Source organism: Juglans microcarpa x Juglans regia, chromosome 1D (genome assembly GCF_004785595.1).
Source record: "Juglans microcarpa x Juglans regia isolate MS1-56 chromosome 1D, Jm3101_v1.0, whole genome shotgun sequence".
Classification (NCBI taxonomy): Eukaryota; Viridiplantae; Streptophyta; class Magnoliopsida; order Fagales; family Juglandaceae; genus Juglans; species Juglans microcarpa x Juglans regia.
In genome coordinates, this window is record NC_054594.1 from 30,340,159 (window position 1) to 30,412,247 (window position 72,089).

Consider the following 72,089-nt stretch of genomic DNA (forward strand, 5'->3'; position numbering starts at 1 on the left):
TCACTTTCCTTTCATGAGTTTTATATATTCAGCTATCAATGTAAGGAAGGATAATGTCATTTTTGAAGAAAAAAGTTGCGAGTATTATTTTCCTGCAGTCTCATCTGTTTGGAAGACACAGTTCTTCCATCTACTCTGTTTTGCAAGTTTTTACTCTATACTTTTAATTTTCTCGTCTTCTGCTACGCCATTTTCATTTCATAAAAGAGAATTTTCTCATAAAAGCATTTTATAAGACATTCATTTTCATTTTCATATCTTTAGAAAACTCTAGAAGAGCATGAAATTAATAACCTGGACTCCATGTTATGCACATTTCATCCAGTCAGTTCATCTGCGTCTCAAATGGCAACCTACATGTATTCACAACCTTTCATCATGTCTTTTTCATTTAGAAGAACACTAAACGTAGAAATTGCATAATAAAACTATTCCTAAATCTTAGTCCATTCTCTTCCAAATGGCCTTAACCTCCGATTTGTTCTTTACTTAGACTTTCCCCACTTAGACTAATCATCGTCCCATTAATCTCCTTCAACTATTTACTCGCATGCTTCTTGATGACATCCCTAATTGTACAAACTTACACGTCTAGGTATTCATAACATCTATTCGTTTCACTTAAACATGTCATCATCCAATCCTTGAAGTAAATCCCTTGCCATAAACCTTAGGCCTAGACTATGAATCTAGAAATCCAAACCTCATTTTCTATCTAATAAAGTGAGCTTCCATGCTTCACTTTAATCTCCAACCATTATTCATGAGCCTACAACTTAATCTCACGTTACCATAAAACCCAACTACAGTCATAATACCAGTTCTTAAACAATACCCTTCCCTTGTACCTAATCCAATCCACATTAACCCAACTCCCAATTCACTTCCTCACATCCAATGCATAACACAAGCCAACTAAGCATACCCATACAATCCATCAAAAGTACATATACAATCTACCAAACATACACGTGTTGTGATACCCCGTATTTTAATGTATTTTAATTCAAATATTATTTTTTAATTAATTTAAATATTGATTCTCTTGTTTTAAATTTATCGGATCTTTCGTTGGAATTATTTTATGATTTTTAAGTTGTGAAATTTATTATGATGTGTTTTCTTAGTATTAATTATTGTTTTGCATTTAAATTACTCTTTACTTTAAATTAGTTTAATGTTGGACTTTAAAATTAATGTATTGTTGGATTTTTATTATTATTTTATTATAACTAGTCTCTGCGTTTAAATTATTTTATTCAGCTTACTGTTTTGAAATTCTTTTCGTTGGATCAATTTTCTAACCCAAGTTGTGAGGACTAGACCTCATTTCTTTCCTTCATTTTCTCTTTTTCCCTTTTTCTTTTCCTCTTTTTCTTCTTCCTTCTTTCTTTTTTTCTCCTTTCCTTCTTCCCTGCCTTTTCTTCCCTCACACAAGCCCCACCCCTCTCTCCCGTCCGTTTGCTTTGTCCACCCATAGCGCCGCAGTGCGCCGCCTGTTGTCGTCACTGCCCCTCCCATTCTCCTCCCCACCGGCTAGCGACCACCCCCCTATGTTTTCAACCCCTTCCGTGCCACCAATCTCCCCCATGCACGGCCAAGCCGCGGCTTCATTTTGCTCCCACGCCGTCATGCCTTTGCCGTTAGTCACTAGCTCTTCACCACACCACCGTCGACCCTTCAGCTACCTAAACCAGTCTTCCCCGACTCCAATCCACCACCTTTGAAGCCCCTCCATCCTCATTTTCGATTTGGATGTTTTAGCCTCCTACCGCCGCCCTCGCCGCCACCCACGGCCAACCACCACTGCCAGTAGTTTCATCAACACCCCTAAGCCCTTCCCTAGCCATCCCTAGTCTTCGTTTGTCCCCATTCAAAAGTTGGATTTTTTACACCTGTGGCTTTAGTCCAAAATACATTGTTGCATGGCTGTGCCGCCACTTCTAGCACCTTTGTGATCTTTCTAAAATTATATTGTATTGCTATAAGTATTTTCCCAAAAAATTTTGAGATTTAAATATATTTTTGCGCTAACTCATATTTACTGTGAATTGGTTGGTTGTGCCGAACTGAGTCCAAGGAGCAAGAGGTCGGTTAGATTGGATGATGGAGTTGTTTGTGTGATTGGTTTATGTTGGGATTTGTTGGTTGTTTCGGGTTTAAATATTAGTGTTTTGGGTTTGGCATCGATTATGGTGGATGTTTAAGTTACTAGTGGAATTGATAAATGGTCGTTTGGGTGGATAAATATGATTATTTAGATTGTATGGTGTGGCGGTTTTGTAATTGTTAGGTGTTACAATTTGAGTTAGTGTTGATTGTTAGACTTGTGTTATGGAGGGTCGTGTTGGGATACAATAGTGACCTCTAGCCCTGTCATGGGATACAATAGTAACTTCTGGTCCTGTCACGGGATACAATAGTCACCTCTGGCCCAGTCACGGGATACAATAGTCACCTCTGGCCCTATCACGGGATATAATAGTGACCTCTGGCCCACCACAGGATATAATAGTGGTTTTCTGTTCTGACTGCAATCACTTTGATATTAATGGTGATTTATGTTCTGCTTGGCTTTCTGCAGAATGCACAACCCTATCCGGGGGTTAAATATGAAATTATATTCTGATATGATGTTTCAGTTATGCTATTCTAAGGAAATTTTGAATAAGAATGTTTTTCTGAAAGTTTCGCTCTTATATTTTTGGTAACATGTCTCGATTTTGCATTCTGAAAACAAGTTTTCTGATTCTGCATTACGAGAGAAAATATTTTGTTCAGCATTTTAAAGTCTGACAAATGCTCATGTTTACATATTAGTATATGTTCTCTACTTACTGAGTTGTTGACAACTCACCCCTTTATCACTAATATTTTCAGATGATTTTGGATATTTCAGCTGGGGATCAAGACTATGAAGCATTGGGTGAGATGTCTTAAGAATAGTGGATTAAGAATAGAAAGTTTCGATGAGTATTGGCCATTTTTGTTAAAAAATTTCATTGTGTTCTGATGACGTGGCATTTTGAAGAATTGAGTGTATCGAGGACTTGATAAATGAGTTTGTGCGATTATTTAAATTAGATGTGTTTACGTTTGATTTGGAGCTTTTGGAATTATATTAGCAGTGTTGGAGTTGATTATCAGGTAACATGAGTTAACTCTCCAGACCCTCGGTGTCAGGGTGTTACATGTGTCATACCCCTTTATCACAAAAGATCAACATATAATCGAATCAAGATTAACAAATGTCATCTATAAATAATACACTCAAAGTATATACTCTGCCCAAATATATACCATTCGCACTCTTGGAATCCAAACCAATATATCCAATACATGAAATCTGTCTCTACCATTTATACATCTACACCACACATTTATAAATCTTTATGAATTACAAATCATGACTCCACAAAATTACAACCATTTATCACTTCAATAATTATTATTAGTTCACATTATTCCACTCCAATCTCTCATGAGCACTAAATTTATAAAACACGGTTGCTGCCCATACTATCAATTTCTTGCACATATAAACTCCATATACAACAATCTACCAATTTACAAAACTTTGCTAGCTCAACTACAACTTCCTTAATCCATGACATCAAACACCATATCGTGCAACTATACCTACATTTTCATTTTCATATCTTTAGAAATGAAGTTACATACAAGTCTTGTAACACATATACGCCTTGCTCGAATTATCATAAGGGTTTTTTTCAGTGCTTTTTAGGTTTCTCGTTATCGAGAAAAATTAGCTTACTATTATTATAGAAAACTACATATTACACCATCATCTCACTTTTATTCTTCTTTTATATATGTGCGAAGATTCAGATAATAGGGAGTTAAAGCGTCTTTTTTGGACAAGCAACTACGACACTAAGGGTGGTAGCTCAAGTCGACTAGAGAAGAATAAAGGGAGGGCATCATGAAGAGGTTCTCGTAGTGGGAGTTTCAAGTGGAGTATTAGTCTTATGGAAAACAAGGGATTGGGGTTGGGAAGGTGCGGTTTTATTCCAATTCGGGCTTTGTGTATTTTGGGTAGTTCTTCACTAGCTTTTTGGGTATTTAGGAGCTTTCTAGTATGGGCTAGGTGTTTTCTTGTATATGTCTAGTACATTTGATTACTCCTATTGATATATAATATTTTTACTTACCAGAAAAAAAAAAAAAAGAAGAAAAAAGAATCAGATAACATTCTAAAATTGATCTCTCAACAACGGTAGTACGTACTCGGTCAAAGGCATGAGGCCATTCTTAATCGGTCCACCTTCAGCCCAGACCGCCCAGTAGGCATTCGAGACATTGCCGTGTTTATGATGTACTATACCGCCCGGTAGTCGACCCTGAAATTTATTGCTGCCAAACTCAGCGTGGTATGTCGTCTTTAATTAGTACTCCTGCGAGTCTGCGACAGCTCCCAAACTATAATTATTCTTATTCAACTTTTAACTAAGAGAAGTAAACAACTCATGAACTTAAAGTGGTAACAACAAATGAGACTCATTAGGACTCGTACTCCAAAATGTCTAGCTCATGGTATAATTGGAGTTGCACTAGAATCATTATAGAGTAAGAATTTATCTCTTTCTAGCAATTTGGGATCTTATAGACATCCTATGTTTATCACTCCATATGAGGTACCAAAACAGTATCTGTCAATCTTAAAATACCCAAAAAGAACTGTTTTTTAAAGACAACAATCATTTTAAAATACCAATATCATTTTAGCAATCCTATTAAAAATATATAGAAATATCTATTGTTTAAAAAAAATCATTTTAAAATACCCGAAAATGGTTTTTCTTTTAAGAAAGAAGAAAATAGAAAAAGCTAGAAAAACATACAACCGAAAAAAAATAAAACCACGCTCAAGTTGCAATAGATTATTGGGACCCTACCCAAATCTTGTCTGCATTGGGGCAAAAACCCTCTGCAAGGTTACAAACTCTGCCCCCATGCATGAATAGTCCCTTTACGTTTCTATTCATTTTCCTATTTCTTTAGTTTAGTTTATTTCTCCTTGTTCTATTTCATCCATTAGATTATACCTATCCCAATGATTGTGAAGCCTAGCCAATAGCAAAGTCCAAAAAGTTAAAATAATAACCCAGCCATCTAAAGAGAAAGACCCAAAACTATGTCGTTTTGGAAAAACCTTAATTTTCCTCTCCCCTTCCCTCTTTCCTCTTTCTTTTCTTCCTCCCCCCTTCATGCGCCATCGCCCTCCACGAACATGCCATTGCTTGCCAACCACCCTCTCCTCTCCCTTAGCTTCACCCTCACCCAGTGGATCTCTCTCTCTCTGTATCTCCCTCTCATTTTCTCTCTCGTACTCCTCAAATTGCAGTGTCACCTCCAGCCACCGGCGTAGGCCCCCGTCTCTCTCTCTCTCTCTCTCTCTCTCTCTCTCTCCTTCTCTATTTCTCTCAACCCAAGGCCTCAGCCACTGCTTTTCACATGCCACCACTAGCCACCTCAGCCACCACACCTTGCTGGTGACCACCCCTCTCCATCTCCCTTCCCAATCTCCTTAGCCACTACCGCACCACCTTGGCCCCACAGCCAACCACTAAAATTGAGATCCACTCAGCCCCTCCTCATGGCCAGTCCAAAGAAAACCCTAGCCTCAACCACTACTGTGAGTGTAACGCCCGTCATTGTGGTGGGACCTCTTATAAAATGATTTAGAAAGGACGACGGAAATTACCGTTCGATTTAAAACTTTTTACTTCCATATCCAGGGTGCAAGACTTTACGTTATAAAATAAAATATGTTTTGAGAATAAAGAGGTTTATAGCGGAAAACATTAATATTTACAATAAAAAGGGCCTCTTATGCAATTAAACCCTCATGCCTAGACTTTCGTGCTCTTCCCCATTGTCCATGTCCATCCTGACACGTACTGCTCATTCAGTTCTTATGGGGGGAATGGGGGGAATGGGCATGCATAAAAAATAAAATGAGTCAATGACTCGTAAGCATTACTTCATACAGTTAAAATATAATAACATAGGTTTTCATTCATGCATTCATCATTCCGTATATAATATACGTACTTGCATACATGCATACATGCGTTCATTTGAAAACATCACTGGATGAGATTTTTCTTTAAAAATGGGCTTTCTTTTCATAAAACATGTCCCCTGTCAGTGCCTACATTTCTTCAAGAGTGCGATGCGTTCATATATTCTTTCTTATCACTTTCATTGGTTGGTACACACTGTTACGCCCCTTGTGTTGGGGTTATCGATCTTCGTTTGGATCTGGACTCTGCCCGTGGCCATGGGTTGGGAATCCCTTTTCAGTCAGGGGCAGATTGGGTGCACTACTAGTACTACTTACCCGACATTGCAATCTGTCCATTCCTTTGATACCCTTTCCATTCATTCATGTGGCCGTTATGTATTTTCATATAGTAAACGTTCATTTCATTTCAGTCCTTTCCTTCAGTTCAGTCCTTTTCATTTAACAGTTTGTTCATAAAAAAAAATCTCTTAAAAGCATGAGCTTAAACGTCATCTTTCATGGCATCCATAAGCATCAGTTCATGGCATTCATAAAAGCATCAGTTCATAGGGACCTTTTAAAACAACATACTTTCTTCGAGTCATTAAAACATCAGTTTAAAGCTCAAGGCATAAGCATCCACATTTCTTTCTGTAGAAAATACACACAATAGATACTGCGTATAGTCATCCATTCACATGCGTACAATTAATACTTTTGGGTGCATAAAAAGGAGCTGCCAAGGAGGGTCATTACATATTTATACTTTTGAACACTTGGCGTTATTTCGTAAAATGTCTTTCGTATCGTTTTAAAGAGAAAGCGTTTAGTTTTCATTTCTTATATTTTAGACAACTCTAGAAGAGTAGGACCGCAATACTTACCTGAACTCCATGCTACTTTCATACCATGCAGTCCATTCATGTGCATGTCGAATGGCAACCTACATGCATACACATAACCTTGACATCATTCTATATCTAATGCATAAGCAACATAAATTAAAAATAGAACTACACTTCACTTGGAACACCATTCTTCTATCTTGTGCTTTTACATACCCTTTACTATGCTAAAACCTTCAAGATCTACTTATGGTCACTATCTCTTCCAAACTTGACGTTCTACTTCAAGTGCTCACTAGATTACACATGTACCTTACCCCTTTATCATCTAAGACCATCATATAACACGTTGATCACATGCTCGTAGGGACAAGCGCCATACTCTGATACCAACCTTCTTTTAACCTGTCTAGCATGACTCTTCATACTACCCGTCTATTTTGACAGTTCATCCCAACACTTAACACGACAAGACTCCGTTTACAATCATGCCTTACGTCACGCTATATAGCTCGAGACTACTCCCAAGCTATAGCGTGACCGTCTCACATCATTTAACATCCCGCTACGTCATTTCTACGCTAACTCCTAACTCACCACGAGTACGGTTCCTCACGTACTCCTGTTACATCGTGACATCTCGTCACGTTCCTGCTACACCACTTATACACAAACCCCTTACTCATCACAAGCACGACTGCCAGTAACCAAGTCAGTTTGTGACATTCCCTAGTCATGCTTCTGTTGCGCACTCTTACACTTGTTCTGCCACTTTGCATATACTATCAGCCATAAGTCAATCACGGTGACACCTGTCACCTCATACTACAAGCCACACCATAACTACTTCGGGTAACTGATCCACAGTTCCTGACACTACTCACCACGCTCTACACTCATCAACTATGTACTCATCCTTATCTCCGCAACATGCCACACGGTGTATCGCTGCACCTCATGGAGTACACTCCACATATACTCCATTCACACACGCCACGCCACATCACCACTATGGAGTACATGCCATATGGTGCATCACTCCATCACATGGAGTACACTCCACGTGTATTCCCTTCACATTACACTACGCCACACATAGTACACTCCACGTGTACTCTTGTCAATCCACACAATGCCATGTTACCCATACAACACATATTTCACAACCACACTACATAGCATAGTCCACAACACTTCACAGCACACTTCCCAACTACACCCAACAGTTCACATACACAGCACATCACATCACATCTCCGCACTACATAGTGAACTCCACAATTACTAACAGCACAGCCCACAACTTAACTAACCAACAAATAACATAATTAACGAGGGATAGAGGGTTATACCATCGACGAGGTTAACTCGTGCGTTGCTCACTGACCATCAAGGTCGATGACGTCGGAAGGGTCGTACGTGACAGCTAACCCACGTACAGTGGTTGTTTGGGTATTTGGATAGCTACGTGTGGTCTTGGAAGGGCTCGTGGTGGCGGTGAAAGGCGGTACACAGTGTATCAAGCCATGTACAGTGGCGGTTAGCCACATACAGTGGTTGTCTTGGCCATTGGGGGTGGCTAGAGGTGCAGGTCTAGGCGTAGGAGGGTCGAGTCGTGGCCCTGGAGTGGTGGTCTCATGGTGGGGCCGAGGTGGCACATGTCAAAGACATGGCGGCTGGTGGAGGAGCTACGGCCGTGGTTATCAACTATGGAAATGGAGATGGAGCTTGGCCAGCTATGGCGGGGCATGGAGGGGCTAAGGGAGGTGCTGGGATGCAAGTGGTGGCATTGGGGTGGCACCACGGTGGTTGGAGGGCGGCGAATCTAACCCAGCGAGTGGAGAGGAGCCATGGGAGAGTGAGAGAGCTAAGTGGCTCGGCTGGACCTGGGAGTGGCTAAGGGAGGTCACCGGTGGGAAGGGAAGCTCTTGGTGGTGGTGCAGTGGCCATGGGAGGCAGAGCTCCACCGTGGGTATGGAGAACCCGCGCATTGAAGGAGCTCCGTGCGGCTGAGGAAGGGGCTACCGACTTCGGGTCAAAGGGAGGACGAAGGGGGAGCTCATGGTGGTGCTTGGTGGCTGTGGGTGGCCTCATACGGTGGCGTTAGGAGCTGCCCGTGGTGAAGCCATGCCGCATGCATGCGACGGAGAAGGTGGCTGCGACATGGAGGTTGGCTTCAGTGGTGGAGCCTCACCGGCGTGAGAGGATGCCGGTGGTGATGGCGGTGACGCCAGGCGGCATGTGGCGGCGTTGGGCTGGAGGAGGAAGAATCGGGTGAGAGGGAGAGGGAGGCGTGCGATGTACGGGAGAGGGAGGAGAGAGAGAGAGAGGGGAGGGAAAAGTGAGGGAGAAAGAGAGAGGGCTTGGACATTTAATCTAGTCCCTTCATTTATGGATTTACAAAACGATCTAACGGTAGGGAATTAAAACACTGATTTGAAAATTTGTAAACATTAATTTAATTAAAAGCACTGAGAGAAATTAAGGTAGAATATTATTTAAACTAAACTTTAGTTTATAAAATAGTATTCCTTCATCATTGATAAAATGATGAAGTCTCATTTAATATCTTTAAAAGAATAAAACCATTTAAATTTAGTTAGAGTTTTCAACATAAATTTAAATCTCATAATATTTTAAATAACTGAAATCATTTTAATAAATGACATTAAAATGATTTCCGACAATTATAATATTTTTGGAGCTCTTCAAAAATATTATAATTGTCTTATTTAAAATCAAGCTTAGTTCAATAATACTGGAAATACCTCATATAAATATTTTCAGTGTATTTAAAACACTAGGCATACTTTAGAAATCACATAGTATCTTTTGAAACACGCCATCGAGGTTTAGCACAGATGACCAGGCTCACAGTCACTATAGAGAAGGGTAGACTATTACATAATTTCTATTATCAGAATTTGCTTATGTCAGAAAGGAGCATACGTAAGAAGGAAGGAGCGGGGTGTTACAGTGAGCCTCCTCTTGGGTCGAGCCACCTTGGAGCAAAGCTATTGCAACCGAAGCCCCCTCCAAACAACTCCTATTTCTACAATGAAAACAGAAGAAACCACAAGTCTCCTCCCTCCTGTTCTTCCTCACCCGCCCTTTGGTCCCTCTTCCTATGTTCATGCCACATGAAACAGCCCCTCCTACTATAACCGTGAGCCTCCAAGCCACGGCAAACATTGCCTCCACCCCCACCTCACATCGCGAACCACCCAGCCCCACTATGACAACAGTCGTGAAGCTCAACCCTTTTCACCTCCCCTCCACTAATGGCTTAACCACCAGACAGCAAGCGCATACAGCATTTTCAGCACCTAATCATGATCTAATTTCTATCTCCAAATCTAAAAAATTATTATGTTTGTAAAAACTAAAATGGTGTTGTTAAGTGTGCTATGTATTGTGAGTTGTGTGTAAGGGGGTTTTCCCTCCTGACCCATATAGCAAGTCCACAAGAGAGCATGGGAGAAGTAAGTTAGAGAACTCCGCCAAGCCCAATGACCCTCCTCTAAAAGGAGTCAGTGGGCCTCTGCAGAGTACTCGGCCCACTAGAGAAACCCAAGGACTCGCCACCTTGAGACCACCCCGATGAGACCCTACCCTAGGGAACCTGCGCAGACAAGTGGGCGGGAAATATAGAAAGCCCTTGTTCTCCTGACAGCAAGCATGGAGGGGCTTAACAGGTAACGCCCACAGGGTAAAGAGAGTCAGGGAGTCATGCCGCATTAATGACGCCACTCCTTAGACTCTCCGCCACATTAATGACGCCACCCCAGAAGCCACAGCGCATTAAAAGATTCTGGCTAAATGAAAAGTGTAAATGACAAAGCCTCCTCAAAGTTAGGTACAAGTTGTCCCCACCAGAAACCTAGTCTAAAAATCGACCCCTAGGTACGAAAAACTCTATCAAATTCATCTAAGCTCATGCATGAACTACTAAGGAGATATACTAACTTTAGCATTGAAGACTCCCCTGCCTCCACCAAGGCCCCCCACCCTCCATGTTTTCTTAAGTGTAAAGGTGAAAGACTCAAGGCGCAAGTTGCTGGAACCCAGCCCAAAGGCATATGAAACACGACGTTAACAATGGCACCATCTATGAGATCTCTATAGCTTTCACATGTTGTTTGTATGGCAAGCAGAAGAAGAAGATGCCCCGCGACGTATCTCCTTACCATTACATAGGTGGAAGATGAAACCATACCTATCCAGGTTAAACAAAAAGCGCATGACTACAAACAACCAAGAAGAGAAGATAACTTTGGCAGCACTTTTGGGAGGAGTATGGCCCAGGTCCCAGTTTATGGTAGAATTAGCGACGAGAACCCTCACCACGCTGTGGGAGTTCATGGATTAGGTGTACAACTTCATTAACATTGAAGATACACTCCGAGCCTTGACCAAACCAAGAAATAAAGAACTGGAATAGGTAGATAGGAAAGAGAAGGCACCAACCAAGAGCAAAACTCACAAGAAGCTGTAGAAGGTACCACGTGACAATAGGATGGAGGAAGCCCCCACGAGAGGTTCGGGGTTTTGGTTTGATTGGACGGCGCTCTCACCATCTAGAAGACAACTGGGAAGTCGTCCAATAAGATAGCTATAGGAGCACTAGTCACCTCTGTTGCACTTACCATAAGTCCACCACTCATAATATAGAAGATTGCATTATCTTAAAAAAGGAAAGAGAGCAGACTGGGCGACTGGGGCTGCGGTATCCTCCCGTCCGGAGACCAGAGCGGGAGTGGAGAAGGAGATCACAGGAAAGAAGTGTTGAGAGGGCCGACAGGCCGTGGAGAGAAAGGAGCCCAAGACAATGGGAAGGTGCGCGAAGACCCCAACACGATCGGCCCCGCGCACCACATCAGGAAGGGTCGCTGTAGGGGAAAATCAGAACCATGGTGGGAGGATTCGCTGGCGGGGTGTCAACCTCATCCAGTTGGAAGGTACATACTAGGCAAGCGAGATATTGAGAAGTATATTTGGCAAAGTACCGCCCCACCAAGTACAGGAGAAGCGAACCAACTCCCGTCATTTCCTTTAGTGAAGACGAGGAGGAGGGGGTCCTTTATCCGCACGACAATGCCCTAATGGTGATTATATTGGTTGCCAACTTCACCAATAGGAGGATCCTTATCGACAATGGCAGCTCTGCATACATCCTCTTATGGAAAGCCTTTATCCGGATGGGGATAGACACTGCCCGACTCCAACCAACTTTACAATATGAAGTAATGTTTACTAAGTATCCGACTCATTTTATTTTTATGCATATCCCTCCCCCATCCAGGAACAAAATTAGGACGAAGCGTCAGGACAGACATGGCACAAGGGAAGATAAACAGAAGCCTAGGCATATTTATGTAATGTATGAAAGAATATGTTTTTTGTAAAAGGAATTTGTGATTAATTTAATGATTTCCGCTGTAAACTCTCTTTTTTTATGCAAAGCATGTTTAATTTTAAACATTGAATCTTTTATATCTTGGGAAGGAAATGAAAAAAGTTTTAAAAAGTTCAATAATTCCCATCTCATTTTTTAATATTATTTGTTAAAGTTCCACCATAAGGATGGGCGTTACATCACCCCAAGGAGAGCACCACAAAGAGCCAAAGTGTTTGCACCTATGACGAGCACCAAGGAGAAAAAGAAGTTCTCATCCCCCGAGGCGAGAAAGACAAGAGGTATCATCGTAGATTTTTTGGGAGCCATGAAGAATATACGCCTTCAAGCAAGCACCACAAAGCAAAAGTGCTCGGGCGAGCATCGCATACAGCAAAGTACTCACCCTCAGGCGAGCACCACTAAAAGCCAAAGGATTCAGGCGAGCACCACAGGAGATAAAGTGCACACCCCCAAGCGCTCCACCAAACAAAGAAAAGTGCACACCACCACCCCCCCTGCCGGAGCCATAGGGCAAGTAGCAGAAGGCCAAAATGACTCCCTAAATAGGCGAGCTTTTAGAAGAGCAAAGTTGTTCGAAACCGGATGAGCATCACGAGATCTAAAGTACTCACTACTCAAGAGAGAATTTTAGGAGCAAAAGTTTTTTATGAGCATCTATGCTCCCGTCGTGCTCGGCTGTTTGTTGAACACTTTGCCTTTCCACAATGCCAACCGCAGCGGCGAGCGCTTCTACTCACGTGGTGCTCCCCACCCCCCCCCCCCCTCCCCCCCTCTTTCTGCGCAACAACAAAGTAACACCCCAAGCGAGCAATCTTTCTCATCCACCCGCAGCCAAACTCCATGGAGGGATCTTGTGCATAAAGTCCTTGAGGTTGCTTGCGCCATGGGATGTCAGCTTTGCAAAAAATAGATTTTAGTGACGAATTCTTCTTTGCTGGAATTAAACGACAAAAATGCACAAAAGTAGCTTTTTGAGTCCAAAATTTCGGGTTGCTCGACACAAAAAAGAAGATAGATATCAAAACAATCATGATGTCTACCCACATGACTGTTTTGATATATCTTCTGTTTATATGGCTACTGTACTAGGTTTTCAGAAAACTGAAGAGTATAGTTTTTCTACTTGTAAACTAAACTGGTGTGGAGGAATTAGAAGGATAAATTCTTTACAAAGTTGATATGATATGAACTGAGTTAAAAATGAAATTTAAATTAGATTCTTTTACAAATCAGATTCTACGACTTAAAAATAAAGTTTTTCTTTCTTATAACTTAACTCGACGAAAAAAATCTTTGTAAGGTCATGGACATTCAAGCTGATTGAGGGTACACTGCCTACATGGGCCAATTAAAATCATGCTATAATTTTAGTCAAATCAATTTTTAAGCACTCGCATCACTTTTTCACTTTCCAATATTGGAAATCTTACTTTTATCTTCCAAATCCGACCTTGTAAGCTAAAAGTCCCATCTTATCCTAAAGTCTACCGTGCAAGATGGAAGGTGCTTAAAGTTCAGAATTTGGATGAGAGAGACTGATGTAGGTATGCCTGTCAGTTTCTTCCTCGATTATTCCTTTTCTCTACTCTTTCATCCACCACTCTATCTCTCTACTCATTACGGTTAGTTTTCTACTATCTTGGGGTATGCAGTACCATAAGTGGAAATGTTGAGAAACTTTCCGGTTAGTTTTCTATCATCTTGGGGTATGCAGTATAAGTGGAAATTGTTGAGAAACTTTCCATTGGTTTGAGAAATAAATAACATTTAACATTAATCGTTTAGCCCTCGTAATTATCTCGTCCTACTCCTTGATTTTCTTTGATTGAAATGCAAGCCTCACTATGACCGACATGGGGATGGGACATCACCACCGTTTATTGTTAGGAAAATAATTTACACAACATTTTTTACAATACTTTGTATAACTATATTTTAAATAAGGGATACTTTTGTAAAATATCTTATAACAATAACATCAATTTACAAAAATATTCTCATTTTATAATATTATTGTGCAATGTGTTGTGCAATATATTGTGCTTATATCATTACTCTTATAAATATATATATATATATGTATATATTTTAATTTTGTTTATTGTAATAATAAACAAATATAGAGAAAGGAGATAAAGCATTGTAGAGGAAAATCAATTGTTTCAAAAAACTAATCTTATAGGAAAAATGTTGCTTTGTCCATTCAACTTGTCTCTTCATTTTGACACCTCATATATTTTAATTTTTTTTTTACTTATAGTTAAGTAAGTGACTATTTGTATATTAATATTATTTTAGATTGTGCTAGGGTTACTACCCTCTTATTACTCTTGTAATATTTGTCTTCTCTTCCTCCTAAGCTGATGGGAATTGCTTTTATGCCTTCTATTTCCTGATGAGTAAATAGTTCAGATAAGAGAGATTCCTGCCATATCTTCTGTTAAGGATCAATGATGTCACTGACTTTATCACACCAGCAGTCAACATCTCAAGGAGTCAATATCTTTTGTGCAGGTAAAGTGGGTATCCATCTATCTTGCCAGATTTTAATCTTCTGTCCATTTCCAACCCTCCAACTGAGGCCTTTTTTTAACAATGTTAAGCCAGCATGTATTCCTCTCCATGCAAATGAAGGCCCAATTTCCAGTTTTGCTTCAAGTAAATTTCCTTGGTTGAAGTACTTTTGCTTTAGAATTTGTGCCACTAAGGATGTAGGGTTTTGAAGGATCCTCCATCCCTGTTTGGAGAGCAAGGCAAGATTAAAGCATCTCAGATCACGAAATCCAAGCCCTCCCATATCCTTCCTGCCACTAAGATGCTCCCAGTTAACCCACTGAATTTTTGAAGAGTCTTCATTGAATCCCCACTAAAACTTCCTTAGTATTTGGTTCAATTTCCTTGTTATAGAGGCTGGTATAAGGAACATCCACATTGCATAAGTGGGAATAGCTTGCAGTACAACTTTGAGCAATATCTCCTTTCCTGCTGCAGAGAGAAATTTTGTCCTCCAATTAGTAACCCGAGACCAAGTTCTATCAATTAAAGAGTGGAAGGAGGCTATCTTCTTTCTACCCACCAAAGTAGGTAAGCCCAGGTATTTCTCAAAAATAGAGGTGGATTGGACACGTTAGTTGCAGGATCTGCTATTGAATCATCAAGGCAGTGTTCTTACTAAAATAAATGGTAGACTTGTCCTTGTTTAAAACCTGTCCTGATCCTCTCTCATGTAGCTCAAGAATATTAAGAACACACTTAATTTCCTCATACTTAGCTTGGCAGAACAAAAGGCTATCATCAGCAAAGAAGATGTGGTTTACTTTAACTGGACCTCTGCCAATAGCCACAGGAGTTAAACTACCACATGCCTCAGCATGTCTTAGGAGAGAAGAGAGGGCTTCTGCACATAGGATAAATAAATAGGGAGACAAGGGATCTCCTTGTCTTAGGCCTCTTGAAGGTACAAACTTATTCTGAGGTTCTCCATTAACAAGTATTGAATAAGAAACAGAAGTGAGGCAAGCTTGTATGATGTGGATCCAATGTGCAAGAAAGTCCATTTTGATCATGATGGCTTCAATGAATTTCCACTCTACCCTGTCATAGGCCTTACTCATGTCCAATTTTAGAGCCATGAAGCCTTTCTTCCCTTTCATTCTAGCGTTCATAGAGTGGAGAACCTCATAGGCTACCAAGGTGGTATCAGATATGAGCCTTCCAGGTACAAAGGCACTCTGATTGGGGGCAATGATCTGAGGTAGTATATGTTTCAATCTATTTGCCATGGTTTTAGACACCACCTTGTATAAAACATTACAGAGACTTATAGGTCTGTAATCCACTACTCTTTTGGGGCTTTGAACTTTGGGTATAAGAGTAATAAAAGTGTCATTAATCTCATTGAGAGAGCCACCATGATTGAGAAAGTTAAGAGCAAAGTTGCAAACTTGATCACTCACTACCTCCCAGTTTTTTTGATAGAATTGGGTAGGGAACCCATCAGGGCCTGGCAACCCTAAGGGATTCATTTGAAAAACAGCAGCAGTGATATCTTCCCTAGTGAAGGGATTTGAGAGCCAAGCCTTCATCTCCATGTCTAATTTGGTGTCCATTGCATGCAGACAATGATCAATAGATAAAGGTTGGGATGTAGTGAATAGAGAGGAGAAAAAACCTATGAATACCTCTCCAATATCTTATTGGTCAGTGACACACCTTCCTTGAGGATCCTCTATGCTTTTGACTGCATTGATATTCTTCCTCTAGCTTGCTTACATGTGAAAAAACTGAGTGTTTCTATCCCCATGCTTAAGCCAGTGTTGCTTTGCCCTTTGCTTCCACTTGATATCAGTTTCTGTAATGGCAAATACCACCTCCTCTTGAATTTGTTTCATAGCTGCCAAATGCTCACCTGTACCAGAATTCTGAAGGTGCCCAATAATTTGTGTCCTATTTTTTATGAGCTGATCCTCTTGTTGCTTAAAGGTTTGCCTCCAGGTCAAGAGACCCTTTTGGCATAGTTCAAGCTGTCTCCCTAAGGATTTAGCCTGACAATCTGTTATACCAACATTTTGCCAAGCCTCACTCACCACCTTCTAACATTCTTCCTTTAATTCCCAAGCCATCTCATATCTAAAACACCATCTTCTTTTCTTCCTCCCATGAGTAGTGTTGTGTAAACTAATTGACAAGGGGGAGTGATCAGATCTAATTGCAGGAAGTACATTACAGACACCATGACTATATAGTTTATTCCATTCTTTATTTCCAAAAGCTCTGTCAATTTTTTCTTTAGTAAAGTCATTACCACTTCTGTTATTCGACCAAGTAAACCTTTGACCATATGAATGTATATCATTGAGACCACAGCATTCCACAGCTTGTCTAAAGTCCTCAATCTGTTTATATGGTCTACTGGCTCCACCAATCTTGTCACTCTGATGAAGAATCTCATTAAAGTCCCCAGCGCATAACCATGCTATAGAGTTGGTGGGTTTGAGCATCTTAAGCAATTGCCAGCTACTGCCTCTCTTTCCTGTGTCAGGGTGTCCATAGAATCCCGTGAACTGTCAAGTTGGTCTATCTTCTTTTTACTGGATCAGAGCACTAACGTGCCATTCAGTATAATTAATGATTTTAACGCTCCAATCATCTTTCCAGAGGAGAGCAATACCCCCACTAAGTCTCATACAATCCAGTATAAAACATCCATCCATTTGCAAACACCTCCTAACTGCCTCCATTTTATTTCTTCTGCATTTAGTTTCCACTAGGAAAACTAAATTGGGGTACTTTTCCTTAGTCAAAATCCTAAGGACTTTAACTGTCCGAGGGTTCCCAAGCCCTCGGCAGTTCCACACTAAGATGCTAATTGATCATGGCAGGGCTGGAAGCCAGCCTCTGCCTTAGCCATGGAGATTTATGTGGTATTATTATGGCATCTCTTTGTCTTTTCTGAACCAGATTCCTGTAAAGTTGAACTTCTTTTACACCCCCTCGCATACATGTTCCTCGCATTGCACTTTGAGCTGTCAACTAGAATTGAGTTATTTTTGCCTCTTGTATTAGTCTCATTCTCCCAAGCTTTCCTTTTCCATTTCCTCAAAGTCCTCAGACCCTCAACCTTTGCCATTGGCATGATAATATCTTCACATGCCCTAACAGTGAGAGCAACCATGCTGCCATTATTAGACAGTTCCTTTGTTCCCCTTTCGAAACCTACTCCCCTCATAGGATCATGAGGGCTATATGTCCCCGACATTAGGTTAGCTGCAAAATCCTCCCCCACGTGAGGACCTTGGATCTCTTGAGGGCCACTAGGTTCTAAGTACCTTACATCCTCCTGTCCACAAGTAACCTTTGCCTGGTCAGAGAGTTGACTTACACCCTGGCTTCTAGCCATGTTCCCGATGCATGGTTCCGTATCAGCTCCTACTCCTGCTTTTCCTTCTGTTGGTGACTGATTTGTGCCTGCCTGAGACCCTCCTTCCTTTTTTTTTTCTGCGGACACCTTCTCCTTTTTCTCTGCTACTTTTTTCGAGTAGTCTTCTGATGTACGTTGCACTAACAAATCTTGGACCATAGTGCCCTCTCCCCCTTGCTGACCCGTATGTTGGTTGTTTCTGCCCTTTGATCCACCGTATCTACGCCTATCGAAAATGTTTGTGTTCTTGGGCTGTCCTTGAAGCCATGGACCAAACTGAGATGGGGGCAATGTATCTCCTTGCTGAGCATTACGAGATATTGAGCAACCTTTGCCTTTGTGATTAAGAACTCCACACTGAAAACAAAAATTTTACAGCCTCTTGTATTTAAATGAGATCTAGTGTTGTTTGTCATCCAGCCTTAACCATTTCCCTCGTAGTAAAGGTTTGTTGAGGTCCACAGCCACCCTTACTCTAAGGCATCTTCCCCATGCACGTCCATCTGCCTCTGCGTCTACTCTAATGACCGGGCCTATAGCCTCTGCAAACTGCTCACCGAAACCTTCTGTCATGACTGATAGTGGAAGATTGTGGAGTTGTATCCAGAAAGGCTCAAAGCAGAACTTCAACCCATCTATGGATTCCTTCTCATCCACCTCCATCATGGTGAGAAGGTGTCTGTCAAAAAACCATGGGCAACCACTCAGCACATTTTATTTGTCTTCTATATTCTGAAACTCGATCAAGAAGCATTGATCACCAAGCTCCTTAAAAGTCACCCACCCATCCAACCTCCATATTTGAGACATTGTAATTCTGAATCCTTTACTATTCACTCCCTTCTCCGTCATAGCCTTCCCAACAATACAATATTTTCCTGTTTTTCGATCTCCGTTGGAGTTCTTCTGCTGGACATGGAAGCATGCACTTTCTTCTTTAGAAAGATGTAGCCTTTCCCAACGTGATGCCAAGTCCTCCGCCTCCATCGCGTCCTACTGCCCAAATACACTATCAGCAATCTAGAAGGAAAAACTAACTCACCAAATTGAGACTTAAACCTTTGTTAAATAACAAAGGCACTGGAACCTCACGCTTTCTCCCAGAGAAAGGGAAGGCACTCAGTCTCCCCCTTTTTGGTACACCTCAAAGTTGAGAGTAACGGTGCAATGTATAGGTATATAAATCAATTCGTCTTGTCGGCCCGGGAGCCATTCTTGTGCTACAAAATCGTAACTTTGGTAGGGATACGACACGTGGGAGAGAAGAAAAGAGCAAAAGAAGGAACATTCGTGTTACTAAAGTAAACACCGAACTTTATTCTCTACTTTTGCAGGAGGTGGAACCGTGGAATCCGGTTTCTTTCATCTTCTCCTTATCGAGTGGAGTGTTACGGGCTTCCTTACCACAGCAACAAGTAAAATTGAATCCAACCTTCACGTACAAGTCCCTCTTACATTCCACATGACCCTTCTATTATTCCTTCCAGCTTTCGTACACTTCAGTCCATTCTGTTGCAGTTGATGCCGTGTCATCCGTTGTTATTCACGTGGATTGTATTAGATATTCAGACACTATTTAAGATCATAAGAATAATTTATAAATAATTTATAAATAATATCAAACTGTTTGTAAGTAAAAGTGAAATAGTCTAAAAAATCTAAGAATAATTATATTTTCAAATGGATCCTTATTAAGATTTAATCCATTTAATTAAGTAGATTGTATTTGAATTAATCCATTTGACCTAATATTTATTATTGACACAACCCATAAAACGAATTAACGTAAAATGGGTGGTTATATTTTTGGAAACAAGATCTTTTGATTCTTTTCTTTGCAATGCGTTGTCTCCTTTTTCAATTTTTTTTGCTAAATCTTTATTTTATTTAGTAGAAAAAATTGAAAAATAAAATATTTCATTATATGTTTGAGAAATGATTAGATCTTCAATATGACGTGGGGGATCACATGTCACACAGCTGACGAACGAGGCCTAGCAGAGTCTACGTCTAAAGCCAACGTTCCCTTTGGCCTTTATATAATAGAGAAAGTCTACTATGCTGCCTCACGATAATCGCTCAATTTGACCGTTGGTCAAATGTTTTTTTTTTTTTTGTTATTTAATGGTTAAGGAAGTGATTTTAAATGTATTGATATATTTTTTTATTTTTTAAAAATGTTTAAATATATTAAAAAATATAGAAAAAAAAACCACTGGGCGGCACGCCCAGCGGTAAGAGTGGGGCGGCATAGTAGCCCCACTCTTATATAATAATCTATCCTTCAGGCTTTTTCAATTAAAAAATATTAAAGAGCAATTCCGATCAACGGAGATCAGTACTGAGCAACAAATTAGCTAGCTCGTTCCATTTCCTTGTTTCTCCAAGTACGTACGTCTGTCTATATATACTAATCACACTAATTACCTGTAATTAAGTTGTTATTACAAACATTACACAGCATTTTAATGAAAGAAAAAATTAGTGTCTCTAGGTTTACGCCCAAAGTTTTGGAATGGTTCTATATATGAACCATCTATATATCATACGGTGGATGCATTGATCTATGAAATTTAATCTCTTCTACTCTTGCATAAATAGTTTAAATTTATTTTTATATTTTATTTTTAGAATTTTTGAATAATTAGGTGTTAAGTGTTTTTTAAAGTTCTTTTAGTTTCGATTTAATGTTTCAAGTTGATGGAGAGCGTAATGATAAAGAAAATATTAGTGCTATTTGTGCATCTGAGACTTACCGCTCAGACTGCTATAGTCAGCGACAAAGTCTATTGAGATTTTATATAGTGTTAAAAGTATTATTTTTTTTATTTTTTTTAATATTTTTCTATGTTTGTTTCTTAAAATAATAAAAATATAATATTAAAAAAATAAATAAATGCAAATATTAAAAAAAAACTTATTAATACAAATGATAGTAGACTTTCTCGATGTACCTATAATTTTTCAAAGATGAAAGGGGATCCACGGGTCTTGCAAAAGAAAGGGATAAAGTTGTGGTTTATAGGGTAAATTAATTTATAAAATTTACTAAAATGAGGGTTTTTTTTTTTTTTTTTTTGGTTGAAAAACACCTATATAGGATAAAGCTGAAAATTATCGTAATTACTTTAAATGTTCTTTAGTGTATGTTTATTAAACATTAAACAAATCTTCATTAATAAAACATTTATTTAGGAGTGTTCATCCGGGTTCCAACCCGAGAACCTGGGTGTACCCAGACCGGAACCCGGGTCTTGAACCCGGGCCGGAACCCGGACCGGGTTGGTCAGGGTCAGACCCGGGCCGAAACCCGGGTGAATCCTAGTTTTTCAAAACCTGGATTCCTGGTTTCGGGTTGAACCCGGAATTTTTTTTTTTTTTTTTTTCCATCCCCTAGTTATTCATGCAAATAAATTATCCATGCAAACAAGGCCTTTTAAGCTCAAAAGCCATCGACTTGACCATCAAGAACTCTAGATACATTGGACTCAAACTGTGGTGTCTATGGAAGTTTCTCATGGACTCAAACAGAGCATGGATGAGTACATACAGAGAGTGAAAAGGACGAAGTAAACAAATTTAGGCATTTTTGCTTCAACTTTCCCAACAACCAAACAGATTCATTAAAATAGAGAATCAACGAATCTATAAACAAGTCGATACCCAATACAAATTTAAAAAAAGAAAAAAACAAGTTTCCAAACATTCCAAAAATCGAACGACCACCAGCAAACAGATCGTCAAAACCACCGCACGACCCATTAAAATAGAGAATCAACGAATCCATAAACAAGTTGATACCCAATACAGATTTAAAAAAAAAAAAAGAAAAAAACAAGTTTCCAAACATTCCAAAAATCACACGGCCACCAGCAAACAAATGGTCAAAGCATCCATCCACCACCGCACGACCCATCTCAACGTAAAACAGATGCGGTGACGGGGTCACGATGGTAGCAGCTAGGGATGTAGGGTTTCTGCTTCTACCGCAGCGCAATGAGAGAGAGAGCGAGAGACTAGATATATATATATATATAGAGAGAGAGAGAGAGAGAGAGTGAGTCAAAGTAGTCGGGCGGGGGGGGGGGGGGGGGGGAAGGGGTTTACCGGAATAATGACTTAGAGCAAAAGCTCGATGGCAACAGAGATGGGCGACGGCGAAGGAGATGCGGTGACGCGATGGTAGCAGCTAGGGTTTTTGCATCTACTGAAGCGCAATGAGAGAGAGAGCGAGAGACTAGAGAGAGAGAGAGAGAGAGAGAAGTGGGTCAAAGTAGTCGGGGGGAGGGGTTTATCAATACGGGTTTTTTTTTTTAAAAGACTCGGGTACTGGGTTTAAACCCAGAAACCTGGTACCCGAGTCCCTAACCCGTACTCGGACCGTGTTGGTCCGGGTTTTACAATTCGGGTTTCAGATCCATTTTGATCTGGACTGAAATCCGATTTTCCAGGTTTAGGATCGAGCCAGGAAAAAACCCGGTCTGGATGAACAGTGCTACATTTATTGCATCTACCCCCTTGGCCACGTGAGTAACCCTTCCTCCGTTTATTTAGTTTATTTGTTCTTCTTGTTTTAGCCTTTTAAGGGTATAGACGAGGCGATGACTGGGAGATGACATGTGTTTTTATAATAATTTACATAGGTGGCCTCAAAACACTTACCTTGACATATAGATAAATATTTTAAGATCAATTGCAAAATCAATACGTGAGTTTTCACTTTTTGCAATTCAAGGCATCCGTTTTTTATTTTTGTAAAATTGATATATGAATTTCAATAAATTTTCAAATAGGTACATTAATCAATTTTCCATTACCAAATTAATAACATGGCACATGTCATTCTCTAATTGGTTAACATGGATATTGATACCATATTGGCCAATTAGAGACTCGCATATGACAAATGGATGCCACATGTCAATTACGCTATTAAAGTTCTAATTGTAAAATTAATGGTGGTATTGACTTCATGTAAATTTCCTGAAATTCATATATTAATTTTGCAAAAACTGAGGATCAAAAAGTAAAAACCTATGTACTAATTTTACAATTAACTATAAATTATATTATAAAGCCCATTAATTATTCTTTTATCTTTTGATTTTGCTTTAAATTTTTGTTTGGATTATTTTTACTATTTTTACAATCACAATACAATATGGTGAGATATTGTAAATACTGAAAACTCTGCATATTACAAATTTATTAGTATTTAGAAGAAATATTTAAAAGAGAAAACATATAGAACAAAAAAATATATTTTAAGTAATAAAGAGAAAAAAAATAGATAAATTGATGTATAATGCATTATAGAAATTATTAGTTAGATTAAATAAAGTAATTTATAATTAGATATTGTAGATAGAAATATAAAGAATCCATAGTGAATTATTGAGCAATTTTCTGTGTTTGGTAACTCTCTTCCCTTGTGTTTTATTTTTGTTCCAGTAAAGCAAAAGAAGCAATCTACGGCGAGCAGTAGTACCTACGACGAATCATTGAGCAAGTCCGTTATTGCTTATTGAGAAGAAAAGCATACTGAAACTGTAAGGCCATTTTTGCCTTTCTTCCTTTTTGCTTTCTTTTTTATGCTAAAACCGTATGCAGAGACGAAACACTCCACCCTCCCGAGAGCCCAGCGATCGTGGAGGTTCTCCCCTGTCTTAGTACAGGTCTCAAACCTTCCATAATGAAAGCATCCCTAGAAGATCTATGTAAACGGATGTCTTTGACGGAAGAAGAAAAGGAGGAGATTATTGTGGAAGAGGAACTACTTGAAGAAATGAACCAAAGGGGAGAGCACTGTCTCCTGGTGTCTCTACTCACGAGGAAACACTTCAATCGTGAGGCCTTTAAGCAAAACTTGAGGAAACTATGGAGACCAGTCAAGAGAATTTGGTTTAAGGAGCTAAACTGCTACTGGTAGAGTTCGAAGACCAGAGGCAGAAGGCTAGGGTGCAACGCGAACGGCCTTGGTCCTTTGATAGACATCTGGTTTTGGTGAAACACTTCGTAGGAGGCATCCAGGCAACCAAAGTAAAGATAGATTTGGCTTCTTTCTGGGTAAGACTCTATGACCTTCCCCTTGGTGCTATGAATGAAAAGGTGGTAAGAAAAATTGGCAACAGTATTGGTGCAGTAGAGGAGATTAACATAGATAAAGATGAGGTTGCTTGGGGTGAATTCATCAGACTCAGGTTCAGTTTGGATATCACAAAACCTTTGCTACGAGGTAAATGCATTAACATCCCATCCCATGGTGTCTGCTGGGTTCGTTTTACATATGAACGACTTCCTACTTTCTGCTATATATGTGGTATTTTGGGACACAACTATAAAGATTGTGAAGAAAGGGAGCAAACATGTGTAAAACAGAACGAAGAGGATTATCCATTTGGTCCATGGCTGCAAGCCGGGGTTTATTCTGCCAACCACCACAACCACCAGGCTGAGCAAGGTCAACAGTATCATGTTTCGCCACCTGTTTCAAGTTCCAAAGGTAATGTTGCAAACCAGAACAATGCAGGTGAAAGCACGTTTCAAGGCAGTATGGATCAGGAAGTCAACTCCAGTAAGGCTACAAGTACAGACCTCCATGCTAGTTTAATGAGAGGGGAAAGGGTTGTACATCATACCAAAGCTATACTCGATAAGGGTATGGGCAACCTGCAGAAGGAGAAGTCGAATATAGAGGGGGCCTTCACGGGTATACGAAACACCTTTCTGACAGAAGTAGACTCGAACAGGAGTTTGGAAGATCTGGCCCGTCCAAAAACAGCTTTAACAAAGAACAAGGGCTCCCTACCATTTTCTGGCTATAACAAGGAGAAGTCGACGAGGGGTAAGTGGCAAAGAATAAACAAAAGGTTGGGAAAGGAAAATAGCCCTGAGACTCCCAACTGTTCCCTGAAAAGGAAAGCAGTAAGAAGGAAGAAAACTTAGTCAGGGTCTTTACCTAAAGCCAAGCTGCGAAAGGTTATGGACTTGACCAACAACTCAAACATAAGATCGGTGGAGGCTGTTGATCAGCCCCGCCGAGTGCCATGAAACTGCTAAGTTGGAATTCACGTGGGCTTGGGAACCCACGTGGAATCCATGCCCTTCGTGACTTGATCAAGAAGGAAGCTCCCAACATTTTGTTTTTACAAGAAACTAAATTAACTAGTAGGGCAATGGAAAAGATTAAGTATCAAACTGGTTTTCCTAACTGTTTAACAATGGATTATGAGGGGAGAAGTGGTGGTCTTTGCCTAATGTGGGGACTTGAGATTGACCTAACCATCCGAAGTTTCTCAAAGAATCATATTGATGCTGAATTTAAGGATACCAGAGGATAGGACAACTAGCAACTAACTGGCTTTTATGGATTGCCTGAAGTTAGTAGAAAGGGTGAATCTTGAGACCTTCTAAGCTTTTTGAACCTAGGGCTTGTGATAAATGGTTGGTAATTGGGGACTTCAATGAGATTACCAGTAGAAATGAAAAGAAGGGAGGTAACGACAGGTCAGAATCTCAAATGGAAAACATTCGAAATGTGATAGGTGATTGTGCTTTGACAGACCTAGGATTTGAAGGTTCCCATTTCACCTGGTGGAACAATAGGGAAGGGGCCCATGCAATATTAGAAAGGCTAGACAGGGTCCTAGCTAACCATGCTTGGTCTCGTGCTTTTCCTTTTGCTAAGGTGCTACACACCATAGCAGCCCATTCGAACCATGCTCCAATTGTCCTTAACACATAAGGCAACTCCCCAAGACATAAAGGCCCTAAACCCTTCAGGTTCGAGGCTATGTGGACTGAAAGTGAAGATTGTGGCAAGGTAATAGAGAAGGTCTAGCAGGCTCCTGGTCGGTATGAATATTCTGATGACATCACGGGGAAGCTGTCAGCCTGCAGTGAAAGTCTTTCAAAATGGAGCAAACAAAGTTTTGGAGAAGTGCAAAAAGGGCTGCAACAGGCTAGAATCAACCTGGGCAAGATCCAAGTTGCAAATTAGACTACTGCCAACCCAACAGCCCTACAACAAGCTCAAGAGGACTGTCAAGTATGGCTGGAAAGGGAAGAAATACAATGGAGGCAAAGGTCAAAAGCCCATTGGCTCAAAGCAGGAGATCAAAACACGAAGTTCTTCCATAGCGAAGCTAACCAAAAGAGGAAAAAAAACACCATCACAGGTTTGCTTAATGAGTCTGCAGAATGGCAAGAAGCAGATAGAAGGGATGGACTAATCATGAGCTACTATGAAGAAATGTTCAAATCAGATGCACAACCCTGTAAGTTGGACTTCTTAGCATCTTTGAGAGGAAGAGTTACAGCATCGATGAATGAGGAGCTTACCAAAGTCTTTACTGATGTCGAAGTGGAGGCTACCCTTCATCAAATGAACCCATACACAGCCCCTGGTCCCGATGGTATGGCCCCCATTTTCTATCAAAAGTATTGGCATGTAGTTGGTAAATCAATGTCCAAGGTTGTTCTTAATGCTCTAAACAATGGCCAATTCGCTTGTGCTATTAATCACACTTTTATAGCTCTCATTCCTAAAATCAAAAATCCTCTTAGAGTGTTTGAATACAGACCCATTAGCCTCTGTAATGTAATCTAAAAATTGATCTCTAAGGTCTTATCCAATACGCTGAAGCTGATCCTCCCCGAGATTATCTCTATTTCCCAAAGTGCTTTTGTACCTGGTAGAGCCATAACTGATAATATCTTGGTAGCTTATGAGATTATTGATTATCTCAGAAGAAAAAGGAAAGGCAAAACAGGCTTTATGTCTCTCAAACTAGACATGAGCAAAGCCTATGACAGACTTGAATGGCACTACTTGGAGAAGGATATGCACAGATGGGATTTGCTAGCAAATGGATCAATTTAATTATGAGATGTGTAAATTCTGTGTCTTTTTCAATTCTCATAAATGGTGAACCTGTAGGACCAATCTACCCCACCAGAGGAATAAAGCAAGGAGACCCCTTGTCTCCATACCTTTTCTTGCTGGGTACCGAAGGACTTATTTCCCTGCTGACTCAAGGAATTTGCTAAGGGGATTTCAAGTCTGTAGAGGAGCTCCTGTGGTGAACCATCTACTGTTTGCAGACGACAACATATTGTTTTGTAAGGCCTCAAGTCAGGAAAGTAGTAAAGTGCAGAGAATCCTTAAAAATTATGAGAGGGCCTCAGGACAGAAAATCAATAGGGACAAGACATCGATGGTCTTTAGCAGGAATGTATCACCAGTAGCACAACAACAATTACTTGATTCTTGGGGCATTCAAGAGCACCAGAACTATGACAAATACCTAGGCCTTCCACCTATGATTGGGAGAAATAAAAAGAGGGACTTTTCAGATATAAAATACAAAATATGATCAAAGCTTCAGCAATGGAAGGCAAGCTTCTATCCCAAGAGGGAAAAGAAACTCTGATTAAGGCAGTTGCTCTAGCAATTCATACTTATGCAATGTCCTGTTTCAAGTTACCCCTTACCCTCTGTAATGAGCTAGAACAAATGATGGCTAAATTTTGGTGGGGGCAGAAGAAGGAAGAGAAGAAAATTCATTGGGTCAGCTGGAAGAGGATGTGTGAAACCAAGGGTGATGGGGGAATGGGTTTCAAAAATCTGAGATTCTTCAATGAGGCGTTACTTGCAAAACAAGGCTGGAGAATCATGCAGCAAGAGGATAGCCTAATTCATAAAATCTTTAAGGCCAGGTATTTCCCTAACACTAATTTCTAGAGTTCTAGTCTTGGTCATAACCTCGTCCTATGTGTGGAGGGGCATATGGGCTATCAAAGACAAGTTTCTTCAGGCCTGTAAATGGAGAATTGAGAATGGGAGGACAGTAAGAATATGGGAAGATTATTGGATCCCTGGTTTCAAGAATTTGCAAAATATGGGAGATACAAGTGGAGCTAATGAACAGAAAATTGAGGAGCTTATTGACCTTTCTACTGGCTGGTGGAATGTACAACAAGTAAGAAGAATGCTGCCTCCTGACCCTGCAGATGCTGTTCTAAAAATAATCCTAAGTGCAGCTAACCATGAGGACAAACAAATATGGGACATGGAAAGAAGTGGCTGTTTTAGTGTGAGAAGTGCATACAAATGTTTCAAAAATCTTTCTACAGTAACAATGGAGGGTGAAAGCTTTTTAAGTAGAACCAACAAGATACTATCGAAGCAAATTTGGAGAATGAAAGTTCCCCCCAAGGTGAAAGTCTCTACTTGGAGGACTTGCATGGAGGCCCTACCCACGAGATGTAACTTGAAACAAAGGAAGGTAGTCGAAGATGAAACATGATAATTGTGCTCTTCAGCAGTAGAAACTACAACTCATGCTCTTTTTCAATGTAAAATGCTCCCAACTATGTGGTGTAAACAATTCCCTCAGATTAATACAGAAAATCCTCAAGGAGACTTAAAGGAATGGATCTACAAGTTACAGGACTCTTGCAGCAATGAGGCACTGGAAAGACTGTTCATGATAGCTTGGGCTTGCTGGTATAGAAGGAACCAGTGGATTTTTGAGGAGAAACATCTCACCTCCGAGGAAGCAATCAACTCAGCTCTTTCCCTACTTTGGACTTACAAAGCTACTAAAGGCCTATACATCAGCAGAGCAAGGAGAATCTCCCAATGGCAACCTCCACCTCAAGGTTCAATCAAACTCAATGTTGATAAGGCTGTGTTTCATGCCGAAAATAAAACTGGAGTTGGACTCATTGCTCGAGATTGGGAAGGCAAAGTGTTAATGGCAGTGAGTCAAAAAGAAGAGGTTGTCATGGAGCCTCTAGAGATTGAACTTCTAGCATTACTGAGAGGTTTGCAGTTCAGCATTCCTCTTGGCTTCCAGGCTTTGTGCATAGAAAGCGACTCTTTGCTGCTGGTCAAAGAAATATCCAGGCCTTTACCTTCAAATGCCAGTTATGGTAATGTCATAGTTGATATCCAAAAGCTCAAGAGTAGATTTCTAAGCTGTTCCATTGATCATATCAATAGAGAAGCAAATCAGGCCGCTCACAAACTAGCTAGATTTTCTAGAAATGTCTCAAACACTATTGTATAGTGGGAGTCTGTTCCCAATTGTGTTCAACCAGTCCTATGGACTAATTTTCATCTGTAATGCTATTTTGGCAGTTATTAATGAAAATGTGTTTTACTATAAAAAAAAAAAAAAAAAAAAAAAAATGTATTATTTGAGATGGAACTCCACGATAGAAATCTTCTGAAAAGTTCTAAGATCAAATGGTACATGAATTTTACAGTTTCAATATATAGTTATTTTTGGTCTTACCGTTTCAGTAGTTACTACCCACCAATAAAAGTTGGCCACGTAGGAGGTGCAGGAACTAAACATCTACACATGCACACAGAATTCCTCTTTCCCTTCCCTCTTTCCCTTCCCTCTCTCCCACACATTCCTCTTCTTCCCCCTCCCTTCAAAGAAAAACGACGAAAGAAATTCCTTTCCCCCTCCCTCGCCCACATATCACCAAAACTCTATATTCAAATTGATGACCATTTGCTGTACCGAGCATAAGCAAAAATAAAATTTTCTAAATGATCAAGACCACTTCCAATCAAGATCCATATATTATACTTCTCATGAAATGAAATATGAAGTCTAATGGTTGCAGAAGTTTGGGAAATGAGAGTTAGAGACCAAAAATGCAAGTTAATTGGCATGATTGTACGCAAAAAAGAAATCCCTCCAACATTGTCTCAACAGCCAAACAGATTTCTCCCACATTTTCGCAGCAGCTAAACAGATTCTCTCGCACATTTTCGCAGCACCATACATATACAACAAATGGATGAAGAAGAAAGAAAAACAGTATCTCGGCAATGACAACAGATCTCTCGGAAACCTTGAAGAAAGCGTATTTTACAGCCCAATATTAGAGAGAAAGAGAGAGAGAGAAGAGAGAGAGATGAGGGATAGACGGGGGGAGCAGGACGTGGGTGGGGGGAGGGAGAGCCAGAGAGAAAGAGATCATATGCCTGACTGAGGGTGCAATATGCATTTTGCTGAGACGTCTATGTGGCAGCTCCTAATTGGCAGGTGTAAAAAAAAAAAAACTACACACTCGACCGGCTAGGAGCTTTCACCCTTTTACAAGAACTTTAATATGGTTCTGCCACAACTCGTTACATGTTATTTTTTAATGAATATGTGGCTTGCTCTCTCTATTAGTATTAATAGTTAAAAAGCTTGCATTTTTCTATCATAAAATTTTCTTAAAATTAGTGAGAATTTATATGCTCTGTATTAGGAACAAAGATTTGTACTACTCTACAATATGGGCAGTAATCCACTCTCCACTCGAATTGAGGAAAAGCTTGCTATCTTGACTCGAATTGGTAAAGAGTGTTGCATGTATAAAGTGCATGAGCTATTACGTGGTGTGAACGAGAAGGCTTACAAGCCTATGCTGCTTGCCATCGGTCCTTACCACCATGGCAATGTTGGCCAGGGGTTTATGGAAGAGCATAAATTGCGCTATCTACAACAAATGCTTAAAAGAACGGGGGCAAGTGTAGAAGCATACATCATGGCCTTGAGAGAATTGGAAGAAATGGCTTGTAAATGCTATGTATAATGCATTAGCCAGACCCTAGAAGAGTTTGTAGAAATGATGCTAGTTGATGGATGTTTCATTATTGAGTTGTTCCGCAAGTATGAAATCTACAAGAAAACAAGACAAGAGGAATATGACCCAATCTTTAAAAGGAAGTGGATGCTTCATGCAATAGCTCGTGATCTACTGTTGTTTGAAAATCAACTTCCATTATTCGTTCTTGCTAAATTGTTCGGTATGAGTGAGAGTAACGAATCCAGAAATTTAGGAGAGCACGTTGTCGATATTGATGAGGAGAAAGATGGAATTAATGTTGAAAACTCTACCTCCATAGCTCAGATTATCCAAACACGACTTAATGATCTTGCCCTCAATTTTTTCTATCAGTTTTTACCATTTGAATGGAATGTTGATGCATCAAGTTATAATTCAATCGAAATGATTGAGCAGCTACTTCGTTTGACGAATGAAGCTCTCACACCTTCACTTCTAGAAATGGTATTTAAATGTTTAGAGTTTGGGTTCAGATTCAAGAACGTAGAGTTTGAGCATCTCCTTGGTCTCATACATGCAACCATTTGTATTTCAATACTTGATACAGAAATTCAAGAGGTAAGAGTCAAATTCAAGAAGGCAGAGAAATCAACGGATTTGCATGGTCTAAAACAGATTGAAGACTGGAAATCAATACCATTTGGCTTAGAGCTTCTTAAGGCTCGAGTTGATTTCAACTTGGCAAACAAATCTAAGGATAAATTAGACGAGTCTCGCAGCTGGAGAACAATACCTTTTGCCGTTGAAGTTCAAGAGTCTGGAATTGAACTCAACAAGGAAAATAAGTTTAAGAAAATATATGATCGAAATAGTAATGAAGACTGGAAGTCCAAACAGTGTGAAATAGGGCTACAAATTGATGGAGTCGAATTGAATGCGATACAGAAATCTAAGCGTCTACTTTGTCTGAACAAGATTGAAAACTGGAAGTGGGTCAATACCTCATGGCAAAGAGCTTCAAGAGGCTGGAGTTGAACTCAACAAGGCAAAGAAATTTAAGTATCTACATGCTCATAGAGAGATTGAACACTCGAACATACGTAGTGCCACAGAGCTTGAAGAGGCTGGAATCAAATTCAACAAGGTAGAGAAATCTAACTTTTTTTTCCAAAAAGTTCAACAATAGGCTAATGGAGATTTCACATTTGAGCATAGAAGATGATACAGAGACTTATTTACGAAATCTAATTGCATATGAGCAATACTGTGATTAAAAAAATGACTCGAATTATGTCATCAACTATGTGCGCTTCATGGACCATCTCATTAACTCTCCAAAGGATGTTGAATTACTACGTCAAAAAGGAATTATCAGTAATTGTTTGGGCGATGATAAAATTATTTCTGCCATGGTTAACAAGCTTGGTCACAATATCATTACTTCATTTATGCAAGAATTTCTGTGGATTTGAACATGCATTGCAGTAAAAAATGGAATGTATGGATGGCAAAATTAAGGCATGATTATTTCAACAGTCCTTGGGCATTGCTTTCATTTCTGGCAGCTGTCTTCGTGCTTGCACTTGCAATTGCACAAACCATATTTTCTATTATTTCTTATATTCGTTAGGTTTTTCATGTTGTCTTGACGTATGTTCTCTTAGTGAATATAATAAATATCGAATAATAAAAGTAAGAGTGTGGCCCCAAACCATATTTTATTGAACGAAATTGATTGGGACTTGGGCGAGTGCACAGGCTAACACACGAAATAGGGCAAAATGGATGGAGTGTCCGTGCATCCATTTTAGCCTATTTCGTGTTTTAACCTGTGCCCTCGTCCGTGCGATTAGCACTGCTTTTGAATAACAATGTGGAAGGAAATTTCTCTTAGCTTAGAACCTTAGGCCCGTATGGATAGTGAAAGTGTTTCATTTCATCTCATCTCATCATTACAATTTTTTCAAATTTTCACAAAAAATAAAATAGAAGATTTGACTTTTTTAAATCTCAAAACAATAATAATATTAAAATAATAATATTCTAACAATATTTTATTCAACTTTTAACTTTCATTTAAAACATATCATCTCATCTCACTATCCAAACCGCACCTTAGATAGCCGTACGAAAATGGTATGTTATCCCACACATCATGAATAAAATAATTATTCTAGAAGACACCATATATAAGTGACAAGGAATTCTCTAGGAATGTAATAATTTTTCTTATCTTAATTTTCAGTTTGTGTCAATCATACTGTCTTTCTGAACTTCCAGCTGGTCGGCTATACATATGTAATTAAACTTATTTCTATAAATCGTAATTTTAACTGATATTGCATTTTATTATAGGATGAAATCATGTGTTCGCATTACAAGACTGCTTAATAAGTACTATACAGGTCAGTGTCGTATGTAACCAACCAAACATTGAATGATTAAGAGAAATGCTTTAGATTTCACCAAAATAAACTCACAAAATCACGTAATTTGATCTGATAAATTAGATTATAAAATTATTTTTACTATAATTTGATATAACAAATTACATGAAACAAAGACAATTTATAAGTTTATTTTTGCTTTCCCTTACAGTAACGGCGTGAATTCAAGAAGCAATAAAGGACTCAACAGCAAAGCTACAGCTCCGATTATAACTAGCTCCTAGAAATTTCCTCCTCCTTTAATAATTTTTTTTTATTACATGTCTAGCTTACAAAGTGATCATTCTTCTTTTGTCACAAGAAATGACTTGTATAGTCTTAGGACGTGTAAGTCTTTCAAAAAAAAATATATATATATATGCACACTTTGGACCTAAATGAAAAACTCTATTTTTTTTTTCTTTTATTGTGGATCCCACTTTTATTTAAATGATTGCACTAAACTTGCATTCATGGACATATTAGGTAGATGAAGAACTTATCTCGCTTCTAAGTCTTTGCTCTAATGTCTTTGCCATTGAAATGTAGTGAATTCATTGCTCACATTTTTAATTACTTCTACTATCTACTTGTTTTCTTTTCCTTTCTAAGGGTATGTTTGATGCTTAAGATACTTCAAAATTTTGTGAATAGTAGTGAAAATATTTTATTGAGTCTTAAAAAAGGAGAGAAAAAAATTTTAATAAAAATAAATTTTGTATTGGAGTTTGTGAAATTGAAAAATCAATATTAAAAAATTATTTGAATGTAATTTTTCAATATTAATTTTATTTTGAAGTTTGTAAAAATTGTGTTAATTTTTGTGTTTTGTTTTGAAGCTTGTAAAATTACATTATTTCTGTATTTTGTTTTGAAATTGATAAAAGTTTGTAAAAGTTTATGATATGAAATGAATACGCACTAGTACTTTGATTTCCCCAACTTATAATTGATTTTCAAATTGTGTGTCGACATGTTATTTTTCAGATGGTTTTAACGATTGCGGTCCGAGGAGATCATCTAAGGAGCTGTCACAAAAGGATAAGTACTATGAGTTTGTGGAGAAGCATATACGTACAAAGAAGAATATTATAGAGGAGCATTACAAGTTCTACCTACACTACAACAAATTAGCATTTTTTTCACGAGTGATTTTGCCGCAGTTAGTCCATATTTTTGTTGGAAATAATTTTTTCTCGCCACTTCAAATCGTTGTTGACTCTCCAGAAATCAGTGGCAACATATAGGATTTAAACCTGCGAGGGTAATGTATGCCGGAAATACTCTTATTTCTGGCAATTTTTATCCTTGCAAAAAGTGCAAAATTTCATTGCAAAAAGTGTGCCAACCATGGTTGACAGGGGTTGGAAACAGTAAATTTTTTTCCCGATAAGTTTTTTGTCGTCGGAAAAAATAAACCATAATGTCGAGTCTTGTTCGGAGATGCCTATTTGCAGTGATTTTAATAACCGCAAATATGCATTTCCACAAAATAATTAATTATGGTCGCAAATACTTATATGCCTTATACCTACAAATGTAACAAAAAAAAAAAAAATAGTCTTTTATGAAAAAAAAAAGTACTAGTAAAACCTATCACAACCTTATACCTAAAACACAAAAAATGTAAACAATATATTACCAATACACTAAGGTCATATATTAAAAACTAATACTAGTAAAACAATATTACAGCCTTATACCCTTACCTAAAACACATTAAGAATGTGAACAATATATTACAAATACACTAAGCTCATAGATTAATAAACAATAAAAAATAGTACAGTAACTGAAATAGACCCTGTAAATTTTAGCTAACCTCTCCATGGTATACTTTTTAATAAGCAGCTGGAGATTCAGATTGAGAATATATTGGAATACAAATCTAGGTAGTTTGAAAAGAAAGAGGAAACAAATAAATAAGTACAAGTACTAAACCATGGAAAAATGCACTGAATGAGTAAAAGAGCAAAAGAAAAACTTCCAAGTAAAAAAATCAAATGCACTTGAGTAGAGCTGAAAGCAACCCAAAGAAGCAATAAGTATAACACTAAACAGTCTGGGTTAGCCTGAAAAGCTAGCCTAACACAAACACAAACACAGTTCACCTAATAGTTTTCTGCCAGAAGACACCCAGACCACATCCAATAAAGTTAAGATATTATTGTTAGAATCAGTCATCCTTAAACCTTATTGAAGCAGAAATAAAAATAAAATAAAATAAAATTCAAAAGGTCACATTTGAATCAACAAACTACCCAATACCTTGGCATTCTCTCTAAATTCTTTCTTGAAAAATTTGATTGAACTAGGGCCGCAAAGATCATCGGTCATTAGAACGTCAATGTTAACCCAAACATTGGCTGCTAGCTCACTACAAGAGATTTGACTTTTAGGGACAAAATTTGTTTAATTCGTCCCTAAAAGTCATTTTTGGGGATGAAACATTTTGTCTCCCAAAATGCCTAAGCTACTAAATTTGTTCGAACGGATAAATATCCATTCGAACAAGATATTTTGTGACGAACAAAATTGTCTCAAAAAAGGAAAACCATTCGAACGGAACAAAATAGATTCGAACATCGAATTAATGTCTGTTCGAACAGTATATAACCTATTCGAATAATAAAATTGGCATGAAATTAATTTCTTTTTCCCGAAAAAAGTTAACAACCGTTCGAACTTAAATTTCTTTGTTCAAACGGACACTTTTTCAATTAATTTGTTTACTAGTATGCATTTGCGCATATATTTTTTCCATTAAAGTAATAAATACTTTTTTCAATTAATTTGTTATCATTTTCAAAATATAAAAATGTGTATATATTGTATATTATGATTTGCAGTGAGTTAAAATATTTATAAATTCATAAATTAATTTTATGTAATTAATTTCAAAACTTATAGTGATTTCTTTTATGTTAAATTTATATAAATATAACTTTAAAGATAGTATCATTTTTTATATTATCATGAACGGCAAGTAAAATGAAAAAAATAACAAGGTAGCAAACACGAAAAATAAAAACCATACATTAATTACATCCCAAACATATAATGTTCATTACAACATAAAAAAGTAAAATAATAACTAAAACGATCACTATTGTCCAAGTAGATCAACATCCTCTCGTAACATTTTAATGTGTCCTTGCAGATTCCTAAGCTTCTCCATCATGGACTCAACGAGCTCCACAAACAGAGCTCGTACCTGATCCAAAGTAGCTCTAGGAGGCTGGCTCTCAACAGCGGCAGTACTACTAGAAGCTGGATCTGTGGGAGGATCACTAGGCTGTTCTGGTGTAGTCTTCCGCAAGTGCTCCTTGCCCTTGCTGAATGTGATCTTGTTAAGGTGCCCCATATGTGGCGACCTCCGCTCAATCACAGACACTGTAACCCTCGATCGAAGTAGGAGGTTAGATATCAACAGTGCATATGGCAAACTACCTCCACTGGAAAAGCGTGACTCCAATTGAATGCGGAGAAAGAAATACAATGCCAGATCAATGGGGTCCCCCCCGTGCTATCTGCAGCAAAAATCTGGCTCGATCGATCCCGAAATCAATTTTGTGTTTTTTCGGATCGATGTTATAGCCAACAATCAAATTAAGCATTCTGAAAAATGCTATACAATCGGCCTGTCAGATCACCTTGCTCCCATCATATGGAGGAGCCGATGGGTCTCGCACTAGCTGACGCACCTGATTGTCTGTGAGACCATCATCAGGTAGATCCTCATCCTCACTACCATCCTCACTAGCATCCGACTCTACATTCAAGACTAGCATGGAGGATATGATCGTTGTGTCGGAAACAGATGGTGTAGTTGCTAGTCCCCGTGTAGCCGCTGCAGGATATGCGTCGGCCACGCACAGGATGTTAAGAAACTCAACAATAATACGGGGAGAGAAATTAATACTCACTCCCCGGACTGATAAGGTGTAGAACAAAACATCAGCGCTAAGTTCTCCCATGCCACGGTAGAACTCATAGACCATATCTGGATATGTAGTCCCACACTGCTGACAGATCGGTATCCATCTCCGCTCAGTGAAAATGGATTGTATGCTCTGTTCCTCCCACGAAAGATCGGAGAAGTCAGATAAAATGATCTCACGCTCGACAAGTATAGGTCTCGTCTCCTGAGCATGAGCTGCTCCACTACTTTGGTTGGGCTGATCTCTCGCACGTTTTCTTCCACTGATGCCATTGATATACTGTTTAACCATAAGGAAAGTAAGAGTATAATTAATCATAATATTTAAATTATATTATTGAAGAATTATACTACTTTGAACTGAATTGAAATAATTCGTTCGAACGGACCATATTCTATTCGAACTAGTAAAATCTATTCGAATGGACTGTTCTATTCATTCAAACCGGCAATCTTTGTTCGTTCGAACAAATTTCATTTGTTCTAATCGAAATAATGTTGTTTGGCAACTGAGCGTTCGAACGGACTACAGTTAGTTCGAACGGAAACAAGCCAAACAGCCATGGCTGAATCAACTCAGTCCCAAACTTAAAAACCCAGTTTAGAAGTTATCCTTTGTTTTAATCAGTAGAAACGATTAAGGAGTGAACCCCAATCATTTCTACCGATTATTTTTGTAACGCCCCGACCCCGAGGGTCCGGAGAGTTAACTCATAAAACCTGATAATCAGCTCTAACAAGGCTAGAGTACTTCCAAATTAAAAAATATATCCATTTTTCAAACCTCAAATCGAACGTGAAAACTTCAATTAAATAAATCAAATAAACTCATTTATCCAATATTCAATCCAATAACCCAAATAAAATCAACTCTTCTTCATGTCTCAAATAACAACTAGAAATAATAAAACATTAACATAGTTTTCATAAACCGTCTAAATCCATTGAAGCAAACTTAAGAAAAATAATTAACCTCTAACACCAACACTAATATTATGAGATACCCAACAACAAATCAATGCTAATCTTCTCTATAGACTCTAATACTGATCTTCAGCTGAGCCATCGATGTCATCTGAAATATTATGAAGATTAACGGGGTGAGTTATCAACAACTCAGCAAGCAGAGAGCATATACTAGCATGTAAACATGAGCATTTATAACATTTGATAAGCCGAACAAAACATTTACTTTCAGAATGCAGAAACAAAACTTGTACAAAAACATTAGAGCGAAATTTTTCTGAAAAATATACTTATTCCAAAAAGAGAATTCGTTGGCATTTCTAAACTGAATCATTATAATTAAATCATCTCTTAGCATCACATCGGGACAATACCATGTTTAACTCCCGTGGTAGGGTTATAAACCACCATTATACCCGTGGCTGGGCCATATTCCATGTTTCACCCCCGTGGTAGGGTTATAAACCACCATTATACCCTATACCCATGGCTGGGCCATATTCCATGTTTCACCCCCGTGGTAGGGTTATAAACCACCATTATACCCGTGGCTGGGCCTTAACAGAAACAGAACGGATTTAATCAAAAATCCAGTTACACACATATACAGAATCAGAACTCCATGCCAAGATTTTCAGATGACACATCATATCAAAACAAATCACTAAAAGTTTCAGATCATTTAAGATATTCGAGATAAACATAAACAAAGTATTCTCATTTGTTCATAACAAAACTTTTAGAATTCTTTATTCGCTCTTTTACATAGTTCAGAAGTACAGTACACAAAACTAGCTCATGTCTACACCAGTCATGACAAAAAAACACTTTCTCTTATATAGAATTTACGCATATGCAGAATAAACATCTGAGGTTGTTTTCAGATCAACTCTTTCAAAAGAAAATAAACACATTTATTCTCAAAGTCAACCTCCTTTTATTTATTTTATGCAAAACTAGTATATGAACCCCGCTTACCTGGGCAACTTAGCTTTTCAGAAATTTCCTCAAAAATGTCGAGTCGACTATAAATCGTCACCTATAAAAATAATCACACAATTTTCATAAGTTTTCAATCAATCACGGATTTCCATATTTAAGCCTAAGTTTCTAAAATAATCTATCTTAATTTCTCAAAACTTAAAACCCTCATAATCCCAAAATATGTCATCACTTCCTAAAAAAATCACCAATATCCACCATGACCAACGTCAAACTCAAAACACCAATATTTAAATCCGAAGCAGCCAACAAATTTCATAGCATAAACCAATCACACAAACAACTCCATCATCTAATCCAACCGACCCCTTTACTCCTCGGACTCAGTCCGGCACAAACAGCAAATTCACAGTAAATATAAATTAGAGCAAAAATACATTTAAATCTCAAAAGTTCTCCGAGAAAAATACTTACAATGCTATAATATAATTTTTGAAAGATCACGGAGGTGCTAGAAGCGGCAACGCAGCAACAAAACAGTGCCAAATGCACTGTGGCCGTGGGTCTCAAAAACCCACTTTTGAACGGGTGCAAACGAAGACCCGAGATTGATAGGGTAGGGCTTAGGGATGTCGGTGAAGCTAATGGTGGTGGTGGTTGGCCGTGGGTGGCGGCGCAATAGGCGGTAGAAGACCAAAATACCCAAATCGAAAATGTTGATGAATGTGCTTCATCGGTGACGGATCGGAGGTGGGGTTGGGTCCAATGGGTTGGCAAGAGGTCGAGGATGATGTGGTGAGAAGATGGTGGCCGGAGGTGGCGCGACGGCGGCGCAACGGCGCAAGGAGTGCCGCTGCTTGGTGTGGTGCGTGGGGGCTAACGGCGGCGCGAGGAGGGCTGAAATTGAAGGGGTGAGGTCGCCGGTCGGTGGGGAGCACGATGGGGTGGGCGGTGTCGCGCACGGCGGCGCGACGGCGGCGGGCTGGGTGAGGAACGGTTGCACGGCGAGAGAGAGAGAGAGAGAGAGAGAGAGAGAGAGAGAGACATCCGCGCGGGAAGGGAAACGAGGGGAAAAGAAAAAAAAAACAAAAAAAAAAAAAAAAAGAAAGGGAAGAAAAGAAGAAAAAGAAAAAGGAAGAAAAGCAAAAGAGGAAAGAGAAAAATGTAGGGAAAGAAATGAGGTCCAATCCTCACATCTTGGGTCACAAAAATGATTTAACAGAAACGGTTTTAAAACAGCAAGTGAAATAAAATAATTCAAACGCAGTGATTAAAATGAAAATAAATAATTAAACCCAACAACAAGTTAATTTAATTCGAGAAGAAATTTAGACACATAACAATAATTAATTTAAAGAAAGCACTTCAAAAATAAATTTCACAAAATCAAAATCATAAAAAATAAACCCACTAAAAATCCAACAATTTTAAAACAAGAGAATAAAATTTTAAATTAATAACAAATAATCTTTCAATTAAAAAATACACTAAAATATGGGGTGTTACAATTTTAATGTTATTTCTACGGAATACACCAAAATGGGGGATTTCGGATTCGAAATCCATACCCCCCCCCCCCAAACACAACCCATTCAAACATAAAACCAAACAATAGATGTGGAGACTTGACCCATACCTCTTAGAAGTTCAAATGAGTGACGGTTTTCACGGCGGAGATAAAGGTCAAAATCGGAGGTCTCGACGGCTGCTGGTTCGAACTGGAGTGATTTGTTTCATTGTACTCGAACTAGGTCGTTCGAATTGGATAAATATCCATTCAAACGGTTATTATACTAATATATTTATAATTATATTACTAATGGTAATATATAATAATACTAATATTACAAAGTACAAAAATATAAAAATAAAACTAATAATAGTATTATAATACTTTTAATTAATATATTTAGTATATTATTTGTAAATATATTTATTCTATTATACTAAATACATACTAAGTACTTAGTATAATTACAATGGCTTAATTATAAAGCTACTATATATAAGTTATGATAACTATACTCGTATAGTTTATAAAATATTATAACGCTAACTATAGTTACTAGTTATATAACTACTATAGCTATTATAAGTTACTAGTAATTGTACAAGTTAATATAATTAATATATATATAGTAGTTATTAGTTATATAGGTACTATAGTGTAAGTATTATATATAACTACTATATAACTATAGCTATTATAAGTTATGATAACTATACTCGTTAATATAATTAATATATTTATAGTACTTATTAATACTTACACTATAGTATGTTGGTACGCTTACTCGCACATATGTACCGATTGCTACATCCTCTTGCTTTGGAGATTCGGCAGCGTGGCTTGCTTCATATATTGGTACACTTACTCACACATGTGTACCGATTGCTACATCCTCTTGGTCTAAAGTTTTCCGAGATGGGAAAGATCACATCAAAAAGTGTTGCTTGGTAATAAGCTACATCTCAAGCAACTAAATATATAACATGTTATTTTCAAGTTACTTTGTATTTATACTAATTTTTTATAATTGTTGAAAATATGAGTTTGAGCTTAATTTTGGTCGACGAGAGGATCGATTAACAATTGAAGAACTGATGTCAAACGCATTTCGGAGGTACAAAGGTCGATGTCATGCACACCATAAGAAGTTCAGTACTACAATAGAGGCATGTCAAAATCCATTCCAAGCAATTCCACCAAACGAATGGGAGAAGGTTTCTGATATGTTTGAAGATCCTGCTTATCAAGTAATATCGTTCTATCTTTTTTTAATTGTATATGATAGATGTATGAAACATATAGACTAATTTTGTTTAGCAACAAAGTACTGTGAACAAAGCAAATAGATCAAATTTAAAGATAAACCATCATGCGAGTTCTCGGGTTTTTCAAAGTTTGTCTAACAAAATAGTAAGTTATTTTAGTCCCCATTAAATATTAACATATAATACACTTTTCTGATTTAAGTTCTAATATAGATTTTCCTTTTGCAGAAAGAAGAAAGTCATGCTGACTATGATCTGACCTAATTGTATGCTAAAGCACATAAAAATCGTGATGGTGTTTGGGCCAGTCTTGAAGCAGAGACAAATTATGTAAGTTTAAGTTTCTTTAATTCCATTGTCACATAATATTTTTGTTACTTATACTAATTTTAATGTTTTTATTTTTGTAAGACAAGATAATATCTCTTAAGGAAACTGTTGTCGATCCATCTGATGCGTCATCTGTTAACGATGCTCAGATCCTTTCTCAAGTTCTTGGATCACGTTTTGGATATTTGAGGGGCTTAGGACGTTGCGTAAAACCATTATCAACATCATCATCCTATTCTCGAGCCAGATCGAATGACGACAAGACTAAGGAATTAGAGGAAGCAACACTTGAGATAGAACGATTGAGGTCTATGGAAAAAGAGTCGCTGACCCAATTAGATCAAGCAGCGGATTTTGAGGCGAGATTAGAAGAGAGGATGCAGTTGAATAACCAAAAAATGTTTGAACAGTTCTAGTCAATGATGTCCCAAAAATTTATGCCACCACCATAGTCTTAAAATTAATCTTTTCTTTAATTGCATTTATTTTATGATGTTCCAAAACATTTGAACAATTGATGTTTGAATTACAATTTGTGTAATATTAGTATGGTATTTTTAATTAAATTCTGATCTGTATGATTAATACCATTCGAACGGTAAATTATCATTTATAACTCCATTCGAACCAAAACCTATCCATTCGAACAAAAACTAACTCATTCGAACGACAACCGAAAAATATGGACGTTCGAATAATAAAATATTTGTTCGAACAACATTAATATGCAAAACCCCATTCGAACGGATATAATTTTCAAAAATAAACTTTCTGTTCGAATAGACATAATTTTTGTTCAAACACAAGTCATTTGAAAAATTTATTAGTTTGAACGCATAAAATTTGTTCGAACAGGATCAAATATGGTCATTAATTCGAATGAATATTTCATATTGTTCGAATGGAGATCTCTATTCGGACAGAGAAATATTCCAATCGGACAATGTATTGAGATGAAATTGGTTCGTCTCAAAAAAAAATTTCCGTTCGAATTGTTTCAATTGGATCTGCCCAATTTCGTCTCTAAAAATGATTTTTTGAGACGTCTCTAACAACTTTTTGAGACAGTCTTTCCGAGACAAAATAGAGACGAAATTTTTTCATCTCTAAATATAATTTGAGACGAAATTTGAGTTTTTTGAGAGAAAATTTTGTCTCAAAAAACACTCTCTTGTAGTGTAGGGACTGAACATTGAGGCACAAGAAGCCACTAATATGACCCAAAGTAACTGAGTAGAAAAATAAGAATAATAAAAAAATAATAACGAAAGAATAGAAAAACCAACCCACTGTATAAATAAAAAAATAAAAATAAAATAAAAAAATATATATAAAAAATAAATAAATAAATAAAAAAAAAACTCGCGCACATACACATGCGTAGAGTGGGGGCTCCCTGTCAAAGAATAGATGCAAGAGTAATTAGCACAACTATTAAAATTAAACTACCAAGTTCTACTGAACTTCAATGGGAAATAACTACATTAGAAGATGACATACCCACCTCGTACTTTTGTTGTGCTCTTGACTGAAGATCTATTTCAAATAATGTAAAAGGTTTGAACTTATATTAGTGTTATTAGAATTTCCGTTAAAAGACATTTTCTTTAACAAGTTGAGTAACACCTATCAAGTTTCAATCTTAGGCTATAATTTATTTTATACCAATTTTAAGTCTCTCCCAATACAAGAAACTGATAATCTCTCAAAAAAAAAAAAAAAAAAAAATTGATAAGAAGCCATTCCATATTAGGAAAATAACCTAATTCTGTTCGCTTCTTGTCAAATAATCTATCAGTTCTTGTAGTGGAAAAAACAAATTAGCCCTTACCAAATTTTAAAGTAGCTAGCTGTACTCAAACTAAAATCAATATGCATATTATGAGTTATGAACTAGAAAAGCTTAAATGTGCATGTAGAAGATAAAATCATATATGAACATTGTGAGCCAGAAAAGTAAAACTAGAAAAGCTTACGAGTGCATTTTACCACATTGACTAAGTATATATACGTGGAGATCTCTAGGCCTACAAATTAGAGACAACAAAAAACTGAAAAAAACTACTCCAAACACAAATTAGATTAATGAAGTACCTTGATTACTTGCTTGGCCACCTTGATCCCTCTCATTTTCCCACTTTGATTGCTAGCTATTGACTGTAGCAGCCCTTACACAAAAAAACTAGACCATTTTAATTGAAAAACTTAACTACAATAGATGTAAAACATCAAAACTAGCTTTAATTTGATGTCCAATTGACATTGCCCGTTCAACATCAAAGGTAGGAGTATTAAAGATGGACTAATATACAAGGCATAAACATGCACAAATTAGCATCTAAAACCAAACAAGAGGAAAAACAATAGGCTAGCAACTATTTAAACCAAAGATTAACATTTCCCTAGAACCTCTAGTTTTTGGGTAGGGTTCAATCTTAAAAATATGAAGGCAAGTTAATCAGTGTGAAGCAATATAAAAAATTGTCTGAATGTATAGTTGTATATTACGAAATAATAACAATTAGGGGTTAGATTTTGTACAAATACCATCTTCATATCTTTTTTTTTTTTTTTTTTTAATGCCTTCATATCTTTTTTTCTTTGTCCAGATTTTTTGTCTCACAAACGATAGTGTGCCATCTAGAACTTGAGATGAAACGGCAATAGAATCAATGAGCAGGGTAAAGTGTACAACAAAAGAAGTTTTTAAACAGGAATAGATCCTAAAATTACAAAGCAGCTTTTAGAAGGAGAAAACATTCACAATAAGCAGATATGTAGAAGAAGTGCATTATATAGGAAAAAGCAAATCGCGCTTATATTTTCATAAGTACTAAGATTCTATTAGAAAGCCCAAGAACATAACCCAAGTAGATGAGACTCATTGAAGATAAATGAATGGGAAAAGCAAACATATAAAATTACCTAAGCCACGACTTTAATCACTAGGATTTTTTCCCATCCCAATCTAGATTATCAGAGCACAAGTCATCATTATAACAAAAACTAGCACAATAAGAAGGTAAATAAGAAGTGAGTTGATGACATATTCAACTAGCTAAAATTAGTCTTTCCGATGGCACTAATCTTTTGGCGAGAATACTGTTTCTGCAACTTATTGCAGCAGTTGTTAACCTTTTACGGCAATGTTTGATAGCCACGAAAACAGTTTCGTGCAAAGCAACCTTTTGCGGCGAGTATTGTCACCGCAAAAGGTCATTATTTCAAAATTAGACTTGTATTTCTTCTGTCCTATCCTGACGTTCTGTCTTTCATTCTTGTAGTCTCTCTCTCTCTCTCTCTCCCTCACGATGTGCCCACTGTCGACCCTTCCAACGGTCGCACCGTCACCGCCTCCTCTAGCCGATGAGTCTCTATCTCTTTCTCTCTCCTCGTTCGTCTCTCTTTCTCTCCAGTAAGTCTCCCTCATGGAACCTAACTCCTATCTCTTTTTTTTTTCACTCTCCCCTTCTTCCTTTATTCCCCAACCCAATACTCTCTCTCCATTTTTTCGAATTTTCTGCTGCCCCTTACCACTGCCATGTGCTGCCTTGCCATTGCCACTGAGGGGAAGCCGGTAAGTCTCTCAAGCCTCCATCTCCCTTTCTCTCACTCTTTGTCTCTACTTTTTCTTTTTTATTTGCTTGCATCTCAACCAACGACATTGGGGTTTCTATTTTCTATTTCTCTCGGCGTGTTTGCTTTTGCTTTATGCTTCTTCTTCTACTTTGTTTGGTTAATGGCTTTTTGTTGTTTCACTGATTTCTAGCTTAGAAGTTGGTAAAAGTTGACGATGTCGATGTTTTGTTTTAGGGTTCAAACCTACCGATTGTTGGCTCATGCTGGTTCTTTGTGTTTGTTTATGCTCTTTATTTATTTATTTTTTTCTCTGAAAACTTGAAGTTGAGCTTTAGACTACGAATGGGCCTTTTTTTTTTGTTGGGATTGGGACTTACTCTTTGGTTTTAGGTTGTAATGGTTGTAACTTCAGTTCACATTTGTGAATTATGTATACAGCTTACAACAACTTTTAAGTATCTGATAAAGCCTCTGGTATATGCTGGTTTTTGTGAATCCTTGTATATTGTGAGTTTAAGTTTTGTATTGCTATTAGTAGCCAGTACCAGAAGATCTTACCATGATAGCAGAGATCAAAAATATATTCTCACATGGTTTGTTTCAGTTTCTATCAATTATTATGAAATATAGGAGTTATCTTCTCACAAGATAGCAGAGATTTCTCACGCCGTACGTTTGCCAGATTATCCATATATGTTTGCTCTCAGCCGCTGTTCATCACCCATTCGTCAGGTAAACCCTTTTCGCACTTTGGTTCTCTGTTGGATCCGATGCATCTCACCCTCATGTATTTTCTCTCTCGCGCTCAACAGCCCCATCACTACGTTGTGCACCTTCATCTTCAAGAGACCTCGCAATTTAATCTTTGCTCACTGGTCAGTCCCTCTGAATATCAAATCTTCTCTTTTTTTTATTTGTATTTCGCAATTTTCTTTTATTTTTCCCTCAAACGTTTCTGTCCATTGTAGTTGACCTAGTCGCCAAGGGAATTATTTCCATTTCTGGACAGCGTTGCTTCGCTATCTTCTTCCACCGATCACCACACGACATTAGGTATATGATCTTAATATAAACTTTCTTAGTCACGTGTTTATGTGTGTAAGTTGAATGAAATGTGATTTGCTGGTTTTTGCTTTGGAAATAAATAGTAGTTAGTCTTTTTGGGTGCTAATTAAAATTTAGAAGTGTTGGACATTTTTGTGGAGTTGTGAACGGAGAAAAGTTTGAGGTATATTGCTGTTTTGGTTGAGTTGTTGGTGGTTGCTTTGAGTTATGGGCTGTTGAAGTGGGATTGATATATTAATTATTTGAGTTTGACGTTGGTTTTGGTGGATGTATAAGTCAAATATTGAAATTGGAATATGGTATTTTGGATTGAAATGTGGGCTGTCCGGTTTGTTATTGTGGCTATTTGAGTTGAGTCAAATTTGCTGAAATATGGTTTAGAATTTGGGTTTTAATTTTAGATCGAAATTGTGTTGTTGATCATTAACACTTAGTTTATATATTTTAATTTTTATGAATAGGTGACGAGACTAATAGAGGTCGAATTCAAGGCATAGATAATCCACTACAGGAGTCAGGTAAGCGGGGTTCCTATGCTAGACTTTACACGAACTACTTAGACTGAGGTTGACTTTATGAAAATTTTGCATGTTTTGTTATGAAATGAGAACTTTGGAAAAATAACCTCGGTTGTTTATTTGCATTTCTCATGAAATCAATACGAAAAGAGAAAATGTTTCTAACATGCATTGTGTAGACATGAGCTATATTTTGTCATCCTGTCTTTGAAATGTGAAAAAGAGAGATAGTGAAAATCTGAAAATTTGTGCATTGATTAGAAAGATGCTCTGACTTTAGTTTTCAATATGTGTGAATGAAATGAATATGTTTCGATACTCTGTTTTGTTTTGATATGGCATTTGAAAACCTTTGGAATGGTGTACTGATTTTGTATCTAACTCTGTCTCTAATCTGCTCTTCTCTATTTGGGTTGGTACCAACTTCTCTGTCTCTGAGTGCACCCACTTTAGAAATAAAGTGGTCTTATGTGATCTTTCTTGTGTGCACACTCGGGGCTCCAAGAAGAATAAGGAAAAGATTCCACCCCTGTCTCTGCTCAGTTTGGCCACCGGAGATAGCACAAGCCTACCACAGGGGTGAAACATGGTCTCTGCTCTGTGAGATGTGATAATAATGCTCAGGTTATGTTATGCCAAAGTACTTTGGGTTTTATGTGTCTTAAAACCATCATTCTGTTACATTTGAAAACATGTTTTGTTCTGCATGATAACTTTAGAAAAAATTTTGTTCTGTATACTGTACTTTGTAAATGCTCGCATTTGCATGCTAGTATATGTCTCATGCTTACTGAGTTGTCGATAACTCACCCTTATCTACACATTATTTTTCAGATATTTTGGATACTTTTGCGGAAGTTCAAGAATAGGAAGCATGAGTAAGATTATGAGAGCATAGAGGATTAAATACAAAGAGAGTACCTTGGTGATTGGAGAGCTTTGTTAAGTAGTTTTATTTTGCTCTGTTGACTAAGAAATTTGGAAGGTTGATATTTTTTTTATGCGTGGTATCCTAGTTAGTTATTTTGGGAATAATTATTTTTGAAACAATGAGATCTATGTGTTATTAAGAAATTGGAGTCTATATATGTACCGTGAGATATGATTTTTTGTTTAAGTGACAAGAAGTAACTCTCTAACCCCAGCGGGACCTGGGCGTTACAGGTTAGGTAACTGTTCGAACGGAATTTCTATTGGGGACAAAAATTTTCATCCCAATATATGCTTTTCAAACACAAAATGTTACGTTCGAACGGATAACGACATCCGTCATCATTTTGTCCCAAAAACATTTCGTTCCAAAAACAAAAATTTGTTGCACTGCGGTTCATGGAGAGATCGATTGATCATGATTGCTCAAAACATCCATTAATGTGACAAAATCTCACAATAGGAATTAAGATGTTCACCAAGTTTAATTATCTCAAGTTGGCAATTAAAGATCTCTAATCTTGAGTCGTTTAGAATCTTGGATAAGGTAGATGGATAAAAATCATTTTCCAACAAATAAAAGCACTAACAAACTTTTGAGAATTGGTGAGAGAGCTTGATGTTCCGAGCACCGAGATCTCGAGCTTCCAAATATATACACAAAATAGAACAATCTTTTTTTAAAAAATAAAAAATAAAAAAATTCCAGGGCTTTTGCAATAATTCTAAAGTTTAAAGAAATTCATTCACTAAATTTATGGCAGGCTGTTACAATGACTGTTGCAAATCATTCAATGTTATATCTATCTTTTGACAGGTGATCACACAATAATAGCATGCACCTTCATTCATTAGTACCATCTATGATAGAAGGTTCTCAACAGATTCTACTTTTGTTGTGGAGGTATTTTGTGGAAAAAGCTCCATAATTGATGGGACAAAACTGTTTCTGACCAGAATCACTCGTGGGTCGCTCCTCGTATATAATTTGCCACAAAAAGTGGTATTTCCCACAACCAATTCTTGTGGGATTAGTAGTTTTCTAGCGGGATAAGTCACGGGATGTAATACTTATAGCCGTTTGGATTTGGTTGTGAATCGTGGGAAAAGAATTCTAATTTCGGCGATATGTAAGAGATGCTTGTCTCCCACTCAAAATATGAGGAAACTATCCCTCCCAGAATATGATAAAAACTCTCAGATATGATAGAAACTAACCTTTGTAGCTATAGAGTTTGCCAAATTGAGACTTCCTACTAAACTAGAAACTTCAACCAAGTAAAGGTATTAGTTAAACTTATTAAGAATGATGCAGCAGCGAGAGGAAGATGCAGAAGCAAGGAAAGAGATGATGCCACTCACTCGTACACATGCAGATGGAATGCGAATAATAGAACGCATGGGTATGCAACAGAGATGCACAGAGTGTTGGAAGAATGATATTTCGTGTATTCATTTGTCATATACAATGGCTATTTATAGATACATAGGATTGGTAAATGAAATATAAAAATAAAAAATGTGTATTTACAGCTCATCAATTAAAATTAATCTCTTCATGACTCATCAATCTGGTGGTCTTGTATGTGTTTGACAATATTCCTCTTCTAACTTCAATAGCCCCCCTTAAGATGGAGAGTTAATATCGATGACTCCCATCTTGAGCAATAATCGATTGAATGTAGGAGAGTGTAATGGCTTGGTAAGTAAATCTGCTAACTGGAAAGAGGAGAAAACATTAGCAGTTTTTACTTGACCTTCGAAGATTTTATCGCGAGCTACATGGCAGTCAAGTTCAATATGCTTTGTGTGTTCATGAAAGATGGGGTTTGCGGCAATTTGCAAAGCAACTTTATTGTCACAGAGTGTAGATGGAGTGCCAATGGTGAGGCGCAGATCACTGAGTAGGTAGCGAATCTAAGTGAGTTCACAAACGACGGCAGCCATTGCTCTATATTCTGACTCGGCGGAGGATCCGGAAATGGTGTTCTGTTTTTTTTTTTTTTTTTTTTTTTTATTTCCATGAAACCAAAGAGGTTCCAATGAAAACACAAAATCCGGTGGTTGACCATCGCGTGTCTGGGCAATTTGCCCAATTGGCATCAGCATATGCTATAAGTTCCACATTCGAACTAGCAGGAAGAAAAATACCCTGGCCAGGGGTTCCTTTAATGTATTTAAGAACTTTGATCACAGCATCATAATGCGGAATACGTGGATTTTCTATAAATTGACTTAGCAAGTTGACACTATAACTCAAATCCGGTCGTGTGTTGGTCAAATAAAGCAATTTGCTAACTAATTTCCGATAATGTGTAGGATCATGAAAAAGGTTACCTTCATCTTTCCTTAGTTTGCTATTTGGTTCCATTGGCAATGGGGAGGGTTTTGCTGCAAGAAGGCCTGTCTCCGAGAGTACATCCACTGCATATTTGCGCTGCAAATTTGAATCCCTACTTTGGATCTCCATGCCGAGAAAGTAACGCAATGTCCCCAACCGTTTGATGCGGAATTTAGCTTCCAAGAAGTGTATGACAACAAGGCTTGAGCTGGAATTTGAACTCATGAGGATGATATCATCAACGTACACGAGGAGGTTAAGAAATGAATTATCTGTGCATTTGGTGAATAAGCTGTAATCCGCCTTTGATTGGGTGAAGCCAAACTCAACTAATGTGGAGGTCAGCTTTATGTTCCATTGGCGAGAAGCTTGGCGAAGGCCATACAAGCTTTTCTGTAAATGGCAGACTTGTTTGGATTTTGCTGCATAGTGACTAGGAGGTGGTCGCATATAAATTTCCTCATCGAGATCGCCATAAAGAAAGGCGTTGTTGACATCGAGTTGTTGGAGATCCCAACCTTTTGATGGTAGCAACTGCTAGTAGACAACGGATTGAACTAATTTAGCAACAGGGGAGAATGTATCGTGAAATTCAATACCTTCATGTTGGGTGAATCCCTTTGTAACTAGGCGAGCCTTGGCCCGCTCGATTTTGCCGTCAGCTTGGAATTTGTACTTGTAAATCCACTCGCAGTCAATCGGTGTCTTGTTTGGAAGGAGATCAAAGATGGTCCAGGTCTGATTGAGCTCAAGTGCAGTGAGTTCTTGGTTCATTGCCTCGCGTCAAATTAGTTGTTGGATGGCTTGGCGGTATGAGGTGGGTTCGGCATGAATGGAAACAGAGGTGGTAAAGGCACGAAACAAAGGTGAGAGGAGGCATAAGATGAAACAGACGAGATGGGAAAAGGAACATTACCTAAAGAATCATGTGATTCAGGACGCGTCATCATGGATGCCGAATGGTGTACAACAGGTGTGGAGGCTTGTTGGCAATGATAGTCACGGAGGTATGCAGGGGCTTTGCGAGTGCGTGGTGTTCTGCGAGATGGAGGGAGTGTTGAGGTGGAATCTTCTGGACGTTGGCTAGGCGTAGTTGTGGTAGGAGGTAACGAGAGTGAATTGTTGGTGGGGTTGGATTCGTCAATGTGTGTATTGGGAGAGGAGGCCACGTTATCGTTATTCTGGGTGGTGGGAAATGAGGCCACGTGTTCATTGTTATGAATGGGTGAATTGAGAGAATGGAGAGGGATAGAAGGGGTGTCGGTGGAAGGAGAATTAGTGGGTGCTGATGAAATGGTGTCAATGAGAAAAAAATGTTTGATTTTTTAGTGGAAAAATCTCTTCATGGAAGATGACGTCTCGAGAGATAAAAATTTGTTTGGTGGTGAGATCAAGCAATTTATATCCTTTGACACCGTATGGGGTATCCAAGGAAGAGACATATTTTGGCGCGAGGGTCGAATTTAGATTGGGAATGTGATAGAGTGGAGGCAAAGCATAAGCACCCGAAAACTTTTAGATGTGAGTAAGAAGGTTTGGTTTGATAAAGGATTTCAAATGGGGTTTTATTATAAAGGATTGGTGTTGGTGTTCTATTGATTAGGTAGGCCGTGGTTGTGATAAAATCAGACCAATATTGTAGGGGTAAACCGGATTGAAATTTGAGTGCACGTGCCACATTGAGAATGTGTTGGTGCTTACGTTCGGCAAGAGCGTTTTGTTGAGGTGTGGCGACACATGTTAATTGGTGGATGACGCCTTTGGAATTGTAAAAATGTGGCATGTTAAATTCGGTGCCATTATCGGATCGAAGAGTTTTAATATGGCTGCCGAATTGGGTCTCAGTGAGTGCAAAAAAATTGATTAGAGAGGTTTGAGCTTTAGCTTTGTTTTTAAGAAGATAAATCCAAGTGCATCTTGTGAATTTATCAACAAGGTGAGAAAATATTTTGCACCATTGTAAGCTTGTGTTGAGTTGGGTCCCCAAATGTCAACCGAAACAATATCAAAGGGTTTGGTGGCTTTGGATTTTGATTCGGAAAAAGAAATTTTGTGTTGTTTTGCTAGTGGACAAACAGTACAGGGAAGTTGAGAATGATCTGAGCATTTGAGATTAAGATTAACATCATGTAATATATGCTTAGTCATGGAACTATGTCCAAGCCTTTAATGCCATAACATAAACTGAGTAAATTTTGAAGCAGGGGTATGATTGATAGATATTGAAGGAAATAAATTGTGAAAAAAAGATTGCAAGAAAGAAGGCTCTGGTCTGGACAATATCAGGTGATACAAGCCGTTACAAACCGTCCCCACTCCAATCGTCATCTAGGATGGAAAGCCCTGAATATAGCAAGAATTGGAGAAAACAATTAGACAACAATTAGAATGTTGGGTTAAGGATTTGGCACAGATTAAATTGAAGGTAAAATCAAGAACACATAAAACATGACGAAGGATTAAATGGGGCGTTAAATGAACATCACCAATATGAGAAGCAGTTGTAGTGGATCCGTTTGGCAGCTTGATGATGCGAGATGTAGGAGTGATATTGTGTGTGAAAACTTTTGGGCTACAGATCATGTGATCTGTAGCACCGGTGTCTATCATCCAAGGTGTTTGAGTGGTTGTGGTGCAAGCTAGTGTGTGTGTATAAGAGGAGGAAGAGATACCAAACATGGGAAGGGAGTTGGCATTGACGTTGTTCGCAGTAGGAGTGTTGGCATTGCTGGAAGTAGGATTTAGTAAGGCAATGAGTTGCGAGTACTGCTCTGGAGTGAGAGATGGACCATGATTAATTTCTTCCTGCACAAGAGAGGATTGATTAGCATTGGATTTGTATTTGGAACTGTTCTTGTGTCCTGGAGGAAACCCATTCAACTTGTAACATTTTTCCCGCATGTGTCCAGGTATGTGACAATGGGAGTAGATTGGTAAATTCGGATTTGCTTTGAAGCAATGCTCCAACGAATGGCCAGGAATATTGTAGTGAGAGCAGAACAGACGTTCATGGCGTTGGTTCAGGATTTCTGAGGTCTTGGTGGCCATGGCAAGTGGAGTTGGAATAGAGTGCAGTTGTTGTCGCCTCTCCTCTTGTTGGACAAGTGATAGAACCCGATTGAGAGGTGGAAGAGGATCCTGAAGTAAACTTTGTGCACGAACAGAGTCATAAGAATCATCTAAACCAATAAGAAATTGCATCAGCTTATGAGTATGGGTATAGTCCAGCAAGGTTTTGACTGCACCACAAGTGCAGGTGGGCATAGGCTCACAAATTTCAAGTTCATCCCATAATGTTTTGAGTTTGTTGTGGTATTGGCTGATGGAATCAGAGTCTTGCGTGGAGGAGAAAATAGATTTAGCAAGTTGAAAAATCCGAGGAGCATTTTGTATGGAGAAACGCTCCTTAAGATCATTCAAAACACTCTCAGCTGTATCGGCATGTGCAATGCTCGATCTAAGGTCTGAGCTAACCGAATGTTGTATCCATGCTATGATCATGTCGTTGCAGCACTCCCATGGAGCATAGAGGGGATCAGAAGTGTTTGGTGGCTTGGTGATGGTTCCATCGATGAAGCCAAGTTTGTTTTTGATGTTAAGTGTTCGGTGCATCGTTCTCGCCCATGTGACATAGCTTTCGATAGTCAGCAGATCAGGGACTAAGGAAGAAGACGCACCTTCGCCTGGTTGAATAAAAAATGGACTAGCGGGATTTTGGGGGTTATTTTGAGCTGTTGGTGTCAGAATCTTCGGTCATTGCTCTGGTGCCATATTAAGAATGATGCAGCAGCCAGAGGAAGATGCAGAAGCAAGGAAAGAGATGATGCCACTCACTCGTACACACGCAGATGGAATGCGAATAACAGAACGCATGGGTATGCAACAGAGACGCACAGAGTGTTGGAAGAATGATATTCCGTGTATTCATCTGTCATATACAATGGCTATTTATAGATACATAGGATTGGTAAATGAAATATAAAAATAAAAATGTGTATATATAGCTCATCAATTAAAATTAATCGCTTCATGACTCATCAATCTGGTGGTCTTGTATGTATTTGACAATATTCCTCTTCTAACTTCAATAAAACTACAGGAAAATGAGTAATGACTCATAAAATAGTGCACGTTTTACCGCTTAGCAAAAAAGTCGGCCAAAATGCTTGCCAAACTCAATCACGTAATTGAGAAAAATAGAATGGTCTTTGTTCTCAATAATTTTTTTTTTTTTTACCAATATTCTCCGATTAATCTCGATCTCCTTATTCTTTCTTTAAAGTTCCTGAAAAGGCGGTGTTTTCCTGAGTTAGCTAGATGTTTTGAACATAACTGGGTGCAAGAAACTCTTATCTCTTAAACCACAAAACCTATGTTATGAAACTGGAAGGAAAAAAGGAAGAGGAGAGAGAATGGTTCACCTGCAGAAACCACATACCTATGTCATGAAACTCTACCTCGTAGTTAGTTTACTTATCGTCATTATATTATTGGAGAAATTGACTTGAAATTGTCACGGCCCCACGACGCAACACCGTGAGGAACCAAGACCGAACAGAAGCCCTCCACGTTTAAGTTCCCACCGTAAGACTCCTCATCCTCAAGCCACCGTAAGTCTGCGCGGTGAACCACGCTACCCAGCCACTCTTGCCAAGAAATAGCCCCTCCCTCCACTGTAAATAGCAACGAAAGTCCTCTGTTTTAACCACCTGAAAATAGAGCAGTCCCACAAGACCCCCCACTACCGTGAACGGTGAATATGCTCTACTTCCACAGAAATTCTAGTCCAAAGAGGCTTTTACCTCTCTCTACTGGCATCTAATGCAAGCTAAGCACAGGCATGAATTATCAAGCAATGTTGTCTTCACAAGTACCATTATAAGTCAATGGATATAATCAGAAGGAAATGCAGGGATCTTTACGATATTATCGAAGTAAAGAATCCTTGGCAAGCTAGGAAAAGAGACAGAATCTACCATCCCAAGACCCCACTTCGACGGCACGGAAAAACCGGGTCTGATCTAGAAGTCAAAAGGCATAACAGAGATCCTGATCATAGACAAAATCATCAATTGTCCGTTCAGTGGTGTTAGAATGCACAGCAGAAAAGTACCTCAAGCTCAGCTTAAAGAATTGCTCTGGAAGTTTTTCCAGATTGATAAACTCCAAGTGTTTCCTCTTAGTGGCGAAAGTGTACTACGTAGTATGGAACTAGAGTAACACTTACAAATCCACAGCCTAAGTATTTTATCAAGAGAGAACAAAAAGAGAGAGAGACTTTTTTCTATTTTTTTAGATGGGTACCAAAAACACAATTGAGGAGGACTATATAGTCCTCCTATGCACGGCTGGCCTTAAAGGCCAGCCTTCAATTGCCTTGTGTAACGGCAGTAACGCATGGCTTTAAGCCATGCGTTACATACGTTACAAGTAACGCATGGCTTAAAGCCATGCGTTACCAGCAGGAGGGGTCAGCCCCACGTGGGCGCCCCTCCAACTAATATCTCCCACTCGCACACAGTGGGCATGACCCCAGGTCAGCATCTCTCTAATGTTCTCAATCTTGTTCATACAAATAAATAGGTCGTGCGACCACCAAGCACATCTGTAGAAAGGAGGGAGTACATACACCAAATCTCTCCTAGAGAAGACCAGCATAGTAACATCCCTAAAGTGTCTGGTCATGTCCTAGACTTATTCGATCGCATCAAGATCAAGCATTTTCGAACCCTCTTGAGTTAAAAAAAAACTCAGAACAATACTTGACTACCTCCAAATATTTCAATGTGTTCACAACCTTTAGCCGCTACCAAGATGTAGCGTCATTTGTATGACGTCAGCAAACACTATCGAAGATACGATATCGAATAGTCTTCCCTTTACACTCATATCACTCAATTTTGGTCGAACTGCTTTCCCAACAATGCCTCTTTAGACCGTATCAATCATGGCCATAAACAGCATGCCAAAGTAGCAAACATCACAACCTCCATCTCGTGACATAGTCAAAAGTAAAGGACATTTTTTAAGAAATGAGACTCACACAGTGAGAAAGAGGGAAACATTTTACTCACTTACTCATATGGTCGTATAAGCACATATAGTATGAAACACATGCTACGGTGGATTTCTCTTTCTCAAAGAGCATATGTCTATATCAACACTGTACAGATCTCATTCTAGCCGCTCCTTAAGCGTCTAACCTGAATTCCTCAATTTGCACGTCTCCAAGGCATCAAAGAGGAACTCGCATCTGGCTTACTACAGGTTACATGGATGGTGGGGTAACCCGTGCATAGTCCTATCAATGGACCTCATCTTAGCTCCCACTAAGGCGACATAACTTTGTGTCAACCAACTTATCCCTTTGGACAAGTACCTAGGGACACAATGTCTCATCTCTACTCGCTACTTAAGCGCTAGAGGCGATCGCTCGTGTGAGTGAGCCGATCTAAGCCTGTTGACATATCTTGTGTATGTGTATTAAAAACAATACGATAAAGACAAGAACTGAATCATATTGTATTAATATCCCAAAGGAAATGTTACATCTTTATGTCATTTGAAACACAAATTACATTTATAGTCTACGCAATCCTAGATTCCTAACATGAGCCTCGAAGACATCTCTTGCTATAGGCTTCGTTAAGGGATCAGCAACCATGCGACTCGTAGAAAGATGTTTCAGAACCACTTCCTTTTGAGCTATCATGTCTCTGATGTAGTGATATCTGATATCTATGTGTTTGGCTCTTCCATGATACTTTGAGTCCTTAGCATATGCGACAGCTGCCATGCTGTCGCAGAATATTGTCACCGGATCTGAAGTATCCGTGCCAATGTCTAAATGCTTGAGGAACCTCCATAACCAAACAGCTTCTTGAACTGCTGCAGAACAAGCTATGTATTCTGCCTCCATGGTGGATAAAGCTATACAGGGTTGTTTCTTGCTGCTCCACGTAATGGCGCCTTGGTTGAGCAGAAAGACATACCCAGTGGTTGATTTGCGCTCATCTAGGTCGCTGCCCCAATCGGCATCACTGTAACCTCTTAGCTGCAAATCTGAACCCTGATAGCACAGCACATAGTCCGCAGTTCCCTTGAGATATCGCATAATCCTTTTGACCGCTTTCCAGTGAGCTAGTCCGGGGTTTGATTGGAATCTACTCACTAAGCCAACTGCATAGCATATGTCAGGTCGAGTACACATCATTGCGTACATCAGACTACCCACAGAATTAGCATAAGGGACACGAGCCATCTTTTCCTTTTCTTTTTGAGTCTTAGGACATATCATTTTAGACAAGTTCTCGCTCCTTGCAACAGGGGTGTCAATGGGTTTACATCCATTCATTAGGAAGCGCTCGAGGACTTTCTTTATGTAAGTCTGTTGAGACAAACACAAAAGTCTCTTTGAGCGATCTCTGTAGATCTTAACTCCCAAAATGTATTCTGCTTCACCCATATCCTTCATCTCAAAATTGAAGGATAACCACTCTTTTGTGGCGACTATCAACCCTTTATTATTTCCAGCTAGTAGTATGTCGTCAACATATAATGACAACATAATGAAACTCTTCTTAGACCTTTTGACATAAACACAATGATCCTCTGTGATCATCGTAAACCCATTCGAGAGAATGGCTCGATGGAATCTGAGGTACCATTGTCTAGATGATTGCTTTAGGCCATATATAGATCGTTTGAGCTTGCACACTTTGCGCTCTTGACCTTTGACCACAAAACCAGTTGGTTGATCCATATAGATCTCATCATCTAGTTCTCCATTGAGAAATGCTGTCTTAACGTCCATCTGGTAGAGTTCCAAATCCATGTTTGCTACTATAGCTAGAATCAAGCGAATTGAGGCAAACCTCACCACTGGTGAAAAAGTCTCCTCATAGTCTATACCTTCCTGTTGGGTATATCCTTTCGCCACTAAGCGAGCTTTGTACTTATCTATTGATCCATCCGACTTGCCTTTGACCTTAAGAACCCATTTGTTCCCAATAGTCTTACGTCCTATTGGTAGATCAACCAGATCCCAGACCTGGTTAATCTTCAAAGACTCAATCTCATCATTAAGAGCTTTCATCCACTCATCTTTTGTAGAAGATGAGAGAGCCTCATAAATTGTCCTAGGCTCGTCATCATCATGCGGAGCTACCATAAAAGCTTCCCCTTCAATCTCAAAATGACGATGGGGAATACTTTCGCGTGTGCTTCTACGCGGCTGAGGTTGTTGTGATTGATTGACAAGTGATGTGCTCCCACTTGGATTCAAATAATTTGTAGGAGCTTGAAGAATTTCTTCCTTATTCTCAACTAAATTCCTTGGAGCACTTTCTTCTTGTTCTACAATCTCATGAAGTTCTAAACTCCTATCAACCTCACCTCTACTTGGAAACTCATCTTCAATGAAATCCACATCTCGTGACTCAATCTCAGTCACACTTCCATCAGATTGTTCACCTATTAATACATATCCTTTAGAGTGTTCTGAGTACCTTATAAAGATACACTTCTTCCCTCTAGGGCCTAACTTCCCATACTTATGAGAAAGATTGTGAACAAAACCCGTTGAACCCCATGGCCGCAAGTTACTCAAATTGGGTTTCTCACCGGTCCATAGTTCATATGGGGTGGAAGTTACTGATTTGGAGGGCACTCGGTTAAGAATGTAGGCAGTAGTCAAAAGTGCATCCCCCCAAAAGGAAATTGGTAGGTTTGCTTGCGCCATCATTGACCTAACCATCTCAAGCAGTGTTCGATTTCTCCTTTCCGCCACGCCATTTTGCTGGGGCGTATTCGGCATCGTCAACTGTCTTTTGATTCCTTTTTCATCACAGAGCCTTTTAAATTGCTCAGAGAGATATTCTCGTCCTCGGTCAGTTCTTAGAGCTTTTAAACTCTTGTCTAACTGATTCTCAACCATTCTTAGATATCGCCTAAAGCATTCCAATGCTTCAGACTTATGGGAGATTAAGTAGACATGACCGTAACGTGAAAAATCATCTATAAATGTGATGAAGTAGACACCTCCGTGTCTTGCCCTCACACTCATTGGACCACAGATGTTTGAGTGGACTAATTGCAGTGGAAAAGATGCCCTTGTGGCTTTTCCAAACGGTTTTCTCTTAGCTTTTCCCATTAGACAATATTCACATGTGGGTAAGATGACCTTAGCGAGATTGCCTATAAGGCCTTCTCTAGCTAACCTAGTCATTCTATCTTGCCCTATATGGCCAAGCCTAGCATGTCATTTATATGAATCCAAATTATCAGATGTAGAAAGAAAAGCAATTGACTCATTTATATTTGAATAATCTAAATTCAATATCATAAAACCGTCTTGTAGAAAAGCATTGCCATAAAACACATGGCCCAAATAAAAGGAAACATAATTGTTTTCAAATACAATACGAAAACCAAGTCTTAATAGAGTGACTACAGAAAGTAAGTTTCGTCGGATCTCGGGAGCGTATAGCACATTGTGAAGGAAAAGAGTGCGGCCACCCCGCAAGTCCAGCTTGTAGGTACCAAGTCCCAGTACCTCAACGCTAGCTCCATTCCCCACCTTGATATCACGACTCCTAGCTGGAATCCGGCGATACTCAACAAATCCAACTCTATCTCGCGCTATGTGTTCGGTCGCTCCTGAATCAACAGTCCACACAGGATAGGAGTGAGCAACCATCACATGGCTAGTTACAAAAACAATGCGAGAAAATTCAGAGTGTACCTTCTTCGGCTCAGTGCAGTCACGAGCGAAGTGGCCATTCTTTCCACAGTTGAAGCACTCTAATTTCGACTTGTTCTTCCCGCGCTTGCCCCTCTTGCTGCGCTGAGAAGTTCCTGACACCTTCTTAATTTGTCCAGCAGCTACTCCATTCTTAGACTTCTTGCGCTTAGGCCTTGATGCCTTACGCGAACCAGAATCAGCCATATAGGCCGTGTGATTGGGCTTGGCAGCCTCTAGGCGCTCAGCCTCCAATTCCAAGTGACGCGAGACATCATCAAAGTCTTTGATATTCTCGTTATGCGTCAGGTTCTGGCTCATATTCTCCCAAGAATTCGGCAGTGATCTTATCACTGCCTGTACTTGCTGTTCATCAGTCAGGTTGTTTCCTGCCGACTTAAGTTCGCGGATCATGGTTGACATAGCCCTAAGATGCTGCTTCATCGTGTGGTCAGAGCGCATCTTATAGGAGTCAAACCTCATGGTTAACCCACGCAACCTAGTGGCTGAAGTTCCACCAAACTTCAACTTCAAAGCCTCCCACATGCTTTGGGCAGTGTCATAGATCTCGAACTCACACATTAGATCATTGTGCATGCTGCTTAACATTATTATGCGCGCGCACCGACTTTTCTTAGCCCATTGAGTATAGGCTAGTTGATCTATTTTGTGTTGTTCCGAGGTCCCTTCCCCGGGCTCAGTAAGGGAGTGAGATAAGGCCTCCAAGACCTCCTGCTCATCTAAAACATATTGGATCTTGCGATGCCAAATGTCGTAGTTCTCCCCATCCAATTTCTCCCCTTTGTTTAAATCGGCAACTATACTCTTGGATGCCATTTCACTACAATACGCAAAGAAGGGATATTACACACACACCTAAGAAATCTGCTGCGTCTATCCAAGTTAAAAAAAATAATTTAGACATGTCGCAAGATCGAAAAATCGCTAGGCTTCAGAATCATCTCTTGCGCCACAATATCCAATTATTAAATTTTTAACCTAATTCCCGCGCAAATTCAAAAAAAATATGGGAGAATTAATCATAATTCTCAACCATACTCCCACTATCTTAAGTAGTCATCTAGTCCTAGTCACATGTAAAGACATAACCTACTAAAATCGCAGTAACCTTTTGGGCCAGTCTACAAGGACAGCTACTCCAACCACAGTAACCTGTTGGGCCAGTCTACAAAGATGGTTCATATAAGACCATTACCGTCCATTTTTCTTGTTCCATCAGTGCATTTACAGTTCTTACTGGGGTCACTGTGGTCTTTTGGCTATACAGTGCATTTACAGTTCTTACTGGGGTCACTGTAATTTTTTTCAGTCTATCATCTACACTGACATTTCTAACTAAGACTACTTAGTGGGAATTTTTCTATTTCATCAATAAAGACTAATGTATAAACATTCAAGCCTAACATTCATAGATGATAAAAATAATCACATATCCACATGTTCAATTCACATATACATGTTATCACATTTAATATAACAAATTAAATAAAAGATCACATGTAATATAACATAATGGAAAAAAAAAATAGCATGAATATAACTATATATTCACATGTGATCACATTTAATCTAAAAACAATTAAATAAAAAATCACATGTAATATAACAATATATCTTAGAGCAAATTTCATCCCCTCATTTTATTTTCTGTATAAAAAAAAATGGGCTTGAACAAAGTTGGGCTTTAAAAATATGCCCAGTAACAATGTCGGGCCAAGCCCAGCCCGTGATATTTAAAAAAGAGAAAAAAAAAAAGAGTGGGTCGGGCCATGAGGCCCAAGCCCATGGAAATCAGATGACCTAATGGTCATCTTCTTCCCCCCATTCGGCTACTGTTCACGTGAACAGTAGCCGTTCGAAGCAGCACGTCCTGGAGCCTCCCACGCAGCACCGCAGGCGGCGGAAGTGATCGGTCCAAGCAGCAGGGTGCTGCCGACCACCTCGCCGGTGCGCGCTGCGCCTCCGTGGTGCGAGCAGCACCTCTCTGGTGCGCGCAGAACCACGGTGGTGCGCGCTGCACCCCGGTGGTGCGCGCAGCACCTCGCTGGTGCGCGCTGCACCACGCTGGTGCGCGCAACACCGCAATGGTGCGCGCAGCACCGCAATGGTGCGCGCTGCACCATTGTGGTGCGAGCAGCGCCTTGCGGTGGTGCGCGCAGCACCGCAATGGTGCGCGCTGCACCACCGCGGTGCGAGCAGCGCCTTGCGGTGGTGCGCGTAGCACCACTGCGTTGGTGCTCGCAGCACCACTTGGTGCGCATTAATTTTTTTTTTCTAACAGATAAAAAAAAAAAGAGGATAAAAAAAACACCATACAAATCTCAAGCATATGCGAAAAAAAATTAAAAACTGGAAGCAATTCAAAAAATAGCTCTGATACCAATGTTAGAATGCACAGCGGAAAAGTACCTCAAGCTCAGCTTAAAGAATTGCTCCACAAGCTTTTCCAGATTGATAAACTCCAAGTGTTTCCTCTTAGTGGCGAAAGTGTACTACGTAGTATGGAACTAGAGTAACACTTACAAATCCACAGCCTAAGTATTTTATCAAGAGAGAACAAAAAGAGAGAGAGTCTTTTTTCTATTTTTTTAGATGGGTACCAAAAACACAATTGAGGAGGACTATATATAGTCCTCCTATGCACGGCTGGGCTTAAAGGCCAGCCTTCAATTGCCTTGTGTAACGGCAGTAAGCATGGCTTTAAGCCATGCGTTACATACGTTACAAGTAACGCATGGCTTAAAGCCATGCGTTACCAGCAGGAGGGGTCAGCCCCACGTGGGCGCCCCTCCAACTAATAAGTGGGCATTCAAAAAAGAACAAGTTCGATGCTGTCAAACGTGGAGCAGCGGCTGATTTCATAAACGACGAGGGCACCGATAGGGTCATCGTAGTAAGCGGAGGTGACAGTGCAGAAGCTTTCCTGGCCGGAAATGTCCCAAGTTTGGGCCTTGAACTCCTTGCCGTCAATTTCCAAGGCAATCTGAGAAGGAATGGCGGTGAGAAACGGAGGGTATGGACATATAATTCTCAATTCCCATAAAATTCTCAATTGCCAGTCTATTTTGAGTGGTGATACCCGTACGACGCGTTGCTACTGTCATCAACCACGACAGCCCATCAACACCAGTCAGACCACCACCACATTGCTGTCTTTTTTATGTATTGTGCTTCTAATCTCAAAAAAGGCTGTTGTTGTATGTTCTACTATTGCATCGACGCCGGTCATCTTACACCGCCACCTCTATCATCCTTCCATGAGCCACCTTTATGCTTCCATCTCGAGAATAGCACCTCCATTGCACAGCAATGTGATACACCGTCGTCCACGTCCCACCGTAAGGCATAGCTCGGGAGGTATCCCTCTGTGTGTGTGTGTGTATGACTCGATATCTGATGTGCTCATTTTCTTGACTTCTATATCTTGAAGGTGTCACATAAGACAAACTCTCTGATACCTTGAAACGTAAGTGAGGTGATGTAGTTATATACCACATCAACTTTATTAATATAGAGTGCACCGTAAGTAGAATGATAATGTTGAGAATAATAGAAACAAATTATGAAAAAGCATCAAATTTTACATGTTTTTTTTAGTCTTTCAAAAAACGTAATGCTGAAACAAGCCAATAATATAGCATACTTGAAAAACATGCAAAAGTGCATATATCAATAGCCACCACTTGCTTGCTCTAGAAAAGGAACCTGCATCATGCTTCTAAATAAATGCTTGGTGATAATGACCTCAAATTTCAAGTCATTTAAATTGCTAGCTAGTAGTCCAACATATATATATTTATGCCAAAATGAGAGTGTAAATATATTTACCTTCATTTTGAGAGTAGCCGAGGACATGGCCATGGTTTATTGCTATTTTACATGGTTTTTCTGATCTATCTTAATCACACTATCACAGAAAATGGAGGTTGTCATTTGCCAGGATTTAGTTAAGGTAAGTGTTCAAATGTTGATTATTGGTTGCTTATATTGAAGTGCTGAATTGCTAGTTATTATTGATCAAGTTGGAATTTTTAGATGATGATTATCATGTACTTAAATTGAAGAGTACAAATGTTGTTCATTAGTTCTTTATTATGCATGTTAAAATATTGAAGTCGCAATATTTTCAATTTCAGTTTTTAGTACATATATTGTTTGCGTATATATTAAACAACGGCATATGTTATATTCTCCTCAAAGATTAATATATTTATATTAATTACTTTGATGTCCTCGTACAAGGGGATAAGATAAAACTAAATGGTGTTTATTCTTTTGGCTAGATTGATTTGCTTTCCAAAAGAGAATGGAAGCAAATGTTGAAAATAACGAGGCCAATATTTTGGACAATAATGAAAAGGACACTACAACAAATAAGGTCTTTTGGGACGAAACGTTTCGTCCCAAAAGACTGGATTTGTCCGAAAATCTAATTTAGGACGAAAAAAAAGTGTCTCAAGGTTGTCTCAAGATCACTGTCCCAAAAGGTGTAACACCCAGAACCAATCAAACTCGATTTGATTATTTTATTTATTTATTTATTGATTTTTTTTATTTATTTATTTAGTTCATTTTATATTATTTGAATTTCTTCACACGTTAATTTTTTTTTCCGCACGTTAATTTTTTTTTCTTTCTATATGTCTATACTTCTTTTTCACCCGTAAGTGTTCCTTTCGTCCACGGCATGCATGCACACACACGACTCAGCTTTCATCCACACACACGTCTCTCTTATCTCTAGGGTTTTCGCATCATATTTATACGCACACATTGGCCTGCTCTGCTACGTTCACTGCCCCCATACGTAATCGACGCAACCCACGCTTCACTCCCTCTCGTTCACTGCCTCTCCGCGTTCTCGGCTCTATACTCGTCGACTTTGCCACCTTAAAACCTCCACCGCAAACCACCAACACTAAAAGATAACCCACTTCGGAGAACTCCTCCACGCACGGCCAGCAGTTTGAGTTCTTCATCACGAGTCACCCTCCACGCGAAGAAGCCTCACGCCGCTGCTCTGCCACTCGAAGTGGTAGCCAGCAACTCCTACTTGCAAACAGCGGACCGCCCTCCAGCCCATCTGCTCAACCAATCCATCGTGCGCCACCATCCTCTTCACGAAGTCAACCCGTTGCCTCTGTTTTGTCTCCCAAAAACGAAGCATCTTTGGAGGGCACCGTGAACCACAACCACCACCCCACCTTCATTCATAGCCATCGATCTGCACCCCTCTGCCTCAACCACGGCTCTCTCTCTCTCTTCTCGCAGTGAGCCTCCGTCACACGCCTCCTTCCTGTCTTACGGTCTGTTTCTATTTCTTTCCGCACACTGTGGTCTTCGCTCTCTCACTCTCCATTTCCTCTTTCTATCGTGCCTAGCCCAACTTGACAGCATCTCCGCCCCACGCCTGCTCTCTAGCTGAGTCGCCACTGTCTACCCAGTCCAGCCGTCGCACGCTGCCGCGTTTTATCCTTGTGTAAGTCCCTGCCACCGCTGCACTTCTATTACTCATACGTGTATTGTTCATCGTTAGTTTTCTTCATAAGATTTATATATATATATATATGTACGTATATATAAGCAAAGTTTTAACTTGGGTTCCTACTAGTTTTAACCCAATATATATATATATATATATATATTTATATATATGGAAGGTCGTTTTAACCTAACGTTCTCGGGTGAGAAGTTTTGTTTATTTTTGGGTTTATATTTAAATGGGTTTTACTTTAAGTCTCATTAAGTATTATATGATATTTTGATAATATCGTTAATTAATAGAAGTAAACCTATTTTTCTTAAAAGATTAGTTTTTCATGACCTATTTTATGGAAATTTTAGTAGACAATGTATTCTATTTATTTATAAAATGCTGTTGGTATTTTAGATATTTTGAATATTAATTTCTATTGAGTTCTATAATTATCTTAATACTTGCTCGATTAAATTCTTATTTTGTACGAATTCGATTAAGTGGATATTGATGGTATTTTGGGAATTTTGAGAATTTTAGGTTTTGAGGAATTAAATAGTTATTTTAAAAGTTTCGGATTAAATATCGAAATACGTGATTAATTCAAAATTTACGATAATTACGTGGTTATTTTATAGGTGACGTTTAATTATTGTTCGACATTTTTTTAGGAAAATTTCGAAAAAGCTAAGAAATCCAAGTAAGCGGGGCTCCTATGCTAGACTTTGCATTAAAATAAAATGAGCTAAGGTTATTTTTGGAAAATATACATATTTGATTTTGAAAAGAAATTTGAGTTACCTCAGTTATTTGTTCTGCATTACTCATGAGATTCTGTTTGAGAAGAAATTATTTTCTGTCATGACTAGTGTAGACATGAGCTTATTTTTTACATTCTGAACTTTGAAAAGAGAGCGAATATGAAATTTTATGAATAAATTATGTTGTGATATGATTTTGTTCTGTTCTGAAAATATTCTGTACTCTGATATGATCTGATGTGATTTTTGAAAACCTTTGGCATAACATTCTGTTTCTGTTTCTGTTCCATTCTGACCTTACCACGGGTGTAAGACTGTGGCCTCTGTTCAGGTTGGTACCAACTTTTCTGTTTCTGGTGCACCCACTTTGGAAACAAAGTGGTTTTCTGCGTGGTCTTTCCTATATGCACACTCGGGGCTCCGAGAATGAATAAGGGGAAGATTCACATTTTGTTTCTGCTCAGTTAGCTACCGGGGTTTGCACAACCCTACCACGGGGGTTAAACTTGGTATTTGTTCTTATATAATAAGATAAGATGTTTATCCTATGCCAAAGTGATTTTGAGTATGAAAATTTTTTAACTTTCGCTCTGATATTTTTGATAACATGTTCTGACACTGCATTATGAAAACGTTATTCTGATTTTGCATTCTAAAAGAAAATATTTTGTTTCTGCATTCTGAATTCTGTAAATGCTCATGTTTACACACAGGTATATGTTCTCTGCTTACTGAGTTGTTGATAACTCACCCCTTATCTCTATATTTTTTTCAGATAATTTTGATGGTTCAGCTGGAGAATAAGAGTAGGAAGTTTTAGCAAGGTGTGATGATCGAAATGAAATAAGTGCCTGAGGGTATAAGTGCTTATTTGAGAGTCGTAGTTAGTAAACTGATTTTATTTTTCGGGTATTTTGATTTGATGAGTTAAGAATAATTTCGAGTTTTGGAGAGTTTTAATTTATGTTATTGAGATTTTCTTTATTGTCCCCATAGAGGAACTTAGATATTTAGATTGATTAAATGGATTAATATTTTATGGGATTTTCTGGATTTTAAAGCTGTGTTATTTAAGTTGATTTTAAGTATTAAGAGCTAACTCTCCGGACCTTCAGGATCGGGGCGTGACAAAAGGTATGTTAAGATATTTTGGGACAAAAATCAAAATTCATCCCAAAAAATACTTTTTGAGATGAAATTTTGTTGGACCATTCGATCACAGTCGAATGGAATTTTTTTTCCCGTGACGATTGAAATTCGTCCTAGGAATTCATTTGAACGTCCAAAAAAACGTTGGAACAATATATCTGTTTGAACGGGTACTTCATGGCCAGTCGATCGATACCAATCCGTTCGACCAAAGAAACATGAAGAAACGTTTGAACAAACAAATTGATGATCGAACGTAAGTTATATTAATTTTTATCATTGAATAAGCCGTTTGAATGTGTTTGGGACGAAAAGAATGAGTTGCTTGTTTGAACGGGTTGCAACGTTTTTTTACCGTTCAAACTCTAAATTGTGAGGTTCCAACGGTTGTGTCCGATGTATATATGTTCGAACGTTTAAGGATCGTTCGAACGATTAGTATTTTCATGGAGAATACTAATTTAAAACCAAATAGATATTTATATTTCAAGATTAAATTACAAATTTTTTGATATAAATAAAACTAGTCTAATAAGTTAGAACTAAATAAATAAAATAGTAATAATACTAATAATGTTATCAGTACATAATTTTATAAATCCTAAAATTTATGCAAATCAAGAAAATCAATTACTTGGAGGCTTAAATTATTGAATAAGCGTCTGCATTTGGAGTTGCATCTTTCTTTGTTGATCTTCTTTTTGTTTTATGCGCATTTCTATGTCTGCTTATTTCATCAATTGAGCCTCTAATTCATGTTGTTTTGCAATTAATTCTTTGATTCTAAAATTCGCATTCTCTAACGCAATGGCAGCAGTACTTGACGTTGATGAAGAGTCTGAATGCTTTACATAGCAACTCAAACCCCTCAAATATCCTGAACGTTGACCTAAAACTTATGTTAAAATCTCAGTATCACTTGTTGATGAATTCTAATCTAATGCAGCTTCAACACAGAGGGCAATTATTTTATCCTACACACAACATGTAAAATTAATATTGACACAATAATTTAAATATGTTTAATTAAAACAAATTAAAATACTTATATAATTCTCATGAACATCGGGATGAGTCCACTCTCCATTACTGTTAGTATGTGATGCAACATATAATTTTGTCAGATCATAATTGGTGTCTGACTCTTTCTACATGATACATTGTTAAGATATAAAGTTAATATTAAAAACAAACTATATAGAATAAAAAAAAAAAAGAGTACATTACCAATTTCAGAGAGAGGCGATGGAAAGACCTTGAACCTGCATGATGATGAATCTTCAACTTCAATATATTGTTTTGTTTATAGAACTTCGCTCTTGCATATAAGTTGTAAAAATTAGTAAGTGAAAATTAAAAATATGACGCATAAAGAATTCATTTAATTTATCTTATATCATGGATCCTCAAACATGTCGCAAAGTTTTTCTCAATCTTCAGGTCGAACATCCTAGAAAGGATGTTGGCATGCATCTTCCTTGTTCTCGTACTTCTCGTACTTCTCGTAATGCTCGTAACACCTCGCCTTATACTTGCAGAATTCATTACACATCAGCTCATCGACAGTCTTACGCTCCTCTCTCTGACCAAAATTTAGTTCGAAATCATCATTAAAAAAGTATATATACAAAGATATTATCATTTAGAATATTAAATAATATCAATATAAATTTATTATTTAAATATTACGTACCAAATAATGCTTCTTTATATGCTCTTTCACATTTTGTGAGATTTTATGCCATGAACTCGTATCCAAATGTGCATAAGTCTGTGTAAGAGCATCCACATGCAATACAAGCTAAGCTGCTTGTTGTCCCTTACCTCCGATATGGTCGTCAGGAATGTTCAACTTAATTTTATCCACTTTACGATATTTCTCCAACGTTACACCTCTAGTAGTGCCTCGTCCGTGACAAGATTGTACTGTTATCTCTATAAAATGATATTTAGTTATTTACCTCATATCAACTATCAATTATCTTGGTTGAAAAAACAATTCTGCTACAAGTACCTGCCGTTGGGTACCTGTTGTGGAATCGTCTGACGTGGCTAACGCCGTGTCATCTTTATATTATTATTTAAAAAAAAATGGATTTCAGGAACCAATCTCAAGATGCCAAACTCAACCCTAATATTTTGCATCTCAGACTTGTCTTCATCGACAAAATAGAGTAGAGTTTTTTACCACAAAATCACATATCATTGTGCCTCTACTCTCTTGCTCTCTCCCTCATCCATTGCTCCCCATGCCTTTGTCAAGTTTCTTCCATGAACCTATTCTCTCTCTGAAACATGATATAGTAACTGAACGAAGATGAAAACTCAGAATCAGGGAGAAGGAGAGGGCGATTAGAAAAGAGTCGCAAACGTTTCCAAATCTAGCTCAAACTGCGACCTTTTTCTCTTTGTCCGGAACCCCAATTTGAGTGCGCATCCTCTCGTTTTTCTCTCTCGAGGCCTCAGGTTCTTTATCCTCATCCATCTAGAGAGAAACTCATGGTTGGCGCCTTGAAATCTTGCAGGGGAAACCCAGACGTATAAACCGTGTTTAGATCTGGAACAGGCATGGGCATGAAGGAATTGAAACCCCTTGAAGTAAGTCCAGAAAGCTCTAAATCAGAAAGCTGAGAGGTAGTGGGAGTAGTGGAAGTAGCCATAGTAGAAATTCGGTTCTTGTTGTAGTTTTCAAATAACCAAAAGAGAAAGATAAAGTGAAAGATGTTATTGAAGAATTGATAAGAACTAAATCCAATTAGGTGGGGACTTGCACTGAGCACTAGCCATGAACATCATACCTTTTACCAAAAAAGTGCCCTAATAAACAAGAAAAACAAACTAGGAATCTAAACTATTCTCACGAAAAGTCAGACCCAGAAAGAAAATCATAGTCTCAGACTGAATCAAGAACCATAAGACCAAGTATTTGGATCTATCTACCTGCGACCATTGAGCGGTGTCCATGGATGCAAGTACTGGAAGATCAAGACACAAGGCAAGATCGAGCAAATGATGCCTAGCTTTAAAGAGAGTAAACAAGACTTTTTTTTTTTCTTGAAACTGGTTTTAAAAGCAGGGAAAAGGAATGTTTAAGACAGTTTGGTTGGCCGTTCTTGGGAAGCTTGCCAAAAGATGGGAAAAAATTGAATCTTGATTTTGTTTCAATTCAAAAATAGATCGCTGAGTTTGATAATGATGGGAAAAATCACCTTGAGAGAAACGTTCTTGAGGTCTGTCCAAATCTTTGAAGGCGTTTCAACATATAGTCTGCTGTTTGTAAGCTCCTGACTTAGAGAATTAAAGATCCAAAAAAGCACCATATCGTTGCAACGCTGCCATAAAGAGTATTTTGGATCTTTTTCATCTGGTGTTAGAATTGTTCCTTTGATGAACCCTAGTTTGCTTTTGGCACTAAGACTTATCAACATAGATCTCTTCCACATAGCATAATTGGTTCCATCTAAGACTTTTTGATATGAACCCGCGGGAATGAAATCCCTTGAACCCACAATCAATTTGAAAACTCCCCAAGAAAGCCAAATTAAAGTCAATGGATGGAAAAACCTAGACTCGATGAGAACTCGTTTCAAGAACCTAGATTATATCAAAATCTAGACCCATTGAAGAACCCGTCTCAAGAACCTAGATTACAAAGGAGGAACGCCACAAAGATTATGATTTACCTTTGATAAGTTCAAGAGTTCAATCAAGAACAAGAGGAGAAAACTCAACTCACAAATAACATTCAATATTGTCTCCCTTCAAATGAGGCTACAAGGAGTATTTAAACTAAACCTAATTAAAACCCTAGCCAAAATAAAGCCCCTTTTTACCCAAAATGCCCCTGATGAATAGTGTCGTGCTACAGTACCCTCGGCTACAGTACGGCTACAGTAAGACTACAGTACCTCTTAAAATCCTAATTCCTAAAAGTAACTTTCCAAATAAGCCCTTGGCCAAAATACAAGGCCTTCTTGAAAACCCTAATTCATTGAAAATAAGACGTGTGGGCCAGGCATCTTCAAGCCCACTTATTCTAAATTAATAAAATAAATCATCTAACCAAATTGCAAGTCTCCAACAACAATAGGTTAAGTCATGTCTTCCACAGCTTGAATCAAGTGGATCAAAGCTGGTTCTCCTTCTTTCAAGCCCATCTTGAGTGTTGGGCTCTTGCTAGCTTCATCCCAAGTGGATTGCACCAATCCGTGCATTGCTTCCTTGATCTTCTTGGCCCTTGATTTTGTAATTGGCCCATCTGGAATTTGCAAATGATCTTTAAAAGTAGGCCTAACTTGGTTTCCATTCCCCCTCTCCTCAAAAGGATTCGATCTCGAATC

General features: G+C 38.5%; 1 protein-coding gene and 1 long non-coding RNA gene across 2 annotated transcripts; one reads left to right on the forward strand and one right to left on the reverse strand.

Moving 5' to 3' along the window:
* The first annotated feature begins 20,481 nt into the window (after window positions 1–20,481).
* On the forward strand, window positions 20,482–30,551 carry LOC121248271. Its single transcript, XR_005937415.1, has 3 exons — window positions 20,482–20,599; window positions 23,669–23,761; window positions 30,492–30,551. It is a non-coding gene; the product is annotated as an uncharacterized LOC121248271 (long non-coding RNA).
* A 22,351-nt stretch (window positions 30,552–52,902) lies between these two features.
* Window positions 52,903–54,215, reverse strand: LOC121246612. The gene is made up of 2 exons (XM_041144803.1): window positions 53,276–54,215; window positions 52,903–52,946 (listed from the first exon to the last, which is right to left on the reverse strand). The coding sequence occupies exons 1-2, from the start codon at window positions 54,213–54,215 to the stop codon at window positions 52,903–52,905; spliced, it is 984 nt and encodes a 327-aa protein (XP_041000737.1).
* Between the last annotated feature and the right edge of the window lie 17,874 nt (window positions 54,216–72,089).

Excerpts from the sequence above, each read along its gene's own strand:
- LOC121246612 (XM_041144803.1), bottom strand. The coding sequence starts at position 54,215 with ATGCACCGAACACTTAACATCAAAAACAAACTTGGCTTCATCGATGGA. Across the intron at positions 52,947-53,275 it reads CAACTCCCTTCCCATGTTTG|GGCTTTCCATCCTAGATGAC; the intron begins GTATCTCTTCCT and ends TGCTATATTCAG.